The sequence below is a fragment of the Centropristis striata genome, chromosome 15 (assembly GCF_030273125.1).
Source record: "Centropristis striata isolate RG_2023a ecotype Rhode Island chromosome 15, C.striata_1.0, whole genome shotgun sequence".
NCBI lineage: Eukaryota > Metazoa > Chordata > Actinopteri > Perciformes > Serranidae > Centropristis > Centropristis striata.
The window spans coordinates 24,523,764-24,584,814 of record NC_081531.1 but is presented as its reverse complement, the minus strand read 5'-3'; the positions used below and the strand labels follow the sequence as shown (position 1 = coordinate 24,584,814).

Below are 61,051 nucleotides of genomic sequence, written 5' to 3'. Positions count from 1 at the left end.
CCCAACTTGGACACCGTTCGGCTAACATTATATCAAAATTTCACATTAAATACTAATATAAATTATCATGTTATGCTTCCAATAAATAAAAGGTGTGAAACCAAAGCCTAACTTCTTATCTTTCTAACCGTATATTGTTTTAACCGTGCACGTTAGTCTCGGGTTTACCAGAGTCGGCTAAAGGACGCTAACATCGGTGAATTAGCCGTAAATATCTGTTTCCACAGTCGGACACTTGGATCTCCTCGCTGTAAAACAATAAAACAATGAGTTTTTCCTGGGGAAATTGGATGTTTCTGGGTAAATAAATAATAAATAACACCGTTATCACACCCGGGCCGTACTTCTGTCATTCACAATAAAATACAGTACAGTAAAAATAAAGATGTACTTTTAAAATCGTCGGCTGAGAGTGGCCCGATCGCTCTTTCTGCTTTCTCTCATCAGAGTTACTTTCGTATTGTAATTAGACATGTTAATCTCCATGTACATGAATGCAATTTCACACGTAGATTGTTAAATATGTATAAATCAATTATATCTACACTGGTGGTGGTGATCTTATTCAAAATTACCGTGAAACACCACAAAGTGCTGCCGCACGGATGTGTCTGAATTAGGATACAGTCTCCATAACTTGCGTCTGTTTCCAGTATCAGAATCAGAATCACTTTTATTATTATGTTACCACTTGCCAGAGTATCTTTTGGTGGTCAGTAACCTTAGAGTGACCTTTACAGGCAGTGAAACAGAAGACAGAAGAAGCAACTTCAGGCTTTAGATTAAATTTGCAGTTCTTTTTTTAGATTTGTTTACTTTCTTGCTTCAGTTTGTTTGTGTCCCCAAAACTGCACCCCTATTTTGCAGTGTACTACATTTTGTTGTGCTGTCTTAATTTGATTCTTGTATGCTGCAAAAGATTAGGCTACTGCTGTATTTATGCATCTGGATAATGTAACATCTTTTTCATTTGCTTCCCTGTAGAATCACAGACTATTCAAACCCCTACTCTAGGGACCTTTCTGGAGTACAGAAAGAGAAAGACACAGGAGAGGCAAAATTTTTCTTGTGGGAAAATGAAGGCAAAGAAAATGAGTAAAGTCACGGCAAGTTGGTTATGGCTCAGAGTGAGAATGAACAACTGTTAACTAGCTGTTGACATTCCTACACCATCTCAGTCCTCTAAAAGCCTGATGGGTCAGTTTTATGGAGACCAATATATTTTTTACCTGTACTAATTGGCTTCTGTGCCATGACCATATTACTCAGATAATGACACTGTTCTGTTGTCACTTTTGTACATATTTGTTAGTTTCTGATTATGATGAATATGTAACTGTGACATGCAAATATTCATTGTGTTACCAATTTTCTGTATGAAAAAGTACCCTTCAAATCTGCTTTTTACTGTGTTTAGGACATGCATGATTAGATGCATGATGAATTTAATACTTGTCCAAGTGTGACATGTAACATAGCATTAATGATCATTTTAAGTAAACATTGATCTTTAAACATTACCCACTAACAGTCCACTTTTTTTTGCAGATAAATGTTGGTTTGATGACCATTGGGAAGGGTGGTAGTCTCAAGCCACAGCGTGGGAAAACTCTTTGCCTTTCAACACATCCTGACATCACTGCCCCAGATCTGTTTAAACAGTACAAGTAAACACTGGCGTGAGACAACAGTAAGATTAAAGGCCGGTGTTGTGTCCTTACTGGTTTCCACACTAACTGGTTGCTGTAGGATATGATCTGCGCATGTTCTGTTACGCATGAGCTGTCCGTGGTACTGAAACAACAATCGCCGTTAATGTGAGGATTCTGTCTGATGTTGTGCTGTTCCTTAACACCTTATCTACTGTTTGGGTTCATCTGTAGTCGGCACTTTGTGCAATAAAATGATTTATTGTGCCGTGCGATAGAGCCGATACGCATGTTTTGTCTTTACTGTTGTATTGTGTACAGCCTTTATAGAGCTCTGTTGGGAGAGCTTGTGTACGGAAGCGCATTGCATTCACTGGATTAAAAAAAAATAGACACCTTTTCTCGTAATTACGAGATCCTGATCTCATAATTACGAGATCCTCGTAAGATAAAGAAAAAGGAAACGTCTGTAAATCCTCTCTCAGTGGCAATGATGGCGCTATCGCAGTTAATCTGCTACTACTACCTTCTCGGTTTGAGATACTGGGAAATACTGATGGTATTAATATTAGTATGTCAACACTGCGTGACAAAAAAAGTCCTGTATTAATAAATACTTATTATCAAGCATAAAAAAGAGGGAAAAAGTATCATCATGCACTAGTATAGGCTACTGTTCTCTGAACCATGCACGGTTCACATTTATTAACATAATTATTATGGGTGCTGCTGATCGCTTCTGAAGTAAGCTACTTTCATGTTGTTTATCTCATCACCATGGCAACGCAGTAGCTGCATCATAATAAATCCCTGGAATATGGGGGAAGCTTGCTCGCGATCGCAGCTCCTTTGATGAGAACGCGCACAGAGCACAAAGCTCAGAACCGGACAATGCTCGGCTGATGCTTAATGAACTGTATGTACAAGCACATAAAATTACTCAAAAAGCATCCTTATTCTTGAGACAGGTCCGCATGGCTACTTAATATTCAATTTGTACATTACAGCTGATGCGTAATGAACTGTATGTCCAAGAGCGAACTGGGAACTGGCTGTGAGCGTCGCACTTTAGTAGCCTATTACTATTTTTAAGTAGCTGAAAATATTTTAATTATCCCTTTCACCCTTGCTATCATTAAATATCATCAAGAAAATAAAAACGGGCCTGAAAATGATAGAAATATCCTGACAGCTCTGTTGGGGCTTGGAGTTCATCTATAAATTCTGCTTTCACAATCCCCTATGAAGCTGAGACTCTGTGTAACAGCTGAACTGTTATAGGCGTACACGCGTTACACATACACACAGGCGTCCACTACGTTCGCTCGTGGCACTTTTCTCCCGTCACCCATGTTATCTGGTGTACTAGCAATACGCGTGTCTGTAAGCACGCCTATTAATCAGACTTTATGCTGGCACAGGCGACGCGTTTTAGGCGTTTAAGTATAGTGTGCTGGCATAAAATACCCCTGATTATGAGGGGCATTTTATGCCAGCACACTATACTAAAACGTGTGTACAGCGCCTATGCGATGACATCAAACGTCTAACGTGCGCGTGTAAATTCCATTCACTTTCAATGGACAGACAGGCGTCACGCAGGCGTCACGCAGACGCTGTACACGCGTTGTTGCACATACGCCTACGTGACGGCTGCGTGACGGGTGAACTACGCCTCAAATACGTGACATGAAGACCCGCGTGACTGTTAAGTACAATTCTACATAGGCGTACAGACACGCGTATTGCGAGTACACCAGATAACATGGGTGACGGGTGAAAAGTGCCACGAGCGAACGCAGTGGACGCCTGTGTGTGTGTGTAAGGCGTGTAAGCCTATAACAGTTCAGCTGTTACACAGAGTCTCATCTTCATATGGTATTGTTTCTAAGAAAGCACAACTTATAGATGAAGAGAAAGACTATCTCGTACGTACCAGATAAACTTAACGTTTTTCCGGCCAAAACCGGAGGCTTAATTAGCCTGTTTTAGGAGTGAAAGTCAGCAAAATGCAGCTTAAACAAAATGTTTTACCTCATTAGTTAACTACAAATGTCTGTAAAACATAATGGGACTGTGCATAAGTGCCGAATTGGGTTAAACAGTGTAGATATAAGGTCCGATGGAATCATATTGTGAACAGACTGCTGTCCACATGGCTACTGAATATTCATTAGATAGGTCCGCATGGCTACTTAATATTCAGGGGTGACAGCGATTACGGCTTCTGCAGGCAGGTAAACCTACCTAATTACAGCTGGTGCGTAATGAACTGTGTGTCCGCGCGCGAAGCTGGGAACTGGCTGTGAGCGTTGCACTTTACTATTAGCCTACTATTTTTAAGTAGCTGAAATTATTTTAATTATCCCTTTCACCCTCGCTATCATTAAATATCAATTCGATATCATTCAAACCTAGAGAGAGAGAGAGAGAGAGAGAGAGAGAGAGAGAGAGAGAGAGAGAGAGATTTCGTTAACAAGAAAATAAAAACTGGCCTGAAAATAATAGAAATATCCTGACAGCTCTGTGGGGGCTTGGAGTTCATCTGTAAGTTGTGCTTTCTTATAAACAATACCATATGAAGCTGAGACTCTGTGTAACAGCTGAACTGTTACACAGAGTAACACACTGTTAACGTACACGCGTTACACACACACACAGGCGTCCACTACGTTCGCTCGTGGCACTTTTCACCCGTCACCCATGTCATCTGGTGTACTCGCAATACGCGTGTCTGTAAGCACGCCTATTAATCAGACTTTATGCTGGCACAGGCGACGTGTTTTAGGCGTTTAAGTATAGTGTGCTGGCATAAAATACCCCTCATACCCTGATAGTGTGTGTATGTGTATGCATGCATCTATGTGTGTGTGTGTGTGTGTGTATGCATGTGTGTGTGTGTGTGTGCGGAAGGGGTGACGGGTGACAAGTGTCATGCCACATGCGAATGTAGCGGACGCCTGTACACACGCTCGTCTCAATGTACAAATAATTATTTACTTTATGATGACGAATTTTGAGTTTAACAGCTGCTTCGCTTCACAATTCACAGGCTATTTCAGTCTACACATGCACACGTTAAGGCTTCTGAAGCGTTGGCTTTAGGACAATAACACACACGCGTTAACACCTATAACAGTATATCAGGACTGGACCATTGCTCAGGCGCCAAACTGAGGAAGAGGCTGTGGCATTTACACACAAGGTCCACTGGATCATCAGGGCGTGACAGTTATTCATTTTCTATGTTCTGCAGCATATCTACACAGATCAGCTGTTACACACAGTCTCAAAGAGAGACAGAGAGATACTATCTCGTACGTACGAGATAAACTTTTTTCCGGCCAAAACCTGAGGCTTAACTAGGCTGTTTTGAGGGAAGTGCCCGATGCATGATACAAAGGGAAGTGAAAGTCAGCAAAATGCAGCATAAACAAAATGTTTTACCTTATTAGTTAACTACAAATGTCTGTAAAACATAATGGGACTGTGCATAGGTCAGGGTTAAACAGAATAGATATAAGGTCTGATGGAATCATGAAGAGACTGCATCTTCCACATGGCAACTGAATATTCATTGAATGCGTCCATATGGCTACTTAATATTCAGCGGAGACAGTGATTATGGTGTCTGCAGGCAGGTAAACCTTCCAAATAGCAAGTTAAGTACACACCTGGGCATTGTTTGTACATCTCAGCTGATGCGTAATGAACTGTATGTCCACGCGCATAAAATTACTCAAGAAGCTGGGAACTGGCTGTGAGTGTCGCACTTTCCTACATGCAGTGTAGTGAAGTTTAATTGCACTTATAGGCTATAATGTTAGCTGTGAAGTTGACTTCATGGCTGTGAGTGTAGACTTGAAATAGCTAAACTGTCTCATCGCTCTCTCCTAGTAATACATGGACTGCTTGAATTGTGAAGCAGCTGTTAAAGTCAATATTCATCATCATAAAGTAAATCATTATTTGTACATTGAGACGAGCGTGCGCACAAGCGTCCGCTCCGTTCGCTCGTGGCACGAATGACCCCTCGATATTTGATTTCCACAAACACTACACAGCGTGTGTCTGTACGCTCATATAGAATTGTACTTAATAGTCATGCTGGTCTTCATGTCACATATTTGAGGCATAGTTCCCCGTCACGCAGCCGTCACGTAGCTGTATGCGCAACAACGGGCGTGCAGCGTCTGCGTGACGCCTACTTGACGCTCGTCTGTCCAGTGAAAGTGAATGGAATTTACATGCGCACGTTAGAGGTTTGATGTCATCGCATAGGCACTGTACACACGTTTTAGTATAGTTCGCTGCCCCTCATAGCATGTGTGTGTGTGTGTGTGTATATGCATGTGTGTGTGTGTGTGTGTGTGTGTGTGTATGTGAGAGAGAGTTAGAAGGAAGAGGTTAAGAGCATGAGTACAGCATGAAGACGCATATCTAAGTGTAAGTGTGTGTGTGTGTGTGTGGTTTGTGCACAGTTGTGTGGTCAGTTATGCTGTTATGTGCCGTGCCACTTCTGCAGTTTTGTGTTTGAGATCATGACCACAGATATGTAGGGTTGTGACGGTACTGGACCAACAGACTTTTATTTAACCAAGTTGCACATGCATTTTGAAATGTTTTATTAAAACTCTTTACATGCATGATGTAAGCATGAGCTTTTAATAAACGTCTTCTTCCACAAATTGAAACTAAAACTAAAATTGATAAAAGTTAAATTAAAATAAAGAGAATTAAATATTTCTCTTTTTTTATACGTGCAAATAATATGAGCCGTGTTTCCTTTAAGGGGAAGAGTGGCCACCGGGAAAGTCTCAGGCCACGCCCTCTCAAAAGTCTCAGGCCATGCCCTCTCAAAAGTCCGCTCATGAGACAGTTTCGACTGTGATCACATAAGAGATCGATTAAACACGGGAGAAGCAACTGTGGTCGCCGTCGCTAACTGTGCACAACATCATCAGCTGATCATAAACAAAGCAGCATGGCTAATTATGCACTGCGTCTCCGCTGATCATAAACATAGTGATGATGAATTAACCAGCATCACTCACTGTGCACAGTGTCCGGTGCTTGTTGTAAACAAACAGAGATCGCTAAGTGAACACCTCCTGAAGCAGCAGCACATACACACTGTACTGCTACAGAGCTAATTGCCTATGAGCAATTTGCAGACTCCGGCTCTGCAGCTGGGAGAGACTGCTGCAGGAGGACTGTGCCACTTCGATTCGTTCTGAATCTTCTTAACGAGCCACCTGCCCCGGCGACGTCATTCTGGCTGCTTGCTGCTTCCCCTCCTTCTCCTCCTCTTCTTTTCCCTTTAGTGCCCCACAGGTCACAGATAGAAGTTTGGATAGCTCACAAATCTCGCAAGACAGATTTTGAAAGCGGCGAGAAATATCATAGAGTTTAGTCTCGTGAGATCTCGTGGTACGAGGGGTATGTCACACCCCTATACATATGTTAGGCTGGTGTGTGTAATTTTCTCTGTTCTCTTGTTTGGTGTGGTATTGAAGCACTCCTTCTCTCTGTGGTTTCTGGTGTACCCACTGCATTGCTCCTACTGACATTTGCCCTGGTCATGGTTTATAAATACAAATGTCACAAAGTGCGAGGTAACACATTCACAGTTCACATACAAACACAATAGCCAAACATATACACATATGGGTGCAAATACATTTTGTGACCGTTCCTTATGCTGTGTGTTTCCAGGAGCTGGAGCCAACATGAACAGAAATGAAACAAGGGCAGCAGAAACAGAGACTGATGCAGCAGATGTAAGAAATCTAAAATAAAAAGCCTTGCTCTAGGACACAAGATGCTTTAATGATTATTTTAGTCCATATTACTAATGTGCAAGACATGAAACCATGAATGTGCCTGAGAACTTTCAAAGAGGTCTGGCTGAAAGATCTTGTGTGCTATTTAGATATAATGAGCTCGGTCGGGGTGGATGAGAAAAGTTTAGGATCTAAAGCTGAAGGGGTTTGTCCCATTAATGTGTTCAGAAAATCTGAGGATTTTGATATTTATTGGGAGCCAGTGGACATTGTGCCCTGATGATGGTGACGTCAGAGAAAATGTCAGGAGGTCACCACATTTTTCGAAGGTTGCCATGATCATCTACAGCATAAGTCATGGCAGTTTTTCATTGAAAGGAGCCCTATACCCTTTTTCGACCAGAGTCGGTCTTGAACCAACCACAGTTGATTCAACTTACGAACCAGCTCTGAACCTGTTTGCTTTTCCACAGCTTTAAAACCACGTATTACGTCACTGTTAACATCTGTATATGTCTCCGCCCTCTCGGTAAGAATAAAAACAGCAGACTACATGTCTCTACAACACATCTGTGCTGCTCATTTTGATCACAATGGACACCGAGAATGCATTCTTGTTAACACTGAACATAAGATCTTAACTTTGTTGTAAGCTAACGCTAGCCTGCTAAGATTAACACACTATCGATCGGCTGCTAACGTTAGCATGTTATCAATCGCCTGCTAGCGTGCTAGCCGGTATCAATCATATTGCAGTTAAACAAATCAAATAAATGAATGATACGCATTTTAGTTGGTCTCTCTCAACGGCACCGAGTTGTTGTTGTTGGTCAGATAGCCCCGCCCCCAGTTCACGGTTCAAGACCAGCAAAGAGTTGGTGCCGCTGTGGAACCAGTTTTCCCAGCCAGGAGTCAGCTCTTTGGCGGTGGAAAACTAAAGAACCTTTCGCAATTGGAATCCATCCATCCATCCATCCATCCATTCTCGTTTGCTTATCCGGGGCTGGGTCGTGGGCACAGCAGGCTAAGCAGGGCATTCCAGGCGCCCCTCTCCCCAGCCACAACGTCCAGCTACTCCTGGGGGACCCCGAGGCGTTCCCAGGCCAGGAGAGAGATATAATCCCTCCACCGTGTTCTGGGTCTTCCCCGGGACCTCCTACCAGTTGGACGTGCCCGGAACACCTCTAACGGGAGGCATCCTTACCAGATGCCCAAACCACCTCAGCGGCTCTACTCTGAGCTCCCTCCGGATGTCTGAGCTCCTCGCACTATCTCTAAGGCTGAGTCCAGCCACCCTACGGAGGAAGCTCATTTCGACCGCTTGTATCCGGAATCTTGTTCTTTCGGTCACAACCCAAAGCTCATGACCATAGGTGAGGGTTGGAACATAGATGGACCGGTAAATTGAGAGCTTTGCCTTCAGGCTCCTTATGTAATACAGTATGTACCGCTGAGTATTAATCCAGCTTCAAAGAGCTGCTACCACGAGCGTAGACTCTTACTCTTGTCACATGACTGTGGTGCTAGATGAAACATGGTGGGTCATCAAAAATTATTGGTAACATTTTTCCTTGGCTATTGAATACTAAAATCTAATTTCACAGCCTTCTGACCAAAGTATGAAGCAAATTAAAAGGACCAACTAACTGATTATTTGGCTTTTTTCAAATGCACAATACATGTTGTAATACAAATAACACACTCCTTTCATCTGTTTATTTTCTTTTTTTAATTTATTTTTTAGATTTATGAAAATGATGCAGTGCAGGGGTCCTTCAAACCACAGAGCGCCTATCGACTTGACGATGATACAGGTGAAGAAGAAGAAGACTATGTGAACCTGTAGGAGATGAACAGCATGCACATCTGTGATAACATTTCATTTCAGGGTCACATCTGTACCTAAATTATCCCAATAATATTGTCTCTATTAACAACACATATGCACACACCACTGCAGACCAAACTTTTTATTGTCTGACTGAAAACTACAGTAATATAATTATTTGTACGTATTTGTTCTGTATTTACAATCAAATATCTTTGTTTTAACTTTTATTTTACACTTTCGCTTTTACTTTTACATCCATTATAACGGTTTAACATTCCTGTACTCCTTATGAAAAAGTTTGCAGAATGTAAGTTACCATCATGTATATATGCATATTTATAATTAAAAGTGCATAAACAGACAAAACTAAGAAAATATTTTGCATTGTTTGAATAGAGTGGATATAAATGGGATACATAAACAACATCGCCACAGTTTGTGACTTTCAGTTTTTGACATTTGATGAACTGAAATAATGATTCATCTTAGACAATTCACAGAGTGAGATTCACACACACACACACACACGCACACACACACGCACACACATACACACACACACAAATTCTTGTACTTCTATCTTTGTGAGGGCCCTCATTGGAATAGTGAATTCCCTATCAAGGTTATAATAGTTTTGAATTTTTCATTAGTTTTAGTTTAGTAGAATTTTTGTTTTCAAATTCAGTTTTCAATTCAATTTTAATCAGTTTTTAGAGTGAGTTTGCCAGTTTTAGTTTAGTATTTATTTTTTTAAATGCTTAGTTTTAGTTTAGTTTTCATTAGTTTTAGTGTTAGTTTTAGTTTTTAGTAATGGGATATTTGTTGGGTGGGAGATTAAAAGAGGTCACAGTAAATTTTGCCTTTATTTATTTTGCCTTATCCATCTTTATTATGTATGAAAATACAAACACCGGTGTTTGTAACAAAAATATTGTAATATTATATACAAGCAATCACTGTAATTTTTGCATTTATTTAAAAAACGTCAAATGTACTAAACACCATATCTCTAACAAAAATATATATTAATGGTAAAATCTTTAATTTATGCAGCATTTATAAAGTATTTTTGGTCAATTATATGGCAGAACAGCGTTTCTTTTGAAAACATTTTATTTATACTGTAAAAAAAATGGCAATCTTAAACGTGAAATCAACAGTGCTAATATCTTTTTACCATAATATTAGAAGGAGTTCTACCGTATTTATTACGGTAAAGTTCTGGCAACCAAAGCTGCCGTTTTTTTTTAACCTCAAAAACAACCTCTTTTTAAAAAAATGTAATCTTGTGATTGTGTGTGATCCTGTCATCCAACTCTGGTTTTTATTCTAGTCTGACTCGATTTTATTTGTGTCTTGTGTGTTTAGTGTAACAATTTTGGTCATTTTTGTGTCTTTTTGTGTCTCTTTTGTGTTGTTTTTGGTCATTTTATGCCTTTTGTTTCTGCTTTTTTAGTTATTTTATGTTATTTTATTTTATTTTTTGGTCATTTTGTCTTTTTTTAATCATTTTGTGTCCTTTTAAAGTCATTTTGTGTCTTTTTTAGTCCTTTAGTCCAACATAAAATGTAATTTTGAATTTTTTCAAAGCACAGTAGGGCTCCACGCTGCTTTGTTTTCTAGTCTGGACGTCATGAAGATGTCATGCTTTGGAGCTTTTGGAGACTCCAGAGGGTTAATGTGAAGCATAAAGCTGTATATGGGAGATTCTAGAACATTTAAATTGTTTGTTACACACGTGTCACTGTGGGTTCTAATGGGTTAAAACACACAAGGTTGATTAAAAAAAAGAATATTAGAAAGCTGTAGAATGACGTGATGTTACATTCTCCTGTACAGTAGGTGGCGGTATGCATAGATAAAAGTTGTTTGCAGTCCGCCAGTAATTCAAGAGAAGAAGAAAAAGAAAAAGAAAAAGAAGACTACTAAGACTAGTGGAAACTATCCAACCTGACCGGCTCTCTGTCAGCGCCCTCTGCTGCTGCCGACCACAGCCTGCTCCGGCCCACTGCTGCGGTCAGCGAGCCTCCAGTTCTACGGTGCATGTATACACTAAGCGTTACGGTAAGAATGGGTTAGAGCGGCCTTCAAAATAAAAGTATAAATAAGTGTACTTTCCCAATGCCCCAAAAATGAGTGCGTCACTTATGAAAACATGAATGGAAGCACATAAAAATATCAATGAACAAATAAAGAAAAAGGCGAAATAAGCTAATGTTTCTTAATAGTCAAGACTTTGGTTTTTCAATTATGAGTAGCCTGGTAAGACTTTAATAAGGATTAGGCCAACACCTCCTCAGAGTGTCAACAAGAAATATCCCCACAACATATACACTGAATGTATTCAGTGGTGGAAGAAGTATTCAGCTTTCTTACTTCAGTAAAAGTACTAATACCACACTGTGAAATGACTCCACTACAGTAAAAGTCCTGTATTCAAAACTTACTGAAGTAAAAGTACAAAAGTATCAGCATAAAAATGTACTAAAGGTATCAAAAGTAAAAGTACTCGTTATGCAGAATGGACCCACACACATTGTTATATATATATATATATATATATATATATATATATATATATATAAAATAAATTATTATTATTACAAGTCTGAGAATATCAGGTTACAGAGAATATTCTCAAACTTTCAATATATATTCTAAGGTTTTGAATCCATATAAATAATAATTTATATGGATTCAATTCATAATATATATATATATATATATATATATATATATATATATATATAGTTGGCCTTCTTTGTAAAGAGTTGGGGTTAGGGCAGGGGTCGGCAACCTTTACTTTAAAGAGCCACTGTTGGCCAAAAAAGAGAAAAAATGTGGGAATGGAGCCACAAACCTTATTTTCAGCCTTACAATGAAGATAAATTAGCCTACCAGCATCACTTAGGTCATAATGAGCATTTTTTAATATGATTTCGTCAGAATACAGCAACTCAGAACTAGACAAGTTGGCAAAATTTAGAGTTTAAGGCACCGGGCCGTAGACTTTCGTAAGTTACGCTGCACATTTTAGTTGACTAAAACATTTTAAAAATGTTGTATATAAGCTGCACACCTCTACAACTGAAGAATACAAATTGCTTTGGGCATACAACATTAAAATGCGAAGAAATAACCTCTTAAATGGTATAATTTTGTTGTTACAGCCACAGCCTCAGGTCGCCAACCCCTGGGTTAGGGCAAATTGGGAAAACACTAGAGATGGGCCGTTTGACTCTGAGGCTCCGAAGCCTGTTTCACTCTTTTGAAGCAGACTGGTTCAAACACTGTGTTAAGACTTGGATCAAAACTCCTTGATCACGTGACCGATGACATTTGAGGCTTCAGACGTCACAACGAAGGACCGAAAGTCAGGTGAATGATTCATATCTGTGGTGCTACTTCATTCCTTATAAGGAGACGCAAATTGATCGGCCCCCAGTAGAGTTATATGATCCAAATCCTGGGATGTCCTTATGATCATTACCATAAGTGGTGAATTGCATAAGAACTCACGAGTAAGTACCAGCAGTGACAGGATAACACATTTAAACAAGTTATTAGTAAATTGACATTTTTAAAGTGTTGTAACACTTTCATGTGAGGACAATGATTCTCAGAAAGAAGACACAGCTGCTTAAGACTGATAGTATGGCTTTTGTGTTGGAATGGGATCAATAAGATGTGTGAATCATTTGGAAGTTTATGGCTGCTATAATTGCAGAGTGAAATGAAGTTTACCGGAAAATTGCTTTTATTTTGAAGGCCGTTCTTGGTACCGTAACGCCTGGTAGAGACACGCAGCTCCAGTAGCGGCTGGTCAGTCTCCACTAGCAGCCGAGGCCCAGCTCCCGGTCTGGAAGGAACCTGTTGCTGCCTACCGGCCTCCAACCAGCAGCATGTTAGCACAGCACACACAGTGAGCAAGTCTTTTCAAGGTGTGTAATCCTTTCTCAGTGACTTTATCTCCCGTTGAGTTGTAAACATACATAACGCTACTAGTATTGTGTTCTGTAGTGAGCTGTGACGTTTGACCTCTTGTCAGCGATCATCTGCATCATGTTGCTTGCTAACTTACAATAAATGAGCGCAGATAAATGTATATATTTGGTTACATCAAGTGCTTTAGTGCATATAAACTAAGCTGTTTGTTACTATACAAACGCTGGCAGTAATATTGTGGTGCAGCTGTCTAAAGCTGGTGTAAACACGCACTAAGTCACCTTGGGACGGTAGAGATCTGGTTTAGAGCAAGAAAAGTTGACAAGTAGAAGCATAATATTTGTCATGAGGAGAAGTGACGGTGGAGTCCTGGTGGAGGTGTCTGCTGCTGTTGCAGGACCCTGGTAATTGGACTAGGAGAGGATTTCACAGTTATGTGTGGAATTTTCATGCAAGTTTCCTAGAACCTAGTTTATCCCCTACAGTAAGTTATCTGGGGCCGGATTCACAAAATTGTTCTTATGATAAAACTTAAAATTCTTAAGAAAAAAATAGGATGTTCCTAAGAATGTTCTTAAATGATATTCACCATTTTTTTCTTAAGAATTGCAGTATGTCTTAGGAACTTCTTAGTTTTCTCACTTAAGATGTTCTCTCTATGGAGTCTTGGGCTATTTTGTTGGTTTTTTGACTTTTTTTCATTCTGCCTATATATCACATAAAAATGTTAACCATGCCATGTTGGTATCATTTAATTCAGCACAACCTCACCTATATGACCTGGTCATTATTTTTTTCATTTTTACTTACTGGATCAACATTTCAAACAGAAAGAAACACACAAAAACACACATGAAAAAATACACAAAAACTTTTTTTTTAACCAAAAACACAAAAAATACAAAAGTTTTCCAAAAACTCCCACATATAACACACATAAACATGCACAAAAAATGAAAACCCCACAAAAACACACAAAGAACCCATTTTGTTTTACAAAATGCACACAAAAAATCACAAAAAACATTAAACACAAAATATTGCATTAAAAATGCTGAATGCACACTGCAAAATTTGAAAAACTTCAGCAAAAATGTCAGTAAAATCATGTTGCACTTGGTCATGGTGGTTTTCACTTTTGCTGAAAAGGAGTTGATGTGTTAAATGGCACATGGAAACTTGTAGAAAAGCCAAAACTTTAGAGGGAAGCTGACAGAAGGGCTCCATGCTGCTTCGTTTTTACGTCGTGACGCCATGAAGAAGTCGTGCTCTGGTGCTTTCTTGGACTCCAGAGGGTTAACTTAAGATCACTGGCATGGCAATAATGTGAGACCTTCCATCTAAAAGTATTAATAGTAAGAACATGGTTTCAATAATTTGGCCAGCTTAAATAATATGTTTATAGTGATTAATAAGTAGTATCAAATACAACAACTGCCTCCATGTTTTAATAAGAGTACATTGTAGTGTAATCTAGAAATGTAATCTATATTCAGATTCCTGTCCATTCCTGATACACGCCACAATAGCAGTGTCGTCCGAGTACTTCTGGATGTGGCAGGACTCAGAGTTGTATTTGAAGTCAGCTGTGTACAGTGTGAACAGGAATGGAGCCAGAACAGTGCCTTGTGGAGCCCCTGTGCTGCTCATTAATGTCCCAGAAACACCCAGAGTAATCTCACAGTGTGGTATTAGTACTTTTACTGAAGTAAGAGAACTGAATACTTCTTCCACCACTACCAACATGTGTGCTAAATACTGCATTGAGCTGCCTAACCTTCCTACCTTTAAATCATCTTTATTTCAGTACAAGGGAGAAGATACATTTTTTGAACATTTGCAGTTACTTTTGCAGGTGCTTTGGCAATCTTTGTTCATCTCAGTATTAGGGTTGTCACGATACTAAAATTTTCAACTCGATACCGATACTAAGGAAAATGTTCGTCACTCGATACCATTTTCGATACCACAAGGATAAAAACAAAGACCCCAATTTTTAACAGAAATATTTTTATTAACAAGAAAAATGCAACATGTAAAAATTAACAGAACCACAGGTTAAATATTTATAATAAAAAACAGTTGTGCAAAAAGAAACTGCAACTATGATAACAAGCTTCAGGTCTGAGGTAGTGCAAAAAATAAATAAATACAATAAACAATAACAATTACAACAATATTTTCGGCTGTGTGTGTTGCTGTTTGGTTGCAGGTCGACTTTTCTCTGCTTCATTCTGGGACTTTAAGAGAGAAAATAACACTTTTCAGTCACCAACATTTATGTAAACTTATTAACGTTTTAGTATCGATACTTTTTTGAGTATCGATACTTTTGCCAACCCTACTCAGTTTTCCTCATTCTCTTGCTAAAGACCAGATAAATCGCAAATTAGAAGGAATCTTCAGTCTACATGGTAATGATATTATTAATTATAATAATGATGATGATGATGGCCTTCACTTTGTCCCCAAGGGAGATGTCACAGGCCCCTGGCTGTGACCAGGCCTTTATGGAGACCATCAACAAAAACATGCGTGTCCCAGAACGCCTGAGTGTGCACCCAGGGCAGCAGGCGTGGCCCGGAGAGGGAGAGGAGGCCCTGAGGAGAACAGAGGGGCCCCGGCCTGTTTACACCATGCAGGTCCCTGATAGGCTCACCTACACAGGCAAGTTTTCTATTCTCTTACTATTTTTAGATGGGTGTGCAAAGTCTAAACAACATAATATATGGAGAGTGTAGAGATCTGTTATTATAACACAATTATAACTATGGGCCACAATTATAACTATGGACCACAATTTAATATACGTTATTTTCCATATAATAAATAATTTTTGGCTGGGGCATTGTTTTTTATCGCATATGTCAAAGATTAGCGACAAAATTGATTTGATGCATTTTTAGTTTTTGTGTAGTGTCAGATTTAAAATCTACTACCCTTTCAGACCCTTCGGGCTGAAAATGTCCACTTCCAAAAAAACGCTTTAAAAACTTTACAGATTAATATATTTTTTTAAACTTTTTTCTGCAGAAACCTCTTCCGCCCTGCTCAAAACTACCAAACATTCAAATATTTTGAGGATTTTAACCCTGTAAAGACCAGTTTGATTGCACAATGTCACTGATGTTTTTTTATGAGAAAAAAGAAACACAAAAAAATGTAGTTATTTTCCACATAATAAATAATTTTTGGTTGAGGCATTGTTTTTTATCACAGCCTTGGATATGTCAAAGATTAAGAACAAAATTGATTTTGATGCATTTGTAGTTTTTGTGTCAGATTTAAAATGTTCTACCCTTTCAAACCCTTTGGGCTGAAAATGTACACCTCCAAAAAAATGCTATAAAACTTAACAGATTAATATTTTTTTGCTACTTTTTTCTGCATAAACCTCTTAAACAACTTCCATCCTGCTCAAAACTACCAAACATTCAAAGATTTTGAGGATTTTAACCCTTTAAATGCCAGTTTGATTACACGTTGTCACTGTTTTTCAAAGAAAAACCAAAAAAATGTAGTTATTTTCCATATAATAAATACTTTTTGGCTGGGGCATTGGTTTTTATCACAGCCTTGGATATGTCAAAGATTAAGAACAAAATTGATTTTGATGCATTTTTAGTTTTTTTTGTAGTGTCAGATTTAATATGTAAAAAACCCTTGATGGCAGACATGTCCACTTCTAAATAATGCTATAAAAGGACCCATTAGAAAAATTGAAATTTGAATTTCAACAGATTTGAAAAAAATCCTTCTTCCAAAAATCATGTCATTTGCAGTATCACAGTCAACATTTTTGCCAAAACAAAAGTGAAAAATGACTGAAAATGTCCACAGTGGTCCCAGAGGGTTAAATTAAAATAGCCTCTAATCTATATTATAGTGAAAGAAATGCAGTTATAAATGATCACTTGAATCTGCAGCTCCCCTTGGTTTTACAGAGATGAATAATGAGCTTCAGCTCTATGTTTATCTGTCTGGCCCACTGCTTTACTATTCTGGCTGACTCTCAGCCCTCTCATAGCAATATGTTCAGCTGCAGCAGGCTTGTTTCAGTAAATAAGCCCCAAATCCTACTGTACTCTGCTGTGATGTTGAGCAGGTAAAGTAAGAGAATAGCCAGTGAACACAGTGGACCATTTTTTTAGGAGTGACCAAAGCAGAGCTAAAAGATTACTATTATTATAATAAAGGATGCTACTTCCTTTGAACCCTTTAAGACCCAGTGTTGCAGAATTACAACAATTTTGCTTATCCCCAAAAAACCTCTAATTGTTTTTATTTTTTTGGTTCAACCACATTAACATGATCATTGGGTCCCATTGTTTGTACTCACCAACATTTGTATATAAGGCCCGCCCTCAGGTCAAGAAGTCACACAACCTCCAATTTTTTGATCGAGCAACATCCCTTTAATTTACTGGACTGGATTCATCTGATTCAACTAATTAAAATGCTTTGAATTTTTTTTGTGTTTTTATTACAGTGTCTAGAACATGAACATATGTAGTTATTGTGGAAAATATGCCCTACATTTTATTTAGAGCTTGTTTTATAATTGTTGCAATATTACAACACCAAATTTGGTGCATATATAGTTTAATATATTTAGAAAAAGATTGGATATTGGGCCATCGCATATTTGCAATCTGATGACCACGGCGGTCCACAGCCCACCATCCCAGAAAACATGGGGGTGTCTATAAACATGCAAAATAAAGTGCATACATATAATAACACATATATAAGTGAGTAATTACTTTAAAAAAATCATCTGTACCACATTTGCTGTACCACCTTACAAAAAAGCCCAAAAATATAACAGTTTTTACTGATTCATGGCAATATATAATAACATTATAATCTAATGACATGACCAATTACTTTGTAAAAGTCTGTACAAGTGTGTGTGAATGTGGAAAACAAAAGTTTAACCAACTGCTGGTAGCCATTTTTAAAAATTGGCTGCGACGGCAACCAGGGTCTGAATTTGTGATGGCCCAATATCCAGTTTTGTTCCCAATATAATTTTCAACACATCTGCCAAATTTGGTGCTTTATCAAAAAATGAACGATTGTTATGATGTATTTAGCTATGCTGCCCCACTAATGCTATGTTAATGATCTTTCTGTCTTAAACTTTTGTTTTAATGTGTCATCCACAGAGACCCCTGATATGAGCCCCAGACCTCTGTTCACCTCGTCCAAACCCGCTATGTGTGGCCCTCTTGTTCTGGAGCCTTGCTGGGAGGCTCCTTCTGGAGATTTCTTCTTTAGAGAAGCACTGCAGGTAACTGGGCATGATGATTGGTGTTTCACTTTACAGTTTGCCTCTCATTTTAACACACCCTCTAATGTAAGAGGTGGGAACCACAGAATAACTCAGGATAAGATACTGTCACAATCTGTTGCCCATGTTACAAATGGAATCACAATTCAGCAACTCTGCGATACTTGATGCATTGTGAAATAATAATCTATGATACATCACGATATCTGTGTTAGCAAAGAAGAAGAAACCCTCAAATAGAACTCAGGAATTATGATCTTAATTACTGTATTGTGGTGTCAGTTTTACAGAATTTGACAAAACAGTGTACAACAAAGTGCATAAGGTCTTAGCTTAGTGCCTCTCTAACACACACACACACACACACACACACTGCAGAACCGCCAGCTACAGGGCTTGAAGACCTCCGGCACTGTGCCGGAGATCCGGCTCTGGAATTTTTTTTAATTTTTTTTTTCAATTTTACCATGTTTAAAAAAAAGACACACCAAAAACTCTTAGTTAGTTAGATCTGGATATGACAGGTAGTGGGCAGCATTACGCTGGATAGCATACAGCCTGGAGGAGGAGGAGGAGGAGGAGGAGGAGGAGATTTTTTTTATTTTTATACAGCACTTTATTTACAGTTGACACTTATCAAAACAAACAGTTACTTATTCAAAGAATCAGTTGAAAAATTAAGCAAATTCCAGTTCTCCACTTTTTACCCGGCATAAAAGCTCTTTATGAGCCCACTGTTGTGCAAAAACATCTACATTTCCTGTGACACTGTGGAAGCAAAACTCCAGCTTCAGTCTGGCCTTCACGTTGTACCTCCACAGGGTCACAGCATCGGCAGAGTCGGCCCTCCCTGTAGTCTGTCCCTTCGAGTCAGGTAGATTGACATTTTACCTTCTCCAATTAAAAAGTTTAGGAGTTGACACTATTGTTTTTCTGTGTTCTGTCTTTTTTTGTCTAACTCTACAAATAAAACCAGGGATAGTAAAAATGACACCAAATGGGTTAAAAACATGATTTAAAACATTAAAAATTCCTGTCAATCTCCTGCACACAGTAAAATCATGAAAAATGTTTTCAGTCAGACCACAGAAAGGACATTTATTTAACACACTGTGATTAAAAACAGATAAAAAGGCATTGGTTGCAATGGCACCAAGTAAAATTATCCATTGGAGATCTCCAACTCTCTTTTTTAAGGGAGGTTTGTACAGTGTTCTCCACTGTGGCCTCAGCCCACCCAGCTTCTCAGTCCACACACACTCTGCTTTATTGCACAAGCCCATTTTGTGTATTATTTTAACGCAATTTGTGTATGAAGTCTTTTTTCCAGCTTTGTGCAGGCTTAACTCTTCTTCATTGCCTCTTGTTAAGAGAGGGCCGCTGAGCTCCGCAAACCCAGGGCTCAGATGGATTTCCAGGTAAGAGTCTCTGGGGTCAGGTTCAGCTTCTCCCCTGCTGTACCTGAGGAGAAGACATCTTTCTTTTTCAGTCAGCTTCTTCCTCCAGAAGAGAGCCCAGAGCTTGGCTGTTCGTGAGCGGCGGTCCTGCTCCATTCATACTGATGAAAGGAGGGACGTTTGACAGGGTGATTTTTGTGGCCGGCTGCGTCAGCGGCATCACCGGCTCAAACATCCCATTCACTGTGATGCCTGTCTCAACCAACCTGTTGACCTGTTCTAGCTTTTCTAAGAACAGGACCACGGCACTGTTGATATGGGCATCGGACTTCACGGAGTCGTGCCCGATGATTTGGCCAACTGCCAGTGCTATCTCCTCCACGCTGCACGGAGAACCGGCTCTGATTTTAATGCCGTGCTTCCGTGTCAGCCTGGAGAAAACGCTGCTGGACGCCATACCGGCGTCTGAGACGCCTCAGCTCCTCCGAGCGTGGCTGACAACCAACCAAATTAACACTTAACCAACACAACTACATTCACAAACCCATCACAATGACAAAGAACTGAAAAAATAAACGAAAATAGAGAAAAAATACTCAACTTCACTCAGCTCTTCCACTCACACTCCTCTCACAAGAAGAAGAAGAAGAAGACTCATCAGCGAGCGTGCTTTAGACTCAGGTCATTACTATTTTTCAAGAAAGCGACAAATCCAGCGACTCCTTCTTACTCTTCTTAATGAGCTGCTAACAGTGGAGGCCGGCTTGTTAAGAAGAGCCGCCTTTAGCGGCAGTTAGCTACAGTTAGCTCTATAGCAGTATAGTGTGAATGTGCTGCTGCTGCAGGAGGTGTTCACTTAGCGATCTCTGTGAATTAACGGCATCGCTAACTTGCTTGTTGTAAACAAACAATCACTATGTTTATGACCAGCGGAGACTCTGTGCATAATTAGCCATGCTGCTTTCAGCTGCTGACGTTGTGCACAGTTAGTGACGGTGAAAACCAAACGTCACGTCCAGAGTCTCTAAATCCCTCTGGGGGCTAACTTATAGTGGAGACACACGGGGTGAGCGGACTTTTGAGAGGGTGTGGCCTGAGACGTTCCCGGTGGCCACTTTCCCCTGGTGGAAACACTGTTTATTATAGGAGCTTCTGTAAAAACGTGTCCACCTAAGCCTCACCTATAACTGACTGAAGTCCAAAGGTGACCTTCAAGTGGTCTGATGTCTGCCAGTCTGTGTTTGAACAGACAAGAAGCCACCTGGTAAATTCACCAGTTCTTGAAGAAAATCTGGAAAGCCCATTTTCAAAGGGATGCCTTGACCTCTGACCTCAAGATCTGAATGACATTGGACTCCATGCAGTGTTTCCTCTTGCAGTAAAATATGCTGCTTTTGCAGATTGGATTTGAATATTGAAGCATCTTAAACAGTCTTGGAATTGCATAAATTGGGTATGCCCAATTGTATTAATGTCTGATGATGTTAGTCCCCATAGGAACCATTTCATTGCATTGAGGGCATTTTTTAAACGTAATTTAACTGTACAAAGTTGTTAACTCTAGGATAATCACAGCCTTGTGAATCTTTAGAACCACAAACTAGAGACCTAGAGCATACTGAACGTATGGCGTCTCCTAGGTATAAGGGGTTTTCTCAGCAATTTCCGGAAAAGAAGTGCTTGCCATCCAAACACATAATATACATAACTCAATGTCAAAAGTTTTTAGTACCAAATCACAGCATGATTTTTTTGTGTCTTAATGTGGTATTTTAGTTGGATTTTTAGCCTTTTTTTTAATTAATTCTTATTTATTAATTCTTTATTAATGTGATATGCCTCTTCCTGTTTGACAGAGTCCCATACGAAGATCTTACAGTGATCAAAGCTTTGGCAGGATGTCACCTGGCACACCGACCCAGCTGAAACAGGCACTGGCACTGCCCAGACACCCATCCACCTCGTGAGTACTCAAAGCTCACTCACCCTGCACTTTGAAGTTGGAAGACAGCATAGATTTCAGTAGTGAGTTAAATTAAATGCTAAGTGCATTGCACTTGTATAGCGCTTTTCTAGTCATATCGATTACTCGAGGTTCTTTTACACTGCAGATCGTCATTCACCCTAGGGCTGGGCGATATGGACCAACAGTCATATCCCGATATATTTAGGATAAATATCGATATACGATATATATCCTGATATTTTGATCACAAAGTGAGAGCAAATGTTCAGTCAAAGTCAAATATGACATGTCACAGGTAGTTTTATTGAAACCGTTTATTTGAGTGAACATAAATACTGTATAACAACAATTTTTTTGAAAAAAAAAAAAATCAAATCTCCATAAAGTGCACATTTAAATGTAAAAAAATATCTTAAATAAAAATAGCCTATGAAATAAAATAGGCCAATCTTTTTCTGAAATAAATATATATTTACAGTTGCAAGAAACATACTTTTTTCTTGCAACTGTATATGAGAAAAGAATAACAAACATTACAAAAGAACTAAACCCTAGTAAGGGCAGCATTTATATATAAAGAAAGAAAGAAAATTGAACTATAACGATATATGTGATATGGTCTAATTCCACATCCCATTTAAAAATATATCGATATATCTTTTATATGGATATATCGCCCAGCCCTAATTCACCCATTCACAAACACACTCATACCCTGGTGGCTGAGGCTACCCTACCCTGTAAACTACCCTACATACCAATTTCAGTCATCAGTAACCATTCACACACACTCACACACTGCAGGTAACAGAGCAATGAGACCTTGCACAGGAGCAATTTTGGGTGACTTTGGCATGTAGACTGCGATGGGATGGAACCACCACCTATCAGTGACTACTCTACTATCTGAGCCACAGCCACTGATTGAGCAATGTCGAAGCCTGACGGCCTGTTTGGACCCCAATACTATGTTTTGTTAACTTTTGTTTTGACCTATTGCCTTTATACACCATTACCCTTTGTATCATATAACTGAATATTACAATTTATATGGTATAACACAGAGACTCAAAACTCAGCCATTCTGAAATTTCTCAAGTTAATGGTCATTACTTTGAATGTGTTGTTTCCCTGAGATTTGGAGTTAAAAGTGTTACTAAACACCCAGTCATTTGAATCAGAAAAAAAAAATCTGTACTGTAAAAAAATCAGGTGTTCAAATAGTGGAAAAATTAGCAATATTCTCTGCTGTGAAATGCTGGGGGCGTGCTCGCTGACAGCACTGAACCTGTCCAACATCCAACTTCTCTGGTGACTTACCACATGCTTTCACACTGGCACTCTGTTTCTCTTGTGCAGACTATGGTGGGGGAACCCAAACCATCTAGGGGGGTACGGATGCATGCCCCCGGGAGAAATTAAAAAAGAAAATTAAAGTAAAATGCACACAAAATACACTTTTAGGCTACGTTTACATGATGACGGTCCGAACAGAAGATGCAAAAGTTGCGTCGCGTCTTCACTTTTTATTCCAAATTTAGACGAGCATTTTCAGGAGGAAATCTGCGTGCATATGGTGACGCAAAAATGTGTGGAATTGGATTGGGTATGCATGCCAGGCAGCATCACTTAAAGCGATAAGAGCATCTTTGGGCATGTGGAAGTTTTCACGCCACGCATTTTCATCAGCTACTCCTTCCACAAAGTTCTCCACCATCCACTAGATCTCCCAGGTCTCGTCCAAAGCCGCCTGGCTAGTCATTGTTTATTATTGTTGTTAACAGGGCTTTCCACAAGGACATCCAGCCAACAGCCAGCCAGTGCCAATTTTAGCTATAAAAGCCCAAATTTGGTGACCTCTGACGTATTCTAATGCCACTTTTCCATCATATACACAGATCATTAGGATCAGTGTGACATTACACATTGCAATGAATAATTGAAAAGGAGAATAAGGGTTCTTGTATGTTTTTATTAAAGCATCATATTTTGACAGTCTTTTTGTAAATGCTATGGGGGATTCCCATACACAACACATCCATGTGCTCTTATTTTGAAAGCTACATTTATTTCACAGCAGGATATAATTCATATGGTTAGTAACTAATACTTACAGGGTACAGGGTTTAGCTTGTTGGGATTAACACATCTTTAATTGTTAGCAAATGTTAGCTTGCGGCTACAGAACGGCGTAAACACACACACACACACACTGATCATGTTGGGGCAGGACTGATACATACAGGCACATTTCTCTATCATGATGGCATTGTTTTGAAGCGGAGAAGTGGTGTTTAAAATGTACACGCTGTAGTGAATAAGTTAATTTAATTTGAAAATAATATAGCGTAATACAGTAGCCGGTTGCTGAAGCAACAGCAACACAATGCAGAATAACTTCTAATTACTTACCATCAGTTAAATGGTGAATGATATTGTTAGTGTTTTGGATGAAAAGCAGAGTGCAGCTCTATTAATTGATCTGTCCGAAGCTTTTGGTACTGATGACCTTTTCATTCTGAAGCAGAGACTAACTAGTATTGGTTTATCTCAACAGGCAGTTTGTGAACTACCTCAGAGACAAGACTCATTGTATCCAAGTTGATGAACTCTCCTCAAATTGGCTGATATTCGCCTATCATCAGCATATCAATATCAGCGTATATGCTGTCTGATATGTGCCTCAATGAAGATATTGTTTTAGGGAACACAAAGCTTAGAGATGCTTTAAATGATTTAGAAACCTTATTACATTTGTCCAGCAGAGAGCGCTCTGACTTGATTATCTCCAACCAAGCTGGAGGACCTGTGTGCTCCGTCTGCCTCTCTGTCCAAACGAGAGTGCAGTGCAGACAGGCACTGAGTGATTAACATTACCAAACATAAAGACCAACATGTTTTCTTTGACAGAATGAGTGGTTCGTATTTGTGTAGCCTAGCCTGTAAAATGGAGACAAATACTCTGAATAATTTATCTTGAGGCTGCAAATGTGCCCAAATTCTGTTTTTGTTACCTGTATAGTTATTAGGGCCTCGGGGCAATCGCACCGAGCACTGGTCCCATACAGCAATAGCTGTAGGGACCAGTGCTCCAGTCCACAGTATCCACAGTATAACAGTAGTGCTCGGGGCTTTGCCCCGAGCACTACTGTTATACTGTGGATTTCTTCTTATTCCTCTTCCGGACGCAATTTCGTGCCGCTTCGTCCCGACAAATTATATATCAAAACGTGCGGTTTGATCGGGATCGGTGTGCTATTACTTTTCTCTACGGAATATGAATTTTTCGCGCCGTAAGTCGCAAAAAACTGCCCAAAATTTTGCATTGAAATGAATGGGACGGCCGAAAGAAAATGAGCAAAAAAGAACATTAATTGAAGATTTTCAGACGTCTACTTCTCCGGCATAATTTCACCTAGAGACTCCATTTAAACTTTAAACAGTAGACACAAGTCTTGTGTATAGGTGTATTACTTTGCGTTTCGATAGGTCATATAGTTTTTTATCAATCCCTGTTCAATGACCATGATCATTTTTGGAGAAATTCTGAGATTATAATGGGTGTGTATTGCACGGAATGTTCGTGTCAGAGTGTGTGATGTCATCGCTCAGAGTGTAGAGGGAGAGGTAAAACTGTCAAAAAATAAATTTGAAAACTGCGCTCCAGGCCGCAAATTCCACTCTACAGAAATAATTTATACATAGAAATGTAGGAAAATTTGTCTTCTCACTCACAATCCTCTGGTAAAGCTGTCAGAGTTATAATTTGGGCGTACGACGCAAAGATACGCCACCAAAACCATCAACAGCCTCATTGGGTCCCATATTAAAAACGCAGGAAGATTTCGGAAAAAGTGAGATTTAACTGTTTTTTTAGATCGCTCTAACAAAGCTATTTTTTCATTTTTCTGAAAAAAAAAACATATGTAGAGGTTCAGGAAGAACTCAGGACGCTCAAAGTGAAGTCGGATCAATGATAGGTATTATGGTTTTGCCAAAAATGCTTTCTGTTCGAGGCCAGAAATTTCACTCTGCCCACCTCTGGCTGCTTTTACTCTGCCAGAAGATTCCACAGCTGTTAATTCCGTTGATTGCTCTGCTCTGATTGGTCGACCCCAACGCTTTGATGTTTTGATGTGATTACAGTTACAGATACACGCACGCACACACACACACTGGTCATTTAATGTAATAACAGTTAAAGATACAAGCACGCACACACACACACACACACACTGGTCATTTAATGTAATATCAGTTAAAGATACACGCACACACACACACACACTGGTCATTTAATGTAATAACAGTTAAAGATACACGCACGCACGCACACACACACTGGTCATTTAATGTAATAACAGTTAAAGATACACGCACGCACACACACACTGGTCATTTAATGTAATATCAGTTAAAGATACACGCACGCACACACACACTGGTCATTCAGTGTAATAACAGTTAAAGATACACGCACGCACACACACACTGGTCATTTAATGTAATAACAGTTAAAGATACACGCACGCACACACACACACTGGTCATTTAATGTAATAACAGTTAAAGATACACGCACGCACACACACACACATGTGCGCGCGTAAGCGCGCACACTCCTCCAGATACAAATGTTTCACACACACACATTTTGAGGTTAAAGGGCATAGGTTGCTTTATAAATAAATACTTGAAGAGGAATAGTATCATAACATTACTAGTATTAATTGTTTGAAATCTCTGAAGAATCTCATCATAGTGTACACACACCGGCAGTAGCCCCCGTGGCCCTTTCAAAATTTCCCCCAGAGGAAATTTTGTAGTTTTCAGATACTATATACAAAAGTCAAGTCAAGTCAATTTTATTTTTAAGGCACACCCCTAGTGGTCAGCTGATTTGGTGCGGGTGATGATCCGGGCGGCTGAGTTCTGATTTATTTGCCTTTATTTGTCTTTTGAAAGATTGTGGTGGGGAGTCCAGTGAGGAGGGCATTGCAATAGTCGATGCGTGATGTGACAAATGAGTGGACCAGGATTCGGTGCTGGATTGGGTTAGTAATGGGTGGAGTCTGGAGATATCCCCTCATATTTAGAACAGGTTATTGAGGGAGGAAAACAGCATTTTTCCTCCATTGTCAGAGATCTATAAACTGTAAACACAAAGCCAGTTGTGTGTAGTTTGAGTTTAGATATGAAACACATTTTAAATAGAGCATAAAAGACAGTAGTTTCTGCCCAACATAAGTTTGCCGTGCCACCGCTCATTCTCACGGCAAGTTCACTTTTCATACATGTGGCGTGTATGGGGAAAAAAAACAGCGTACGCAATGTTTTTGTGCGTACGCAGTGTTGATACATGAGGCCTCTGGTCATTATTTCTGGAAAGGCAAATATCTCCAATACTTGGCAAATCACTAGGTTGATTTGTAGCACGACAGGGAAGAATGCTATCCTGCCTACATTGTTCACATATTGTTTCCCTTGTCTCTTGTTTTTAACGTCGTCCTCTGGTGATGTTTCCCTCCCTTTTCCAGTATTTAATCCTGCTTTCCCTCTCTCTACCTCACTATTCTGCACTGGCTGTAGTCCAGGCTTTCCTCTAGGCCAGCAGACAACTGACCCTCAAGCCCAGGCCCAGGCTCTCCCTGCCATGTCTTTCAGCCCTCTGTCTCCTCAGTCCATGCTGCAGGCAGCCAAGCAGCTGGGCCTGCAGGCCTCACAGCGCCTTCTGCAGACAGTCAGCCAGAAATACAGGTCTGAGTTGTATTTCAAAGCATTCAATAAGCCCCTCACTCTCATTTAACCCATTGAGGCCTGAAACGCCTGTAAAACCTCTGGGCTGAAGTTTTTCTGGAAATTCAACAGAAGTGTCAACGCTTCTACTAAATAATAGATTTTTCAGCCTCTGTAGCAGATAGAAATTAAATTCAAAAAGTATTTGAGAGCTTATACAAATACTACAAAACGACGTATCCGTTTTCCAGGCTTCAATGGGCTAAATAAGAACAATTAACGTTTTATTTTTGCACTTTGAGCATGACCTATGTGTAGAAACGAATTCTTCGATAGAAACATTAAATATCTGGAGCTAATCCTCCTAAACTTCGTCACTAGCGGGGTGCTTGATGCCACATATTATTTGGACCATTTGTCCGATTGCTAAATAAAATCAATGGTAGCCTCTAGGGCTGCAACTAAGGATTATTTTCATTATCAATTAATCTGTCGATTATTTAAACGATTAATCTATTAATTGTTGCAGCTCTAGTAGCATCTTCTTTGACACTATTCAGATAAACATGAAGGTAATTTTTCCCTTTTAGAATTCAGTCCCTTTCCTTATAATATACCATACATTGCACTTTGGGTTGAACATCGAAACTATCCTGAACCCTTTGAAACTGATTAAACCCACATATATAGAAAAAGTGTGCACACCTCATGACCTAAAACTATATAGACCGCAACTTTATGATGCTATGTGAAAAGTTGTCTTGTAAACACACTTACTAACTTACTGTATTACTGTACACTTTGCATGTTCCCAGGGGAGGTGGTAGGTAAAAACTGCTATTTTGGTAGACAGGGAAAACACACGTAACACACAATAGAAAGACACATTTAGTCAGGTTAGTGTATGATCGGATAGAAAAGCACATTTGGAAGTACCTCATAACTGCTGTATTAGCAGAGCAACTAGTAGCTTGCTAAGCTAACTACTTAGCTAACTTCTTGGCTAAGTAGTTAGCTTAGCAAGCTACTTAGCCAAGTAGTCAGCTATGTAATAATACAAAAACTGTTTTTTTTTTCATATAGTATGAGAGGCAAAATGGAAATAATGATCTGTTGTTATCAAAAAAACAAGATATTTAAAGAATACTTTGAATATCCAATCATAAAATAAGCTGATATCAAAAGATAGAGCACAGAAACACACAGCAGCATTAAATAACATGGGGAATGAATGTGACCCATGTTGTGCATTAGAAGGGGTGTCAATATGTTGTGCATCAAAGGGTTAATGTGTGAATTCCGTGACTCTCCCTCTGTTTAAACCAATATCTGTTGCTATGTCTGATACATCTTTCCTCGCTGCCCATAGATTTTATGTCTTGCTGTCATCATTCACCTCATTATCTGCTTTGCTCTCCGCTTATGTAACCACTTGCTAGCCCTTAAAATCTGGGTATTGTCCCAACTGTATCTATCTTATTGGAGTAAGATTTAGCAATCAAGAGAAGCTGCCACCAGCCAGAGTCGTGACCGACGTCCCCACTTCAGCACATGTGGAGCACAGCAAGAAAAGGTGACTGACTGTGTATTTATGTGACTAAACTAAGTCATGTTTGTGCTGCCACATACTCAGCTAAACTGAAAAAAACTAAAAAATGTTCCTCTTGAAGGCGCTTAAAAGGTATTAACCCTCTGGGGACTGATAAGTATATCACATAATATTTACTATACTCATGTTTGGTCTTTGGTATTTTCTCAGCACAACTTCAACATGATCAATTATTTTTTCACTTTAACCCACTTTATTAACATATTGAGCCTGAAATCTGAAATAAAATTATACTATTTGTGACAATAAAAAACACAAATATGCTCAATGAACTGTTTTACACCTGAAAAATGTAAAACATAGGTTACAAATATGGACATATAAAGATGAAATTCAAATATACACAAAAAATGACCATAAAAATAAATATTTATAGGAACAGTGTTAGATGATTAGACCCCTCTTTTCCATTTTTACAGAATGCCTCGCCTGCTTCGTCTCATCCTACTTTTACACTTAAATAAATATTTATGAACTATCAAATTAAAACGATCATATCTTTGGTTTTACATGACCTCGGCACTTCATACAAAAAACTGGAAAAAGTTTCAAGTCTGTAATCTGGAGTGAAGTGGACAGCAGCGCTCCACGTGACCTTGTTTTTTGTTACGTCGCTTTGAAAAAAGCCATGATATCTGATCACGCCAGCGTGATCATAGACCCCAGAGGATTAATATAGCTAACTAATATAGATTAATCATTCATTCATTATCTCTAACCACCCTAACTGGAGTGGCGGGGGGCTGAAGCTTATCCCAGCTGACATGGGGAGGGAGGTGGATACATCCTGGACACATCACCAGACCATCACAGGCACTGATGGAATGTAACTAAGTACATTTACTCAAGTACTGTGTTCAAGTACAATGTCGAGGTACTTGTTCTTTACTTGAGTATTTTATGTAACCTTATACTTTTTACTCCACTACATTTAGCTGTCAGCTTTAGTTACTGGTTCCTTTTAGGTTTAACATTAACCCATAAGAACCCATGGTGACACCTGTGTAACAAACACTTTAAATCTTCTAGAATCTCCCATATTCGGCTTTATGCTTCAACACCCTGGTGTGGTGGTCATGTGACTGTGACAAGAAGTGACTTCTCCAAAATGTGGCTGTGACTGGAAACAGAAATGTGAAAAAGTAGCTAATTTCAAAAAGCTTATTTTTTGTTCCAAGGATAAGTTTAAACCCATTTTACAATTCTAAGCCGTTAATAGGGTGTCCAGTATTGCATTTAACTTGTTCTGACCATATTTCCTGAACAAATTAAAGTCACAATTTTGGTTTATGTTATGGAGATGCAAACAAAAAGGCAAATGGTTATTTGTTTTTATTTATTATTAATGTATTATTATTTTGTTACTTAAAAACAAATCTGAAAAATAATTTTTTGTCAAACAGCACTATTAATGTCACAATTTTGATGTATGTTGTAAACAAAAGGGCAAATTTGTCTTTCTGTAAGCAGAAAATGTGTCTATTTTTTTTAATTTATGTTAAAATAAGAAATATCATAAACATAAATACTAGGGCCGGGACTCAATTAAAGAAATTAATCTAATTAATTAGAGGCTTTGTAATTAATTAATTGAAATTAATCGCATTTTAATCACATATAAATATTTGACCTGAGAACAGTGAGAAGTAATTTTTTTCACATGGATTTTTAGTATACCATTGAATAATGACTGAATACATAAGCTTAAGCAACAAAAATATTGTTTATTTTTCTTCAAGTCCAACAGACCAGTGCAATTTTTGCCATTAAGTGTAGCAATAGCATATTTGTAAATATAGTACATTTCAGAAATTCAGGTAGCCTATAGGTAGGTAGACCTTATAGCTAGCTGCTATATGTTTTGCATTGAGGTGATACTTGAGGCTGGATGTGCTGCAGTGATATGTGAATTCCTTGTTGCATAGCAACACAACCATGCTCTTATCGACGCTTCCATCCGTTGGTTTTTAGTAACTAAATGTCCCATCATCCACGGGGCCAACCAAAGCGTCTCATCAGCTTCTTCCTTCATGTTCACTGTGGTTTGTTGTTGTCTGAACTCATGAACGCTAGTTGGTGCTCCAGTATAATCGGTCCGCCTGAAACTCATCCAGTTTCATCCAGTGAGAAACGTTCTGCGGTAAAATAAGTGCGATTAAAATGCATCAATTTTTTTAACGCATTAATTTTTGTGTAATGAATTAATCTTAATTAACGCGTTAAAGTCCCGGCCCTAATAAATACCATAAATGCCCAATGTAACGTTTATGTCACATCACAGATCTTTGACATTTAGGGGTAGATTTTTTTTAAAACATCATAACCCGATTGCGGATAAGCGGTTAATGGTAATGAATGAATCATAAATGTGTTCTATGTGGTCCACTTGGTCTGTGGTATATCATTTTCCTTTAAGGATAACTGGGTCTGGGTTCTTATGGGTTAAGTACATGATTCATTTAAAATTATTACTCATTTTTTACGACTTAAACCACAGTATATTAGGAAGTTAATATTAGCCTTACCATGACAACATTAGCCATGAATCAATAATTAATGAATATTTTATTTGGAATATATATACAACAATCTGAGTGGGGCCATTCTGCATAATGAGTACTTTTATTTTTGATACTTTAAGCACATTTTGATACTGATCTTTTGTACTTTTACTTTATAAGTTTTGAATACAGGACTTTTACTTGTAGTGGAGTCATTCAGCAGTGTGATATTCATACTTTTACGAGATCTGAGATCTGAATACTTTTTCCACCACTGATCACAGGGCACCACTGATACGCTTTGGACAGTCTAAATGTTTGTCCCAAAGTAAAGACGCCTGCGTTCCAAACCACACAAACTTTTAGTATGTACTGTTCCATGCAGTATGCATACTGTTAACTGCATCATAACATAACTTGAACTTTGACCCTTTGGCTTTTCTATGCTTGCAGTGGATTGTGGGTAAGAAAAGCCTGGAAAGCATATTGGCTTTAGTAGAACATCCCAGTGTTTTTGGCATCCTGCATTCAACATACTGTAAAAGTCTTACCAACTGATAAAAGTAAATTGATACACACTTACCAGCCACTTTAATAAATACACCTGTTTAACTGCTCTTTAACGCAAATATCTTATCAGCCCATTGCATGGCAACAGCTCCATGCATTTAGCCATATAGACATGGTGAAGATGAGCTGCTGAAGTTCAAACTGAGTATCAGAATGGAAGAAAAGGTGATTTAAGTGACTTTGAACGTGGCATGGTTGTTGATGCCAGATGAGTTTACAGAGAATGGTCCAAAAAAGAGAAAATATCATTCTCTAGGCCAAAATGTCTTGTTGATGCCAGAGGAGAATGGCCAGACTGGTTCGAAATGATAGAAAGACAAGAGTAACTAAAATAACTACTTGTTACAAGCAACGTATGCTGAAGACCATCTCTGAACACACAACACGTGCGTAGATGCTAAAGTCTCTGTTCTCTGCTCAGACCTCAACTCAAGAGCCTCAGGATGTGTGTCTGTGTACTGTAGCTTTTTGCAGATCATTGTAGGGGAGGCACCTGTACTGTCCTACAAAGTCTAACTGCAGTAACTATGCAAAAGGTAAAACTAAGAAAAACTGCTTTAAAGTTTTTTAATGTTAGCCAAATGGGTTATAGGTAGATAAGTGATATGACACTTATTTCTACATGTATTGATGATGTCATTTTTATGCTAAAAAATCATGATTATTGAATTTAGCGACTTTTCAGACCCCCTTAGCGACTATTTTCAAGAAAGAGACTGGAGACAAATCTGGCGACTCCTTCTTACTCTTCTTAACGAGCCACTAATGAGCCGGAGGTCGGCTTGCTGCAGGAGGTGTTCACTTAGCGATCTCTGTTTGTTTACAACAAGCACCAGACACTCTGTGCACAGTTAGCGATGCCGTTAATTCACAATCACTATGTTTATGATCAGCGGAGACTCTGCATAATTGAGATTGTGCATAATTAGCCATGCCGCTTTCAGCTCCTGACGTTGTGCACAGTTAGCGACGGTGAAAACCATACGTCACCTCCAGAGTCTCTAAATCCCTCTGGGGGCTAACTTGTAGTGGAGACATGCAGAGTGAGAGGCCCCTTTTATAGTGCCGTTTCATGCCGGGACATTTACGGCTCTGTAACGTCTCACCTCCACTATGAACGCGCCAGAAGCGGGATGCTGGGATCAAATGATCCCACGAATTTTCCGCCTCCAGAGGTAGTCACAGAGGCGGAAAATTGGTGGGACTGTTGGAAGTGGAACCACTATGAACGGGCCATTGGGGCGAATCGGGATAGTTGACGTCGCGCGTGACAGCTTACACACACCTCCCACTTGCTCCGACAGTCATTGAATCACTGCAGCACATTAATTGCAGCCGCCGTCGCTAACTGCACAGCGTCCGCCCTTTATTGTAAACAAACTGGCATCACTAAGTATACACAGAGCATCCGGTGCTTGTTGTAAACAAACGGAAATCGCTAAGTGAACACCTCCTGTAGCAGCAGCACATACACACTGTACTGCTACAGAGCTAACTGTGTAGCCTATTAGCACTGTGCTACTGTGCAGCACTGCGGCTGCTCTGACTATCGTCTCCTCCCACTTCGTTCCGTGACGATGGACTGCACTAAGAAAGGGCAGAATATCACGCCTTGATCGATTGTTCTCTTCCTGTTTGTGTTCAGGACAATGGAGAACTGGAGCCCAGAAGAAGAGGGAGGAGCTGCAGTCGAGTTCATCATCCTCAGGAGACAGGTCTGTCTGTGTGCTTTTGTTTTCTGTCACTTTTCTCATGTCTTTCTGCCTGACTGGCTGTTCATTGTTGAGAATTGCATTGAGGAAACCTTTAAAATTAAATTGACTCCAACACAAAATCCTCACCTATTTCTCAGTCTGCACCAATCGTTTGATGGAGAATGATGAGCAGGAGACGTCCCAGTTCTCAGTTTAACTTCATTTTATTACAGTACGTCAACAAATTTGCAGTTACAGAGTCTCTGGGTTCAATCTACATGTCCCTGATTACACAAAGGCTGATCAGTTCATGAGGCTGAACCAGTCTACTTTCACTTGAACCCTTTTTATAGCCTGACACAAGTTTTCTAACAATGTAGGTAGAACTCTTCAGAAGTCGCCTCCTCTTGATCCGCTGATTTTTCAGTTTATTCAATACGTGGACATGTCATGTCACCAAGCAGAGAACACAGTTATCTTCCTGCTCAGCACATCATGTCTGTGACCTGACCCATTAACAAAACTTTCAAAACACAAACTCCTGCCTTGATATGACCTGCAGAGATATTACTGGAGACACAGATTTTTCAACAAACAATAAAACCTAAAATATATCTTTTTGTGATTATAGAATCTTACTCTGAGTAGGACAGAGAAAGTTTAAGCAGATGCAGTAAATGTACTTAGTTTAATCACAGTTTAAAAACAATATAAGCACATGAGCATTATAGCAAAGCATCTTGCATGATTAATCTATAAATGCACAGAGAGAGGTCACATACACACATACACATAGATAGTGACCTACGTCAACAGAGACAGAATACCAGATTATTCTAACATCATCCACCTGTCTGTCTGGTTTTGTCTGTCTTGCTGTAGGTGATGAAGATAAGTCGTCGGCTGGCGGCACTTGAGAGGCACAACGCTGACCGCAGGAATACTGAAGCTGTCCTCTTCTCACTGCTTCTGTCCGCCTGCCTGCTGAATGTCTGGCTGTGGGTCCGCAGATAACACACTCACTGACATACACATATGAAAATAGGATTACTGAACTTTTGAGGACCCACACTCAGTTAATTAATTTAAATGTTTTTTGAGAAGCTGTTTAGAATTAGCATTAGCAATCGAAAATCTAAACCTCAGACTTGTCTTTATTGACTTGGGAAACTGTTACTGGCTGTCATGCCTCTTGTTTCCTACAGATGAATATTTCACTGAATGCAATTTTTTTGGGGTTCTTCAGAGTCAATCTGGGAAATGGGATACACAGTTTAGCCTGAATAAAACTGATGCAGGCATATGGAGAAGATGCAGACTAAACAGACTGCTCTAATATTGAGGAGCTGTGTGAAGTCTACAGCACAATGACACTAAGTATTACTCTCTAAACTTGATTACAGTAATTTATTTAGACACAATGTAGTGACTGTCAGAAGTAATAATACTGCTCCACTGTTTACCTGGACATCATATTTTGAGTGTTTTTCTGTTAGCGGTGCATATTTGAGATTAAGGCCCAAACATTGAAGATGTTACTCATCACGTTCACCACTGGCTGAGTTACTTTTTTCAAAGCTGTACCATTATTGCTGCAAGTTTATTTAATAAAAGTAGATTTTATATTTACATGAAATTCACTGCTTTGTGGGATTTTTTTTTTTTGAACCAATGCTCATGCAAATATACAAACAATTTCAGTGCAGACAGCCCCTTATTTTCAAAATGTCTGGTACTCTGGGGCAGCAGGGCTGTTTGTCCTGTTGTGGATAAAGATGAAAGTCATTAAAATAAAGCAGTGCATGCTGACTGACTAGCTGTGTTCCACCAGGATCAGGGTCCTGAGGTGTGAGCCACTTTGAACGTCATGTTGCCTGTTTGCTTCTTAAGTGTCCATGAGCAATACAATTAGGCTCTGCTCCTGTTGCATGACACTCAAGGATCCTTCCTTGGTAGGATCCTTCCTTCAGAGTCGGGTCCCCCAGAGACGAGGCCAGAGTCCTTCTATCACTGTAATAACGCACAAATAGAACAGCCTTCAGTGTGCAGCTGTGCGTCATTGTGTAATTGGACGTTGTGCTTAAATTCAGCGCCGCAATTTAAAAACCAGTTCAGACATGATGTGTCTTTGGCATCAGCACTCTGACACATATTTGTGGAAATAGAAGATGTTTTAAGGTTGAATCTCCACGATTTAGCAAAAAAAAGCCCCAAAGTGGATTAAAATTAAAACCTGAATATTTCACTGATCCTGGATGAATTTGGCCGCTACTTTGTTTCACAAAAGCAGTGACGCATTATTCACCATGGAAATGTGTCCTGTGATTTAAAAAAAAATGTTTTTACAGTACAGTACAATAACTTATTATTTTTAAATAACAAAGGATTATTGCGGACTGTCAGTCCCTGATAACACAGTAAACAAATGTATAACTCTCTGAATGGCATAGCTACTATACTTTGTTGTTTGTACATAATACATCATCATCTGACGCATTAATATGAATTAACAATTAAGAACTTTAGCTGACTGAGAGGGCATCAATTAACTCAACCGGAAATGTCTCAAGATGATGTTAATTATCTTTTAGCTAAATATTCTGGCATTTGTTTGTGCATACAGTATATTTTGCTTGACTTTGAACACGTGTTGTAAGTTATGTGATAACAAATATTAAGTGTAAACTGGTAATACTTATATATTTAAATGCATATTGCGCCGCCCGTGTCGCCGTTTCTTTGTTTGCCATTTTTAAATATCCCGGTAGACAGGTGTGCGCAAGGCATTATGGGTAGTCTGGCGCACGGAGGATACACACATGCATCCTTGGAATGTGGGCAGAAGAAAGACTCTGTCCTCTGGAGGACCCTGGACATTGGGACAGTCCTTCGGTGGACGTCGATGACGTAGTGTCCTTCAAATCCAGCTGTTTGAGGATCCTTCCTCTGTCCTAGAGGCACACAATGGGCCTCATGCAAGATCATGTTCATATTCTTATCTTAACTTTGTCTTATATATCTAACATTTATACAGGATTTTCAAACTCAAAATCACTTCAAAGTCCTTTTTCCAAAAAGATTGCCCCTACGATATGTACACTGGGGAGTCAGAGGGAAACAAACACCAGGCCCAACCTTCAAGTCTTTATTTAACAAAAGAATTAAATTAATACTAACTTAACTCATTTATGAAACAAACATTTGGAGACTGGTCATTTGGGAGTTTGTCAGAAAAAGTATACAGAAAGAAAACTAAATTACATCATACCGTAATACAGGAAACAGTATGAGATGAATGTTGTATAAGAACAGTTGATTAATCAAAAACATTGCTTTTATGTGATCTGTGATTGTACAGCAATTAAAACTAAGCAGCATGTGAATGAACAGACTGGAAACACATTCTTAAACACAAGTCATTACAATAGATTTTTTTTATCTGGTAAACATTGCAAACTGCTTCAATTTTATATTGTCAGCAAGTTGGAGTAATCAATCCTCTGTTAGAAACTTGACAACAGTTTGAATAGAGCTGTTCTTTATCATTTGTCACAGTCTGGGAAATCTCTTGTGAATGATGGCTGATGATTAACTCTCTACACTAAAGTGCTAATAACAGAATTTTGAAGTGCCTGATAAAATTAGATTTGACTTTAGATTGTCCACAAAACACCAGTTGTCTATGTTGAGGCAGCTGTAGAGGCACAGGATGATTTGTTTGAAGCAGCAGCTGCATAGAAGTGGAGAAAATGGTTTTAATGTTTGATTTCCTTTTACAAAAAGCACAGTTTGTGTGTGCATGGTGGGCTGGAAGTCTTGGGATTCTTTGTGCAGGACCGTAACCTGTGGTGAGAGCTCAGGTGGAATGATGAAGGCATTATCAGTTACATCATCATTAGGTTTACATTTTCCCGATGGATTAAAAAAAGTCTGACATCATCACCACTAGGGCTGGGCGATATATCCATATATTTTTAAATGCGATATGGAATTTTGCACAAATTTACACAAAAATCACTTACAGGATTAAAAAAACTCAAGAAATAATAGAATATAATACTATTTATGATGAGGACTGGTGTTGATTTAAAAAAAATAAACTATGAAACGAGAAAATAATATTAATTAGAATATTTCTAAAGCTTGGTTTTGGAAAGCACTTGGATGTACGAGTGTGTTTAAGTGAAACCAGAGTCAATTTCTTTTTGTTTAAGATATTTTTTATCTAAATGTGCACTTTATGGAGCTTTGATTTAAAAAAAAAAAAAAAAAGCTACTCCTGTTGTTAAACAGTATTTATGTTCCCATAAATAAACGGTTTCAATAAAACTACTTGTGACATGTCATATTTGGATTTGATGTTGACTGAACATTTGCTCTCACTTTGCCATAAAAATATCAGGATATATATCGTATATCGATATTCAGCCTAAATATATCGGGATATGACTTTTGGTCCATATCGCCCAGCCCTAATCACCACTGTACAATAAATGGACACTTCTGATTAAAAACAAAATAAAAAAGCAGTGCATATTGCCAATGCATCGCAAAATAGTTCATCTAAGTGCCAGTATTAAAACAATCCTAACCCAGTTCATTCTGTTCTGTTTCTCCTACTACAGGGGAAGACTACGTTATATATATGTCTTACTTAATGACATAACACTCATATTATTCAAACTTTACATCCTTTTGGTATTTAGCCTTTCATCATCCACAAGTAAGAAAAGATCTTTGTATCCTGGTCTGATTAATAATGGCTCTTACTTAAAATAGCAGTCACAAGAGAACATGATGTGAAATGGAATGTTTTGTGTGTTTTACTTGGTTCATTAAGTAGTGGGCTCTGGAACCCCTATCAAAGCTAACCTGGCCTTGCAGTCCCCACAGGGTCCATTGTCTTCCAAGATTTCAGCTGAGCACACAAGCACATGACAACAAACCCACAGACTACAAATACCAGCATAAAGGACACTTAATAATGTGCTGGTAATGGCAAACATAAGTGAACATATTTATCAAAACTGTCATTGTACCTTTTGCATTCAGTTGCATGAGGCTTTCACATCCATGCAAGAACCAGTACCAGAATGTTCTATTGACCAGCAACCTTGTTTTCAGGGATCTACCATATAAACAGGGCTGTAACTTCAGAACTCTGGAACCCTGGAGGCATTTTGGGGTAAAAGTGATTTCTTGGTTGTTCCCATAGTATTTTTTTGTGCTGAATCCATTTCTGCTGGATGTCAAGCTGTAAATTAAGGTATTATTGTAAAGGGGGATCCATGGCTTAATTTAAGCCCAAAGTTGTATCTTTCTGACAAACTGGTCCAAAGAATGAATGGAGGTGAATGGCTTGAGCCACTGACTTCTAATTTAAGGCTCACAATTACCTCTCACAAAGAAATAGTATGGGTATATTATACTTTTCCTGATTTGACAGAGTCTATTAAGTATTGCAGTTGTTGTTTTTTTGGTCCCTGATGTCCCTTGATCCTACAGGGATCAAATAAACTCTATGGTTTAGGCGAAAATTGTGGGAAAATGTGTTTAATTTATGGTTTAAAGAGGTCATGTGACCTCTGTGTTTGTCAGAAAGATACAACGCTGGGCTTAAATGAAGCCATGGATGCCCCCTTTACAATGACACCAAACAACCATATATGATATATTCACAAATTGGATAATTATAGCCATTTCTAATATTGGGCGATTAATCAATAATTATGCTAATTAATCAATAATAATGACTAAAACGTAACTTTTACAGCTTGGCATCCAGCAGAAATGGATTCAGCCCAAAAAATACTATAGGAACAACCAAGAAAACACTTTTACCCCAAAATGCCTACCACTAGTGATGTGCCAGTGAAGCCTCATGAACCATTGTCATTATTTTCTGAGCCCACCAGATGGAGCTCTCTGTTCAACAAAGAGCTGAAAGCACACTCAATTATCATTGTTTGATATTTTTTCTTTAAACCAATAGCTCCATCTAGTGGGCTCAGAAAGTAATGACAAGGGTTCATGAGGCTTCATTGGCACATCACTACCTACCACATCATTTTCTGAAGGGTTTTGCCCAAATTGGGTCCTGTCTAATACTAATGTAGGAATGGACATGAGAACACCAGTGGACTAAAATGTGTTGGCAGCTTGAATCATGTTTCAGTCAAAATATAGAGTGCTGCATGTTCTGTGCCAGGAAGCAAAGCAAAGAAACTTGATTTTCAAATGATTCCACAAACAACAATTGTATATTTCTGTGGTGGAGAACAAATAATGCCATTCATTTTGGCTGAAGAGGTTGACTAGTGGTTTAAATCCTTATTCTTCAATACAACATCCGAATGTTGTGTGTATGTATGTGAAGTTATAACATATCAACAGATTCCTCATTTCTTCTCCTCATGAAACAGTCATTTCGTGACATCATACTAGTGACCATTCATGGCTTCTTTGGTCCAACATTTTTGGTTTTCTGTGGATAATTTCAATCTTTTAACCTTGCTGGAATGTTATATCTAACGACACAAGTTTAAAAAAAAAAAAAAAAAAAAGGCCGAGTTATTCTGGACACTTCATTAAACCATACAGTTACATTAAGGAAAATTGTGACATGTCAATATCTTGAAAGGAAATATCACATATTTCAGCCAAATTCTCACAACATGTATGTACGTATCGCGGGTCGCGTTTTAAAAACAGCACACACGTCATTATACATACACGTACAGTTCATGGTTGTAAAAAAGGCTGCAGTCTCTGTGGATTTATGTTATAAAAACACTGAGATAGGTTTAGGGCAAAAACTTCCTGGTTAGACGTTATAAAACAGTAAATAAATGTACGTAAATGCCGGAAAAGTAGTTAAAAGTAAAAAATGTAAGTTACGTTCAAAAATGACGCATTGCAGTGGACGGTGTAATACGTAAATCTAGCTGCCGGTACACACCACCTATATTGATGTTTTTGAGGGGAGAACAATTTTTAAGTGGATCTGAATCATGGGGCAGATATAATTACATTTCACTAACGTTCACATTTTGCCTTTTATCTTGAATTCAGGCAGGTATTTTGTTCACAGGGATGAATCTATTCTATTATCTTTGGTCTAAAGCAAGAGATGTCAATCTGAGAGGAGCCTCTGTAATCTAATGGACGACGTTCACAGTCATCGACTTTGCATAGTGTAAAGTGATGCAAAATTGTCCTTAACAAAATGATAGTTCATAGGAAAGTAGAAGAGCAGGTTAAGTTCTTCAGATGTTGCATAAATGTCATGTTCACAACCAAACTGACGACTTCAGATTAAACCTAAAGTCCGTTTAATGTGCCGGCAAATACTTGGTTTGTTTTGATCTAACAAGATCAATAGTAAGCATGGTAATACAGATGATTGCATCTTAAATATTCACAATACAGTGTGCATATGTCCATTTTATGACATGATGTGCATCATGGTAACAGATAAATTGTCTCCATCTTGTTCTTTAAACATTGGAGCTGAAATGCTGAATGAGTGACTTTAAAAGCCTCCAGCTAGTAGACCGATCCCGAACCTTAAGGGTCATGCAGGCCAACCAGCTCTCATATTCTCCCTTTCCTCTTGTTGCTGAGGCCAAACCCTGTCACGGGGCATTATTTTGTGTTTTGGAAACATGTGTGACTAAGAATGACATCAACACGGTCGGCCTGTTTGGATCTAGTGAAACTTGCACAAGTCTATGGGCTGAAATATGTTCCACCAGAAACTGAATTTGAATCATTTATATTTGAATTTCACCCTTTATCGGGCAAAGAAGCGTATTTGGTAACTTCAGCGGACATATAAAATAAAAATATTTCGAGAAAAAAATTGCAAATTTACTAGATTAAAGTGGCAAATCTCCAAGAAAAAAAGCTGCAGATTTAAGAGATTTAAAGTGGCAAATCTGCGTGAAAAAGCAACTTTTTCTTGCAGTTTCACCACTTTAAATCTCATAAATCTGCGAAATTTTTCTCGTAGATTTGCCACTTTAATCTCTGAAATTTATTTCTCAAAATATTACCCCCCTCCCCCGTGTCCGTATGTGTTTTTACACATTCCACAGTCCACATTCTGGCTGTATGTAATATCCTCCAAATTTGGAATTTGCAAGTATTTCAATGAGTGCCCTATTAAGAGTTAAATTGCTTGACTTAAATAATTGCATTACAAACTGAATTTGAATCACACAATTTGAATTTGTATTGTTCAGTCTGAATTGTTCAGTTCCAAACTAATAAAATCAATTTCAAATTACAATTCAGATTCAGTTTTTCAATGCAATGATTCAAACTGAACAATACAAATTCAAATGATGTGATTCAAATTCAGTTTTTTAATGCAATTATTCAAGTTAAGCAATTCAAATTCAAGTATAAATAATTCAAATTCAGTTCCTGGTGGCACATATTTCAGCCCATACAGGTGAACTAGCCGAGAGATGTTTCAGAGACAACCTGTGGGGACTGTGCATGCCTGACACAGCAGCAGAGTGCTTCACCCAAGTGGATTTTTTAAAATCTCTGGCAGGAGATTTTACATTTGTTTCTACTGACAACAGATGTCACTGTTGTCTTTACTGCCAGTCACATGAGGCAGCAGTGAACCGGTTCCAGCTTCCAGCAAAGGGAGAAGGCATAGAAGAAGAAGACGGGCACATTCTATTCTGTCCTACAAAGTCTAACTGCAGTAACTATACAAAGGTAAAACTGAGAAAAACTGCTTTAAAGTTTTTTAATGTTTTTTTAACTGACCAGCCAAATGGGTTATAGGTAGGTCAGTGATATGACACTTATTTCTACATGAATTAATGATGTTATTTTTATGTTAAAAAATCATGATGATTTATTTGACCTTTGACCCCTAAAACGTAGTTACTGCACTGTGGTTTTGCTGTAAAAGGTTCTAATAGTGATGATAAACAGAGTGCAGTAACTATAATGTTGTTGTCTTCTTTCAGCTTTTATATTTTGTTTTCAGTGAATAAACACATTCACATTAATTTTGTTGTAAGTGTATTTAAAAGTGTTTAACAACTCTATTCAAAGATTTGTGTAGTTAGACTTTGTAGGGCAGAATAGTCCAATGCTGTTAGGTTAGGGATAGGGACTAGATAACAAAAGGAACAGCTCATCAGATTTTGCGGTTATACTCCTGGAGCTTTGTCTGGCTGAAGTCAACGTGCCACAAAGGTTACAAACTGTAAACTATGGTTGTCGATATCGACACCCAAAAAAGGATTGATACTAAAACTTTGTATCCGGATGCGATACTCATTTTCAAAATTTTTACATGTTGCAGTTTTCTTGTTAATAAAAATATTTCTGTAAATTAAATTTTGGGGTCTTTGTTTTTATCCTTGTGGTATTGAAAATAGTATGGAGTATCGAATATTTTCCTGAGTATCGGTATCGAGTCGAAAATTTTAGTATCGTGACAACCCTACTCTAGACCTTCAAAACGTTGCTTCTAGTAGCCATTTCATGATTAGTTACTTTGCACCAACCATGGAGCAACACCAGTCTGCTGTCAAAAATGCATCATTTCAAATAACTAATTCAATAACTGTGGAAAACTGAAGATCAGCTCTAAGATCCCTCCACGGCACACAGTTACACAGGCCTTTACAGTACATACACAACGTCAACAGTTAAGAAGGTTTTATATTACCCAAGTGCCATGTCTAACTACAATTAGAAAAAAAAGTACACATAAATACAATACCTAATGTCAGACATATTTAAGTGATATAGCAAAAAAACAACAACACAAAAAATAAGTAGTGCAATAAATGCAAAAAAGAAGCCCAAACATTTGGTCCAAGCAGCCTCTAGCGCCACTACACATCTCTGTTAGAGTAACAAGTTCCTCTTACAGCTAGACTCTTGTTGCAGGGCTGTAGAACATGATAATGTAATAAATTCCAGATAATGTAATAAAGATCTGCACTTGAGTCCATTGAAAATGTAATGACCCCGATAATGTAATAAAAATCTGCACTTGAGTCCATTGAAAATGAAATAAAACCCGATAATGTAATAACTTCCCGATAATGTAATAAAGTGCATTTCCCAATAATGTAATACACTTTTTTTTTTACCAATAATGTAATAAAGTTTAACATTAATGGGAGGTTATTACATTATCAGGTTAGCCTTCATTTCTCAAGTCCTGATAATGTAATAATTCCCCAATATTGTAATAGGTGTAACAGGTCAAAGTTGAATGTTTATTAACTTTTGACCCGTTCATCCGTTTTTCACAAACGAGGTATCCATGACACATTAATGCATTCAACAGCTTCGTGAAATCTAAAAGTGCTTGGTGTTATACTTTATTACATTATTGGTAAAAAGTGTATTACATTATTGGGAAATGCACTTTATTACATTATCGGGAAGTTATTACATTATCAGGTTTTATTACATTTTCAATGGACTCAAGTGCAGATTTTTATTACATTATCAGGGTCACTACATTATCGGGAATTTATTACATTATCAGGTTCTACAAGGGCCAGTTTTATTAATTAATTATTCATATTTTGCTTGTATGTAGAAAAGGAAAAAAAATGCTCATTCTGAGCTTCAGTAAGGCTTCTGTGTGTGCTGAAATACAATTGGTGCTGCAGTAACGAATGTGGCCACAAACCCCTGCAGATCAACAGGCAGTGCATTTAAACAGTTAGTCACTGACCACAGCGACACAAACAACAGTGACAAGAACAGAAATCCTTCACCTTAAATGTAAAAGCTCTCCATGTTGATTTTTTTACACGATGATTTTGGCTTTTGAGGTTTGTTCCCTCGCTGTTTTTCCTCCCAGTCTTATTACTGTGAACATTTATGAACATACATCGAGGCTCGATTAATTAATTAACTTCCATTCCAGCTCAAACGTTTATCGAATCCATCACGACTAATCGCCCAAAGCGTCTTAGAAAGTTGCATCGGAAAAATAAATATGAGGCACTAAAACTTTTTTTTTTTTTTTTTTAAAGGTGGGGGTGTAATTGTGGAGAAAGATTGTTTGGGTGTTAAGCTCTGTAGAACCTGATAATGTAATAAATTCACGATAATGTAATAACCCCGATAATGTAATAAAAATCTGCACTTGAGTCCACTGAAAATGTTATAAAACCTGATAATGTAATAACTTCCCGATAATGTAATAAAGTGCATTTCCCAATCATGTAATACACTTTTTACCAACAATGTAATAAAGTATAACATTAATGGGAGTTTATTACATTATCAGCTTAGCCTTCATTTCGCAAGACCTGATAATGTAAAAATTCCCCCATATTGTAATAACTTAACAGCAGACAACCCATTACTTAGGTTCAAGTGGTGATACTGTGTAGGCAACTCTAGCTCAAGAGCTCTAGCGCCACCAACAGGTCAAAGTTGAATGTTTATTAACTTTTGACCCGTTCATCCGTTTTTCACAAACGAGGTATCACTGTAAAAAGTGCATTACATTATTGGGAAATGCACTTTGTTACATTATCGGGAAGTTATTACATTATCAGGTTCTACAGGGTCAAATATCAACAAATACACCCTTCAGCACTAACGGAAGCATCTTCCCTCTCACTGCCACTACATGTGTCTTTATACATCCATGGCCTGTCCCCTGTTCTGTGTACTCTGTCCCCTGTCCTCTGTCCCATGCATGAGCTCCACAGCTCCTTGCTTCCCATTTACAGAGCCAGGGCCGTGTATAAACACTGGAGTTTTCTTTCAACCAGCTCATGGTTCCTGTAAAGAGCTAATGACAGAATTTGACAGGAAGAGTACTGGATTAGGATGCAGACTCCGCCTTCAAAACTCCACTTCATATTAACAATTGCATTACGGAAACATGCAAAAGCTGAGATGAGACAGGAAGGAGAATTTGCTTTTGTCTTCTGATTTCTGTTTTTTTCCTAACATGATGAAAATCGTGAAGAAATAAAAGACATGTGTAAAATCTTCCAGTCAGTCTGGATGTTTAAATGAATGCACATGTAAACAGAAGAGTGTCAGAGTGTCTCTTGGTGTGGTCAGTCACACAGACAGCTGCAGGTTTGGAGGAGGAGCCAGGTGCTTTACATGTCTGAGAGCTGCCCTCCAATCACTGGTTTGGATGATGTTTTATGCTGGAGGTGATGGGTCAGATGAGGATCTCCACCATGTCGTTGTCCACTTCCTGTTGGGTGGGGGGGGCTGCAGAAGGGGTCTGTTGCTGTGAGTGGGACTGGACGGGGAGCCTCCGCTCCAGGGTGCTGCTGTGAAACACTGGCACATCTGTGCAGAGATGACCAAGGACATTTAGAAAATGAGTTCAAACTTAAGATTGAGGACTGGGTTGAGGTTATACTTTTTTTTTTTTTTTACAGTGTTTCTCTATACAAGGCCAATATAGCAAAATAGTTTCTTGTACCTGACAAGTTTCGGCTACCTTACCTCTGTACAAGAAACTATTTTGCTATATTGGCCTTGTATAGAGAAACAGTTTACAAATTATATCAGTAGGCCTAATGAACCTCTTCAAGAGGTTATACATAATATTTATGTGATGGAAAAATTAAATTCCTCCGTGAGACTGGAGGAGGATGGATTTAAAAGAATATGGAAAAATTGGGTAGAGTGCATAAAACCAATTAGGGCTGACTTTATCTGAGATGACCATCATTAGAAGCAAAAGTACCCTGGTTCGTAGCTACAGAAGTTGAAAAGTTATGTATAAGTTATGTGTGTTTTTATTTATTTATTTGTTTTTATTATTATAATTTGATTTATTGTTTTTTTTTTTTTTTTTTTTGGGGGGGGGGGGGGTTCTTTTATGAATATTATTGTTTTTATTTCTTTAATTTTGCTACACTGGAACAAATTGCTGTTTGATTAGTCATGATTTTTGGATGACATTGGATGACTGCTTCATTTCATTCATCCAGTTACAGAGCAGCTCATCATCCCTATAGAACATCTGACCACCAGTGTGTTGACATTAATGTTAATTTACATGAATTACTTTGCATTTATCTGATGTTATTCTTCCTATGAGTCGCTGAGATTTCCAATCATTGAGTCCATATTGTTAACATGCTTTAATCCAGGATACCTAATGTGACAATCCTGCATCAGGCTAATACTCATTCACAGTTGCACAATTTTATTGGAGTGAATAAAAATGTTAAATTATTTTATATCTGATCCAAGATGAAAGATTGAGGAAAGATGTAATGTGTAATCTGAGGATGCATTATTAGAGGGGTTCGATTTATGTAAACCAGATGTGTGCAAAATGTTTGTTAAAATGTTCAATAAAAAGAAAGTTTAAAAAAAAAAATTGATGATGAAAAATGGTTAAATGTTACGGTAATTATATAATTTTTTGCATTAAAATATGTGTATATTTTAATAAAATAAATTTTGGTGATACCAAAAAAAAAAAAGAAAATGAGTTCAAAGTTCAAAAAATGATCAGTCAGCCTTTTAGACCAGTGGTTCTCAAATGGGGGTACTTGTACCCCTGGGGGTATGTGAAGGCACTCCAGGGCGTACGTGAGATTTTAAAATATACATTTAAAAAGTAGCATCCATGCAAAAATCCTTTAAAAATAAAAAGTTTTAATATTTTTTTTCGGAAAATATAAGTATAAGTTCATAAAATGAATTTTATATTCAGTAGGCTATTCAATTTGATTCTCCTAAAAACAACATTTAAAATGTTTGAAATAGCTTTTTTTCTCAAATGTTTGTAGTTCCAAAGTTTAATAAATCAGACACTGATGGCACAGCGCTCTGTTTTTAAGGCTTTTTTTTTTTTTTCAACCTAAAATGTACTTGGCTGAAAAAATATTTCACAGGGGTACATCACTGAATAAAGGTTGAGAACCACTGCTCTAAATGACCACTCACACTTTCTGCAGACAATGCATTTTCTAGTTGTTACCAAGAAAGAGGCTAACAGTTATCTGCACATATACTTGACTTGTTAGTAGCTGATATTACTCTTTTTTTAAATGTTAAATCAGTAATACTACTTACATTTTATATTTAAATCTTTACCTGGATACTGCAACATACGTACATCTATAATGAATTAACTGACACAGACTCAAAACAGCCCAAGACTCAAGACATCCAATCATCAACTCATCCCTGCCTTTCTTAACTCTCCCAATTCAAAGTTGCAGCCGCTGGGAAAGTCTCAGACCACACCCTCTCAAAAATCCGTTCACTCTGCGTGTCTCCACTACAAGTTAGCCCCCAGAGGGATTTAGAGACTCTGGAGGTGACGTATGGTTTTCACCGTCGCTAACTGTGCACAACGTCAGCAGCTGAAAGCAGCATGGCTAATTATGCACAGAGTCTCCGCTGCTCATAAACATAGTGATTGTGAATTAACGGCATCACTAACTGTGCACAGAGTGTCTGGTGCTTGTTGTAAACAAACAGAGATCGCTAAGTGAACACCTCCTGCAGCAGCAGCACATACACACTGTACTGCTACAGAGCTAACTGTAGCTAACTGTAGCTAACTGCCGCTAGCGGCGCCTCTTCTTAACGTCTCATGGTGTCCAAAGCTAATATAAACTCACATATGCTCATCATATGAAACTGGATTGTGTATTACTTCTTGGATGTGTCCATGAACAAAGAACCTCAATTAACGTTGGATCCTGTGATCATGTCTGACTTGACAGATTTGAATAATCAGCTAAGTTTAACTGCCACACACATGGATAACTGAAAATCAGATGAAATCAGATGCAGAAAGGGGGAAAATGTGTTTGCACTGTGAAATTATTAGCATCTATAATAATAATAATAATAATAATAATAATAATATCTACACTGTAAAAAAAACAAACTGTTGTTTTTACGGTAAAGAAACGGCAGCTGTGGTTGCCAGAACTTTACTGTAATAAATGCGGTGCAACTTTTTGTAATATTACAGTGAAATTATATTAGCACTGTTGATTTGTCCATTTAGGATTAAGCCATTTTACTCCATATTTTACTGTAAAAAATAAAAAGTTTTTCCATCAAAAGAAACGCTGTTCTGCCATATAATTGACATAGAAAATATAAATATAGAAAATACTTTATAAATGCTTTATAAATGCTGCATAAATGAAAGATTTTACCATTAAATATTACAGTATATTTTTGTTAGAGATATGGTGTTTAGTACATTTAACAGTGAGAAAAAGTTTTATTTTTTTTGTTTGTTTTTTACAAAAAATAAATCCAAAAATGGTCGCTTGTATATATATTACAGTATATTTTTGCTACAACACGGTGCCAGTGTATTTTACAGTGGAGTAATGTTTTTGTTTTTTTTAATGTAAAAAAAATACTGTTTTGGCTGATATATACATTTACAGTGTTTCATTGTTACTGAAACTGAATTAAGCCATTTATTATTTTACAGTCTTTTACTGTCATGGTTTAGCAGTTTTTCACTGTAAATCTACAGACATTTATCAAAGCGTAGGGTGAGCCAGATCTTGATGGCAGACCTTTGAGATTTTCACCCACTACTACAAGATCCTCATTGAACTGAGGCATGTTGTGGGTGTGATCAGAGCTGACAGAAAGTGTGAGCTGACCTGCTAAGCGGTCTGGAATGTAGACAGGGCTGGGGCTGGACAGGCGAGCGGGCAGCGTCATGCTCTGCAGAGCTGGAGTGCTGGGCTTGCTGGTGTCCTGGCTCTGTCCCTTCTCCGTCTGTGTGCAGCTGTCCCTGCTGCCCGACTTGGAGTGGCTTGTGTTCATCGGGGTGGAAGGAAGCACTGGTGAGGGGGATGATGAAATTGACTCGGTCCTGAGAGACTCTGTACGGAACTCAGAACTCAGAAGAACCCCTGGAGAAAGATGAGAAGAAAGAAATCATTACTCAGCAGCAGCACTGTAGCAATCCCCTGCTCTCACTGATAGTGTGGTTCAGCTGCTCTTCTTTAATGTCATGTAGGGCTGGGCGATATATCAATATAAAACATATTTCAATATATTTTTTTATGTGATATGGAATTAGACCAGCGGTTCCCAAACGTTTTTAGCCGCGCACCCCCTTCTATGTCCCAACCGTGTTGACGCACTCCCAATCCCCCACACCTTAAAAAAAACAAAATGCAATAAGCTTTTTTTATAGCCATATTAAAGACGGCATGTTTAATCATGCTCAAATGAGAACACACATATAATTAAATAATCATAAATAAAGATTTAATGAGCGTTGAGCTAAACAACCCGTCATCATAACACAGGTTGGAAAAATGGAAGATAACTTCTTCTACGCTTCATTTTAAGACGAAGTGCATTTTGAATAGCCTGCATTTATTTATTAATTAATATTACAGTTTTTGATTTTACATTTTACAAAGGAAATGTTTATTTACACTTCTTTATTGTGTGGGGGAAAAAATTTAATTGTGTTAATTATCAGACCGCCATTACATTTTTCATCTCGCGCAGCCCCTAGCGCAGGGATGGGCAACTTAAATGCTGCAGGGGGCCACAATGTTTCATTGACACTACCACAGGTAAATGGTAATGGTAAATGGACCTGCACTTATATAGCGCTTTTCTAGTCGCTTTGCGACTACTCAAAGCGCTTTACACTACAGACTGCGCTCATTCACCCTTTCACACACACATTCATACTGGTGGCACAGGCTACCCTAAACGGTACCACCTGCCACCACACACCGATGAACGCAGCATCAGGAGCAATTTGGGGTTCAGTATCTTGCTCAAGGATACTTCGACATGTAGGCTGCGACGGTCAAGGATCGAACCACCAACTGGGGGCCAACTTGGGGGCCAACCAACTCTACCTACTGAGCCACAGCCGCCCAGGGCCACATATAGGACCGTGTACGTAACCAGATATGATGAAACTGCAATTTTAAATATGTTTACAGTGCAGTAACTTAACATATTTCATGCTCAAATGCATGTATAACAGTATAAAAAGGAATACAAAAGCTTTGAAGCAAATAAAAAATAGCCACTTACTGTGAAGTAATTTTGCGCATTTTTTACACTGCACAAGATTTCATGTTCAAATGCATGTAGTTGTATTGAGGGCCACTGCAAGTGAGGGTGCAGGCCGTATGTGGCCCCCGGGCCTCCAGTTGCCCATCCCTGCCCTAGCGGCAGCTCGCGCACCCCCAGGGGTGCATGCACCACACTTTGGGAATCCCTGAATTAGACCATATCACATATATCAACATAGTTCAATTTTAGTACTGTGTGTTTGATATTCAGTATAAGGCCAAGAAGAGTGCCATCATGATAGTGCGTAGCAAGGACGACAGGAAGTACATTTTTCCCAAGTTTACACTGTGTGACAACACAATCTCAATGTGAGCAGTGAGATTAAATATCTTGGCCATGTTGTTACAGAGGATCTCACTGATGATCACGATATTTTTAGACAACGACGCAAGTTATATGCACAGGCTAATATTTTGATTCGTGAATTCCATCACTGCCCTTATAAAGTCAAAGTTACACTGTTCAAAGCATTTTGCACACCCATGTATGCTGCACATCTGTGGTGCAACTAAAAGGTGAACAGCATGCACAAACTGAAGGAGGTTTATTACTGTTAAATAAGCCAAGATGGCACAGTGCAAGCCAGCTATTTGTCAGCCTGGGTGTGCCCACCTGTGAAGCGCTTTTACGTAATCTGATGTATAAATTTATGAGTCGCATTGTACTGTCAGAAAATACTGTGATCATTGCTCTTACTAATCCTCAGGTTAGCCCCGCCCGCCTCTCCTCAGTATATTGGAGACACTGGCGTAACAGTTTATTTTGGTCGGTCTGAAGATCATCTTTATGTATTTTTGGTTTCTGTCATGTTTTTGTCTGCCGTGTAATTTATTTTCTGTATTGTTCCTGTTTTTAATATCTGTCTCCTGTGGACCCTGAGTCTTGAATACAATTTGATTGCTTGATTTATAGTTGAAGCACGTTGTGTTTGTCTATACTTGGGACTAAGATGCAGATCAGGTCACATTTTATGACAAATTAATGCAGAAAACTAGATCATTTCAAAGGGTTCACATACTTTTTTCTTGCAACTGTACGGCAGCCAGTTGCTGCACTCTATACAGTCGATGCTTCCACGCCAGAATACAAAAATGGATCACTCTAAGGCTGGGCGATATATCAATATAAAAAATATATATCAATATGTTTTTAAATGTGATATGGAATTAGACCATAACGCGTATATAGATAACGTTAAAAAAATTGTCTTTCTTTATATATAAATGCTGCCATTACTAGGGTTTGTCATATTTTGTTATTTTGTCATGTTCTATATTATTTTCCCATATAAATATATTTATTTCAGAAAAAGATTGGCCTATTTTTTTTCATATTTTTATTTAAGATTTTTTTTTATTTAAATGTGCACTTTATGGAGCTTTGATTTAAAAAAAGGTTGTTATGTTGTTATACAGTATTTATGTTCACTTAAATAAACAGTTTCAATAAAACTACTTGTGACATGTTATTTTTGACTTTCACTGAACATTTGCTCTCACTTTGAGATAAAAATATTAGGATATATATCGTATATCGATATTCAGCCTAAATATATCGGGATATGACTTTTGGTCCATATCGCCCAGCCCTAATGTCATGTGATGAACATTGTATAAGGGCTGCTGGTTCTTACCCAGGCTGCCCTTCCAGCTGGTGTCTTTGCGTTCTTCAGTGATGGGTGAGCTACTGAGGCCTAGGCTGTGAGAGAGCAGTCCTGAACCACCAGAGTTGGAAATGGACATCAGGGACTTGGAGGGTCTCATGGCAGATGGCACATCGGACTTGATGGGCTCCTTCCTGGAGCGCTGGTGAAGCACCTTGATCATAGCGTCTTTCTCTATGATCTGGGCATGGAGGTTCTTTATCCTGGATTAGGAAAAACAAGAGGTTGGATCAGAATGAAGATACACACCTGCACAGTTACTGCAGGACAAGGAGAGCCTGATAGCTACAGCAGTGTTTTAACACCACTAGTTCACTTCATTTGGTCTGGATTGTCTCCTCTGATGTCATAGAGAGCTTTAACCCTTTAACGGCCTGCTCAACCATATGGTAGAGCACATTTTGTGGCTATGGCTCAGTTGGTAGAGCGTCCGCCCAGTAGGGATGGGTACCTTTCACATTTGAACCGATACGGTACCGATACCCGGTACCTGGGAATCGGTACCGGTAGTCAACGGTACCAATTTTCGGTACTTTTGCGTTTGTTTATGTGGTAATAAATGTTAATTTGTTTAATAATAAAATCTCAATTTTTCAATTCAACATATTTATTTCTCAAAATATAAACTTATATCAAAACAACTTATAACTTATTTATATCAAAACAATATAACATCCAGGATGAGCAGTGCTTTATTGCTGACTGAACGTGCATTTTGTGACATGAAGGTTTCAGTGTTATCAAAGGATGCCCTAACAGAGGTTGGGAGGTGGATGATGCTGTCAACACAGAGAAGCGGCCTCAGGTGGCAAGTGCATGGAGAAGAAAAAAAAAAAAAGTTGCAAGTGCACGTGTGACTTGTGGTGATGACGTCGTAGCTGTGCGGCGCAGCACCGGTCAGACAGTATTGTGGGCACGGCATGGTTGGAGTAAACAAAGTTGAGTCGGGCTGCTCTGTGCACATATCGAGGATGACGCAGTAGTCCGAGGGTTTTAATTTCAGCGAGGCAGTTTGGAGTGAAGTGGCAGGTAATATTCCTGGGTTTAAGAGCGGAGTATTAGCGGAGGACCAGAGATGCAGCAGCTAGCTGCTAGCTGTTAATGACTGGTCTACAGAAGAATGGAGAGAGCAAACGGAGTAAGGAAGGTCCAATCTGGAGGCAGACGAAGGCCAATGTAGAGACATTGGAGAGATAGCAGCTGGCGGCTAGCAGGCCTAGAGCCGGCTGTTCGTCTCTGCGCCGGGGTGGACGAGGGCAGCAGCTAGTGGCCGCGGTGAGCAGACAGGACCAGACAAGGAGGTAAATAAACAAATAAAAAATAGTGCGATCGTCAGCACGCTTGTTAATCAAAGACGTCAAATGAAAATAGGTTGAAATCAATGATCAGTTTAAAGTTAACGCCGTTTAGGTATCGAAACATGGTACCGTTTGATTTTACATGAATCGGTACTCGGTAGTACCAACGGAATTCGGTCGGCACCTATAAAAGTACCGAATTCGGTACCCATCCCTAACCAACTGAGCCACAGCCGCCCCTAATTTTCTAATCACAGCTCCACCTAGCTATAGATAAACCATTGCAACTTAACTTGTTTTCACTAATGGCACTGATGGGTGTTGCATGCCATCACAGGGGTTCTCAGGAAGGCTGCATGTCAGTGCGGAGTGCTTTACCTGCTTTCCATGTCCAGACAGCGCCGATTGGCCATGAGAATCTCCTCTTCTTCCTTCTGGATTCGGGCTTCCACTGATGTGTCATAGCTGCTGCTAGGAGAATGACTTATCACTGCTGAAGATGTATCCCTGCAAAACAGGACAAATGATAACAGAGTTCAAAAGTAGATCACACACTTAATTACTGACCTGTCTGAATGCTTGTGTCATCGTGTTAATATTATGGGCTGGTGATGCTCGTTAACACAATTTGTTGCTACTGAATGCTAAAACAAAAACTGGGGAGACCATTTCAAACTAGTAGTAACCACTAGGGCTGGGCGATATGGACCAAAAGTCATATCCAGATATATTTAGGCTGAATATCAATATATGATATATATCCTGATATTTTTATCACAAAGTCAGAGCAAATGTTCAGTTAAACACTGCAAATTATTTGTTTCTTACCAAGATTAAAAAAAAAAAAAAAGATTTACAAGTGTTTGGTAATTTATCTTTTTTTAAGAGTTAATTTCTTATTTCAAGCGTTCAACATGCTTATTTCTAGATTTTACAATCTTAATTCAAGAAATCTTGTCAAGGTAAATTATCTGTCCATGCAGCAAGATCATTCCCCTCAGATTTAGTGTATTTATCTTGTTTTTGGACACACCTTTTTTGCAGTGAAGTCAAAGTCAAATATAACATGTCACAAGTAGTTTTATTGAAACAATTTATTTAAGTGAACATAGATACTGTATAACAACAGGAGTACCTTTTAAAAAAAAAAAATTAAAGCTCCATATAAAGTGCACATTTAAATAAAAAAATATATCTTAAATAAAAATAGCCTATGAAATAAAATACTTTAATAATAATAATAAAAATATTTTTCAGATGATGAGAAAAGAATAACGAACATTACAAAAGAATATGACAAACCCTAGAAAGGGCAGCATTTACATATAAAGAATTTTTTTTTTAACTAAGTCAATATATATTCGATATGGTCTAATTCCATATCACATTTAAAAATATATTGATATATCTTTTATAGCGATACATTGGCCAGCCGTAGTAATCACTACAGTGTTGAGGTTAGTGTAAAAACTATCTCAGAACCCATTGGCTATCGATCTGACCCAGATTTAGCCTCTGGGTCAAGAGCTATTATTACTGGTGCACCGGTGTAGCCAGTGGATAATAAAATTCGATCATCCAGTCGTGGAAAAGATTTTCTGTGGAGCCTCAAAATCATGTTATGAGACTCTGAAATCTCCATTGCTAAGAAAATAGCTTCAGTGCACAGACTAGAAATGAATGACGTACCCTTTTTTTATCCACATTCACTTCAATAGCTGTTTTTGCTATCTTCAAAGAGAGCTATGATAGGGCAACTTGTTGGAAACCACCTCATGACTTGTCTATTCAAACATGGACCCTTTCCTTTTTGGATATCATATATATGGAGCTCTCTACAGCTCATATATATGGAGCACAGAAAAGACTTTGGACACTTGGCTCAATATTGCTGAGTCTTTGAAAAATAATGCTGTAGATGTGTGCTATAGCCTTCTTACTTCTATTTGCACATATGTTTGGTCCCTTGTGTCTTACGTCTGTTCCTTCGTCAATGTTATTTGTTTGTTTACGTGTGTGGTTGTTTGTGTATGTCTGTTTCTATATGGCTTATTAGTAAGCAGCAGACATCAATCTTACTGTTGTATTTTTATTATGTACCCCTCCCCTTCAAGTCTGGTCCTGGGACACCTCCTTCTGTCTCAGCATATTGTTTGTAATTTGAAAGATCACTCATGTGATGGTGCTCTGCCAAAAAAAGGAGAGCTATGATATGCATTATGCCCTTTTACCTTCACTTGCATGACCAGTCAGTGGATGGTTTTACTTGGTTCTGTGTCATTGTTATAATCTGGAACCTGTTCAGATTCTTTTTCCTTTCCATTCACAGGGACATCTTTTCCACTCTCTGGCAATTCATGTAGTAGTTGCTTGTCACCCTCTGGAATATCAGTTATATAATTTGTTGTACACTTGTCCTGAAATTGACTTCCTTGAAACACATACAGGTACAAGTTCTTTTCTCTCTACATCAGCTGCCATCCTTGGCCAAGTATCTCGACAGCAGCGGCAGCAAATTCAAAGCAATAATGGATGAAGTCCATTATTGTTGTGCTGTTTCTCACTGTAGAGACTCAAGCAAAGTTGTTCTGGATTTTGCTGAACATGATTCGTTTAATGTCAGACTCAAGTCTAAGAGACAGACTCTCTGTCACGTACGAACAGTCTCACCAATTTTACGACTCTTTTACTATCTCTGAAGGCGTTACAGAACTGGAGTCACTTGATCCCCCTCATCACTCCTCTGGGAACATTATGTCCTGCGCCTTTGGTTGGGGTGGAATGTAAAACCCACCAGAATGAATGAAGCAAACTCACAGGGAAGTAATATGAAAAATTATTCCAGTGCTGCTGGATCACTGTCACATTGTTACACCAGCCACTGTTATCAAAACAGATTCCCCCACCGTTCACTTTGCCTGAAAATGCTGTGTCATGATCTGCTCTGAAGAGTTGGAATCCTGCCAGCTACAGCCCAGAGGCCAGTATGGTAAATGGTAAATGGACCTGCACTTATGTAGCGCTTTTCTAGTTGCTTTGCGACCACTCAAAAGCGTTTACACTACAGACTGCACTCATTCACCCTTTCACACACACATTCATACTGGTGGCAAAGGCTACCCTAAACGGTGCCACCTGCCACCATTGGGAATTCATTCACACACCAATGAATGCAGCATCGGGAGCAATTTGGGGTTCAGTATCTTTCTCAAGGATACTTCAACATGTAGGCTGCCATGGTCAGGGATCGAAACACCAACTCTCCAAACACTGGACGAACGATATACCATCTGAGCCACAGTATCAATCCACAAAGCCACGTTTTCATGAACGGAAATGAAAAATGAAGAAAAGTCTCTGTTTTTTCCCAACAGTATTTGAAGTTCGTCCAGTTTGTTGTACAGTGAACAGTTGGAGAGGAATATTCCTGAAACGGTATGGTGTCCGCGTCTATGGATGCACAGGCACAAGCACTCCAGCATGCCTCCCCCTTCTCCGGCTTTTAACTGCACAAGCAAAGCTGAGTGCACTAGATTCTAAACTAAAACCGCTATAATTCTGCTGATGAGCAGAGGAAAGTGTTCATGAGCTCTTCTCTGGTGAAAAAACTCTGGTATCACAGCCGAAGACAATTCTACAATTCTACAATATCATTAAGCAGACGCTTTTATCCAAAGCGACATAAAATGAGAGGTAATACAACACAAGCAAAGATGAAGTCAAGAAACATAGCAAGAGTAAGTGCCATGGGTTAAATTCGAGTCCATTAGGACACCAGTGCTTTATAGGTCGCAAGATCGGTCAGTGCGATACTTATCCTTGTCATCTATGTACATCAAGTGTGAAGGTGTTCAGTAAAGCATTGGTCTTCAGTCTCTTCTTAAAGATTGATAAGGAATCAGCGGAACGGATGGAGTTTGGAAGTTGGATGTTGTTGCATGGATCCAAGCTGAAGATTGATATATATATAAGGTATATATAAGGTAGGACGGGGTGGGATGACTAGAAGCTCTGTCTTTAAGAGGTTAAGCTGAAGGTGATGTTCTGTCATCCATGTGAAGATATCAGCAAGACAAGCAGAAAAACGAGCAAAGACTGTGGGGTCGTTTGGTGGGAAGGGAAGGAACAGCTGAGTATTGTCCGTAGGTTGTTGGTAGTGTCTACACACTGAACTGCGTCACGACACCAGACGTCACGAATGAAAACACAAACACCGCCACTGCAAGATTTTCCTCCGTTGGCAATGTCTCTGTCTGCTCGGTAGCATGTAAGCCCCTCCAAGTGAACAGCGGAGTCTGGGATGTTATCGCTTAGCCATGTTTCGGTGAAAATAAAAATGGAGCCATCCTTAACATGACGTTAGGCATTGTATATTGTCCAGGGACCACACATGTGATTAGCAGTCATGCTAGCCCAGACACCTCTGCATTTGCCTCTCTTCTGCTTCGGTTCACACTTCTTGCCGACGTATCAGGAGTCTGAGTTCTTGCAGACTCCTTACTTGTGCGGTGGCCAAAAAGTTATTTTCCGCAGTTCTACAGATATGTAGTAGAACCTGGTGACTTTACTTGTGCTCTAATAGAGACAGATGAAACAGACAACAAATAATCCCTTAAAAAGTTGGAGAAAAAAATTAGAAGAAAGCACTGTATCGGGACAAAGGGGCCGCTGCATCTGCACGCGCTGCCATCTTTCCAAGAACAGTATATTGAGGATGGAGAGCTGAGAAAATGTAGGAGGGGAGGATCGCTGTCCTGATGTGCCAGTAAGGGTTGTGGGAAACTGAAGGCGGGAAGACAGAAGGTAACCAGAGGAGCAGTAAGCTTTTTTTAGGTTATGGTACTGTTGGCTTTTTGACCTTGACATAGGGTGGGTAACCTGAGGTCAAGTAAGAAGCTTAACTATTTTAGAATAGTTTTTGGCTGAGGATCTAACTAATTTTGCTATATCTTGTCTAGTGTCCTTGATAATTGAAAAAAAAAAATAGCCTAAATATATCAGGATATGACTTTTGGTCCATATCGCCCAGCCCTAGCATGGTGCCAGCTACAGCCCCTAAAGACAGTATGTTTGTAGGGTACACCAGCTTGCAGTCGGAATATTATGAGGTCATGGAAGTATGGAAAGGAAAATTCCCATGCCAAGTTCTTCAACTTTTACAGCAGTTACAACAACAGAAACCATCCTGAGTGAAAACACCACATTACTAGCATGGTTATTGTATGGGCCTGAACAAGAGGGCTCTGCAGTGGTGTTCAAACACCAGTGTTACCCATATAGCAAGCATCAGTGATATTGGTAAGGCAAGGTGCCTACAGAGCGCCCAAAGGATACTATGAGATAATACCCACGAGTGACAGCCTGTTTATCCTGTTGCTGTCCAGCAAGCAAGCAGGAGTATTGCTGCCCTACAACAAGACATCAGAGCAGCTTCCTTCTTCAGGCTGGAAGACTCCTCAGTTTATCCTCTGTACACCATACATATTTAGATTTCTTTTGTAGCTTTAAGGGTCACTACTTGCATTATGTTGTGCAAACCAAGGTTGTTATAGTTAACGAAAACTAACAAAGTAACGAAAACTAGAATTGAAAAAACATTTTCGTTAACTGAAATAAAAATAAAAATGAGTTTGTTTTTTTAAAAAAGCGATAACTAACTGAAACTGTATTTTGTGATTACAAAATTAAATAAATTATAGTGAAAATGTCCTTCGTTTTCGTCTTTGTCAACTTTTTTCATACATAATCCAGTGTTTCTATTTCTCCACCACTGAGTGTGTGTATTTCTGCTTTGTGGGCTTCAAGGAGAAGCATGAGTGAAATTACCGTAATGACACCATGTTGGCTGTAAGGAACAACTTCTCAGCTGTCAGAAAACATTGGCATTTTCCCAATAGTGCAAACAGTTCAGTTGTTATGGTAAAAGTGTCAACAAATCACATTTTTTTGCAGTGGCGCTGAAAATCCAGCAGCGGCAGCACACCGCCACAGAATACATCTACACTGCAAAAAAGGTGTGTCTAAAAACAAAATAAAAAAAATTAATTTTGAGGAAAATGATCTTGCTGCATGGACAGATAATTTACCTTGACAAGATTTCTTAAATTAAGATTATTAAATCTAGAAATAAGCATGTTGAGCGCTTAAAATAAGAAATGAACTCTTAAAACACTCAATCTAAAAACGAACTAAAACTAACTGAATTTGAAAACAAAATTAAAACTAAAACCAATGAAAAATCCCAAACTATTATAACCTTGGTACAAACCTGTGCTGAAGAATGGCAATAAATTAACCCTTTAACCTCGGGGTCTAAAACGTGACTCAAAGAAGGAAATGTTACGACTATCATGCACATGTACCTCTGAGTGGCAACGGAGGCAGCAGCATCCAGAGCAAATTGCCTCATCACGCTCTCCTCCAAGTACTTCTGCTCCCATTTGGTCATATCGGCCTCCAGAGCCAGGATCCGCTCCTCCTTCTCTCTCAGGTGCTCCATCAGTGCTGTGGCATTGTACTCCGAGGGGGCTGCACCACTGCTTTGTGCCCCTCCCTGACGCTGGGAGAAGAAGAGGGGAAACAGAGAACAAGGGAGAAAGAATATATGAAAAGGACTAATTTGTTGCTGCCTTTGCTAAACCTCTAAGCTGTTAAAAGTCTTAGCATTCACATTACTTAACCCTTTGGAGCACGTCTGCTGTCCTGGTCTGATCTTCCAGGAGGTAGAACAGACAATCTCCCTCTCTCTCCAGCTATAAGGGAAGGACAGCAAGGCCCCAAACCAAGCTTGGGCCCACCACCTAAGTTTCCTGCCTGTGATCTATACTGGATATAATCACAGAGACCTTCACCAAGCTTTTGGAGCCAATAACAGCAAATAACTCTGGAAACACCTAAACCCAACCAGGAGCTGATTCTTTTTCAAAAGGATTTCTGCTTCCCCCTTTCAACTCAGGACTCTGTGTTATAGTACTGGGCAGTTAGTACAAGCAAGAACAAGTTTGTTAAACTTAAATCAATGGTGTTGAACTGTT

General features: G+C 38.8%; 2 protein-coding genes and 1 long non-coding RNA gene across 5 annotated transcripts in view; 2 read left to right on the top strand and 1 right to left on the bottom strand.

Annotated features, from left to right (window-relative positions):
- The first annotated feature begins 7,029 nt into the window (after positions 1 to 7,029).
- LOC131987238 (uncharacterized) lies at positions 7,030 to 9,600 on the top strand. Its single transcript, XR_009395745.1, has 3 exons — positions 7,030 to 7,264; positions 7,365 to 7,429; positions 9,177 to 9,600. It is a non-coding gene; the product is annotated as an uncharacterized LOC131987238 (long non-coding RNA).
- A 3,465-nt stretch (positions 9,601 to 13,065) lies between these two features.
- LOC131986352 (mitochondrial fission factor) lies at positions 13,066 to 37,341 on the top strand. 3 transcript variants are annotated; one of them, XM_059351255.1, is made up of 8 exons: positions 13,066 to 13,204; positions 15,682 to 15,875; positions 18,377 to 18,501; positions 21,755 to 21,861; positions 27,454 to 27,621; positions 29,090 to 29,173; positions 33,926 to 33,995; positions 34,857 to 37,341. In XM_059351255.1, the coding sequence occupies exons 2-8, from the start codon at positions 15,686 to 15,688 to the stop codon at positions 34,986 to 34,988; spliced, it is 876 nt and encodes a 291-aa protein (XP_059207238.1). In that variant the 5' UTR covers positions 13,066 to 13,204; positions 15,682 to 15,685; the 3' UTR covers positions 34,989 to 37,341. The 3 variants fall into 3 exon arrangements, with proteins under 3 accessions (XP_059207238.1, XP_059207237.1, XP_059207239.1); XM_059351254.1 differs by lacking the exon at positions 13,066 to 13,204 and having other exon boundaries at positions 15,653 to 15,875; XM_059351256.1 differs by lacking the exons at positions 13,066 to 13,204; positions 29,090 to 29,173 and having other exon boundaries at positions 15,653 to 15,875.
- Positions 37,342 to 44,151: 6,810 nt separating this feature from the next.
- Positions 44,152 to 61,051, bottom strand: part of amot (angiomotin) — a 71,203-nt gene continuing 54,303 nt past the window's right edge. Inside the window, exons 10-14 of the mRNA XM_059352169.1 lie at positions 60,380 to 60,576; positions 54,396 to 54,524; positions 52,690 to 52,922; positions 49,607 to 49,861; positions 44,152 to 46,292 (exon numbers count right to left, since the gene is read on the bottom strand). Coding sequence (XP_059208152.1) covers positions 46,159 to 46,292; positions 49,607 to 49,861; positions 52,690 to 52,922; positions 54,396 to 54,524; positions 60,380 to 60,576 — 948 coding nt within the window. The 3' untranslated portion in view covers positions 44,152 to 46,158. The remainder of the gene's footprint in view (positions 46,293 to 49,606; positions 49,862 to 52,689; positions 52,923 to 54,395; positions 54,525 to 60,379; positions 60,577 to 61,051) is intronic.

Coding starts and splice junctions, on each gene's coding strand:
- LOC131986352 (XM_059351254.1), top strand. CDS start 15,653: ATGATGATGGCCTTCACTTTGTCCCCAAGGGAGATGTCACAGGCCCCT. Junction 18,502..21,754: donor TCTTTAGAGAAGCACTGCAG/GTAACTGGGCAT, acceptor CCTGTTTGACAG/AGTCCCATACGAAGATCTTA. Junction 33,996..34,856: donor TCATCATCCTCAGGAGACAG/GTCTGTCTGTGT, acceptor GTCTTGCTGTAG/GTGATGAAGATAAGTCGTCG.